Source organism: Bombina bombina, chromosome 5 (assembly GCF_027579735.1).
Source record: "Bombina bombina isolate aBomBom1 chromosome 5, aBomBom1.pri, whole genome shotgun sequence".
Classification (NCBI taxonomy): domain Eukaryota; kingdom Metazoa; phylum Chordata; class Amphibia; order Anura; family Bombinatoridae; genus Bombina; species Bombina bombina.
In genome coordinates this window covers 670104603-670176691 of record NC_069503.1, presented here as the reverse complement: position 1 = coordinate 670176691, position 72089 = coordinate 670104603, and the positions used below count along the sequence as shown (strand labels likewise).

General features: G+C 38.5%; 1 long non-coding RNA gene across 1 annotated transcript; it reads right to left on the bottom strand.

The window, feature by feature from the left end:
• Window positions 1-17732: 17732 nt before the first annotated feature.
• On the bottom strand, window positions 17733-34260 carry LOC128660676 (uncharacterized). The gene is made up of 3 exons (XR_008402573.1): window positions 34202-34260; window positions 23842-23954; window positions 17733-18302 (listed from the first exon to the last, which is right to left on the bottom strand). It is a non-coding gene; the product is annotated as an uncharacterized LOC128660676 (long non-coding RNA).
• Window positions 34261-72089: the final 37829 nt, after the last annotated feature.

Here is a 72089-nt window from a genome sequence, read left to right as displayed (position 1 = left end):
ATAATAAAGCTATTAACCCTAAACTTCCGGCCTCCCACATCTCTGCCACTAAATAAACCTATTAACCCCTAAACCGTCAGCCCTCCCACATCGCAAAACATTAAATTAAACTATTAATCCCCAAACCGAACACCCCCCTAACTTTAAAATTACAATACAACTATCTTAAAATAAATAAAAACTTACCTGTAAAATGAAAAAAAAAACTAAGTTTAAACTATAAATTAACATAACTATTCCAATAAAATTAAAAAAAAACAACCAATTAAAAAATCTAAATTACAAATTAAAAAAAAACCTAACACTACGAAAAAAATTAAAAAATCTAAAATTACAAAAAATAATAAACACTAAATTACTGAAAATAAAAAACGCTAAGCTTACAAAAAATAATAAACAAAATGATCAAAAATAAAAACAATTACACCAAATCTAATAGCCCTATAAAAATACCCCCCCCCCAAATAAAATCATCACCTAGCCTACAATAAACTACCAATAGCCCTTAAAAGGGCCTTTTGTAGGGCATTGCCCTAAGTTAAAAACATAATTTATGTAAGAACTTACCTGATAAATTAATTTCTTTCATATTGGCAAGAGTCTATGAGCTAGTGATGTATGGGATATACAATCCTACCAGGAGGGGCAAAGTTTTCCAAACCTAAAAAAGGCCTATAAATACACCCCTGACCAAACCCACAATTTAGTTTAACAAATAGCCAATTAGTGGGGTGATAAAGAAAGGAGTTAAAAGCATCAACAAAGGAATTGGAAATAATTGTGCTTTATGCAAAAAATCATAACCACCATAAAAAGGGTGGGTCTCATGGACTCTTCCCAATATGAAAGAAAATGAATTTATCAGGTAAGTTCTTACATAAATTATATTTTCTTTCATGTAATTGGCAAGAGTCTATGAGCTAGTAACATACGGCATAGCAATACCCAAGATGTGGCACTCAACAGAAGAGTTACTAGAGAGGGAGGGATCATTTTCCGCTGAAAAAAATGAATCCACAACCCAAATTATGAGTTTATTTTCATAATGAAAAGAAAAAACTTAAACATAAGCAGAGGAATCAAACTGAAACAGCTGCCTGAAAAACTTTTCTACCAAAAACTGATTCCGAAGAAGCAAATACATCAAAACGGTAGAATTTATTAAATGTATGCAAAGAAGACCAAGTTGCTGCTTTGCAAATCTGATCAACTGAAGCTTCATTCTTAAAAGTCCATGAAGTGGAGACTGATCTAGTAGAATGAGCTGTAATTCTCTGAGGCGGGGCCTGATCCGACTCCAAATAGGCCTGATGAATCAAAAGCTTTAACCAAGGTGCCAAGGAAATGGCAGAAGCCTTCTGACCTTCCCTAGAACCAGAAAAGATAACAAATAGTCTAGAAGTCTTCCTGAAATCTTTAGAAGCTTCAACGTAATATTTCAAACCTCTTACCACATCCAAAGAATGTAAGGATCTCTCCAAAGAATTCTTAGGATTAGGACACAAAGAAGGGACAACAATTTCTTTATTAATGTTGTTAGAATTCACAACCTTAGCTAGAAATTTAAATGAAGTTCGCAAAACTGCCTTATCCTGATGGAAAATCAGAAAAGGAGATTCACAAGAAAGAGCAGATAATTCTTAAACTCTTCTAGCAGAAGAGATGGCCAAAAGGAACAACACTTTCCAAGAAAGAAGTTTAATGTCCAAAGAATGCATAGGCTCAAACGGAGGAGCCTGTAAAGCCTTCAAAACCAAATTAAGACTCCAAGGAGCAGAGATTGATTTAATGACAGGCTTGATACGGACCAAAGCCGGTACAAAACAGTGAATATCAGGAAGCTTAGCAATCTTTCTGTGAAATAAGACAGAAAGAGCAGGGATTTGTCCCTTCAAGGAACTTGCAGACAAACCCTTATTCAAACCTGCCTGAAGAAACTGTAAAATTCTAGGAATGCCAAGAGAATTTATGAAATATGTCTTCCAAACTCGATAATAAATCTTCCTAGAAACAGATTTACAAGCCTGTAACATAGTATTAATCACTGAGTCCGAGAAACCTCTATGACTAGGCGTTCAATTTCCATACCTTCAAATTTAATGATTTAAGATCCTGATGGAAAAACGGACCTTGAGAGAGAAGGTCTGGTCTTAATGGAAGTGGCCAAGGTTGGAAACTGGACATCCGAACAAAATCTGCATTCCAACACTTGTGAGGCCATGCTAGAGCTACCAGCAACACAAACGATTGTTCCATGATGATCTTGGAAATCACTCTTGGAAGAAGAACCAGAGGCGAGAAGATATAAGCAGGTGGGTAACACCAAGGAACTGCTAATGTATCCACTACTTCCGCCTGAGGATCCCTGGACCTGGACAGGTACCTGGGAAGTTTTTTGTTTAGATGAGAAGCCATCAGATCTATTTCTGGAAGACCCCAAATCTGAACAATCTGAGAAAACACATCTGGATGGAGCGACCACTACCCTGGTCTGAGATAATCCACTTCCCAATTGTCTATACCTGGGCTATGAACTGCAGAAATTAGGCAGGAGCTGGATTCCACCCAAGCAAGTATCCGAGATACTTCTTTCATAGCTTGGGGACTGTGAGTCCCATCCTGATGATTGACATATGCCACAGTTGTGATATTGTCTGTCTGAAAACAAATTAACGGTTCTCTCTTCAACAGAGGCCAAAACTGAAGAGCCCTGAAAATAGCACAGAGTTCTAAAATATTGCTTGGTAACCTCACCTCTTGAGGTTTCCAAACCCCTTGTGCTGTCAGAGATCCCCAGACAGCTCCCCAACATGAAAGACTTGCATCTGTTGTGATCACAGTCCAGGTTGGACAAACAAAAGAGGCCCCTTAAACTATACAATGGTGATCTAACCACCAAGTCAGAGAGAGTCGAACATTGGGATTTAAGGATATTAATTGTGATATATTTGTATAATCCCTGAACCATTTGTTCAGCATACAAAGCGAGGTCTCATATGAAAATGAGCAAAGGGGATCAAGTCCAATGCTGCAGTCATGAGACCTAAAACTTCCATGCACATAGCTACTAAAGGGAATGATCGAGACTGAAAGTTTCGACAGGCTGAAACCAATTTCATTTGTCTCTTGTCTGTTAGAGACAGAGTCATGGACACTGAATCAATCTGGAAACCTAAAAAGGTGACCCTTGTCTGAGGAATCAAGGAATTTTTTTGGTAAATTGATCCTCCAACCATGTCTTTGAAGAAACAACACTAGTTGATTTGTGTGAGATTCTGCAGAATGTAAAGACTGAGCTAGTACCAAGATATCGTCCAAATAAGGAAACACTGCAATACCCCGTTCTCTGATTACAGAGAGTGGGGCACTGAGAAATTTTGAAAAAAATTCTTGGATCTGTCGCTAGGTCAAATGGAAGAGTGACAAATTGGTAATGCTTTTCTAGAAAAGAGAATCTCAGAAACTGATATTGATCTGGATGAATCGCAATATGAAGATATGCATTCTGTAAGTCTATTGCGGACATAAAATGCTCTTGCTGAACAAAAGGCAGAAGAGTCTTTATAGTCACCATTTTGAAAGCTGGCACTCTTACATGATGATTCAAAATTGGGACAAATAATAGATTTGAATAAAACCCCAGGCACTGTTCCTGAAACGGAACTGGTATAATTACCCCTGAAAACTCCAGGTCTGAAACGCACATCAGAAAAGCCTGAGCCTTCACTGGATTTGCTAGGATGCATGAGAGAAAAAAATCTTCCCACAGGAGGTCTTACTCTGAATCCTATTCAGTACCCTTGAGAAACAATACTCTGGATCCATTGATTTTGGACAGAATCTGCCCAAATGTTTTGAAAGAATCTAAATCTGCCCCCCCACCAGCTGAGCTGGAATGAGGGCCACACCTTCATGCAGACTTGGGGGCTGGCTTTGGTTTCTTAAACACTCTGGATTTATTCCAACTTGAAGAAGGTTTCCAATTGGAACCAGATTCTTTGGGGGAAGGATTAGGTTTCTGTTCCTTATTTTGTCGAAAGGAACAAAAATGGTTAGAAGCTTTAGATTTAACCTTAGGTCTTTTATCCTGAGGCAAAAAACTTCCTTCCCCCCAGTGACAGTTGAAATAATCAAATCCAACTGAGAACCAAATAACGTATTACCTTGGGAAGAAAGAGATAGTAATCTAGACTTAGATACCATGTCAGCATTCGAATATTTGAGCCACAAAGCCCTTCTAGCTAAAATAGCTAAAGACATAAATTTAACATCAATTTTGATGATATCAAAAATGGCATCAAAGATAAAATGATTAGCATGTTGAAGCAAGCGAACAATGCTAGACAAATCAGGATCCATTTCCTGTTGCACTAGACTTTCCAACCAAAATGCAGCTGCAACATCAGCCAAAGAAATGGCAGGCCTGAGAATATAAATAAACTTTCCTTAGATAAGATTCAAGTTTCCTATCTAAAAGGTCTTTAAAAGAAGTACTATCTTCCATAGGAATAGTAGTACGTTTAGCAAGAGTAGAAATAGCCCCATCAACTTTGGGGATCTTTTCCCAAAACTCTAATCTAACTGCTGGCAAAGGATACAATTTTTTAAACCTTGAAGTAGGAATAAAAGAAGTACCAGGCCTATTCCATTCCTTAGAAGTCCTATTAGAAATAGCATCAGGAACTGGAAAAACCTCTGGAGTAACCACAGGAGGTTTACAAACAGAATTTAAACGTTTACTAGTTTTAATATCAAGAGGACTAGTTTCCTCAATAGCCAATGTAATTAACACCTCTTTTGACAAGGAACAAATATACTCAATTTTAAATAAATAAGTAGATTTGTCGGTGTCAATATCTGAGGAAGGATCTTCTAAATCAGATAGATCCTCATCAGAGGAGGATAATTCAGTATGTTGTCGGTCATTAGAAGGCAAGATGGCAGACAAAGCCTTCTGAATTGTATCAGCAATAAAATCTTTTATATTCACAGGTATATCATGTACATTAGATGTTGAAGGAGCAACAGGCATTGTACTATTACTGATGGACGCATTCTCTGCATGTAAAAGCTTATCATGACAAGCATTGCATACCACAGCTGGAGATATAATCTCCACAAATTTACAACAAATGCACTTAGCTTTGGTAGAAATGATATCAGGCAGCAGGGTTCCAACAGTGATTTCTGAGACAGGATCAGATTGAGACATCTTGCAAATGTAAGAGAAAAAAACAACATACAAAGCAAAATGATCAATTTCCTTATATGGCAGTTTCAGGAATGAGAAAAAAAATGCAAACAGCATAGCCCTCGGACATTGAAAAAAGGCAAGAGGCATATAGGAATGGGGCTTTTAAATAATGAAATTATTTGGCGCCAAGTATGACGCACAACGCAGCTGAAATTTTTTTGGTGCCAACAACATCTGGAAATGACACACTCGTGTCATTGAAGATGCAACCTTGTGCAAAGAACTCAGCATCAACTAAGACGCCGGAAATGACAAATTTGCATCATCGGACGTACCTTTACGCCCAAATATTCTTGCACCAAGAATGACGCAATAAACTTTAGCATTTTGCGCCCTCGTGAGCCTATTTATGCACGTGAAATTTAATGAAAAAAACAGTCAATTTGAAAAAAGACTAAAGCCCCAGGTAAGAAAAACATTATCTAAATATGTTTTTCCCCAAATATGAAACTGATAGTCTGCGAAAGGAAATATACATAAACCTGACTCATGGAAAATATAAGTACAATACAATATTTAGAACTTTATATTAATGCATAACGTGCCAAACCATAGCTGAGAGTGTCTTAAGTAATGAAAACATACTTACTGAAAGACACCCATCCACATATAGCAGATAGCCAAACCAGTACTGAAACGGTTATCAGTAGAGGTAATGGAATATGAGAGTATATCATCGATCTAAATAAGGGAGGAAGGAGATGAATCTCTATGACTGATAACAGAGAACCTATGAAATAGATCTCCCGTTAGTAAAACCATTGCATTCAATAGGTGATACTCCCTTCACATCCCTCTGACATTCACTGTGAGAAGCGCATATCAACGTAGAAATCTTAGCACAAACTTACTTCACCACCTCCATAGGAGGCAACATTTTTAAAACTGAATTGTGAGTGTGGTGAGGGGTGTATTTATAGGCATTTTGAGGTTTGGGAAACTTTGCCCCTCTTGGTAGGATTGTATATCCCATACATCACTAGCTCATGGACTCTTGCCAATTACATGAAAGAAAAGCTCTTTTACCTGTAAAAAAATATAAATTCCCCCCAACAGTAAAACCACCACCCAACCAACCCCCCAAAATAAAAAAAAATAACTCTAAAAAAACCTAAGCTACCCATTGCCCCTAAAGGGGCATTTTTATGGGCATTACCCTTAAAAGGGCATTCAGCTCTTTTTCATTGGCCTTAAAAGGGCATTCAGCTCTTTTAAAAAAGCCCTAATCTAAAAAAAAAACACCCAAAAAAATTGAAAAAAAACCACTAACCCGAGAATATACACTCACAGTTCCTGAAGTCCAGAAATCCATCTTCATCCAGATGGCGAGAATTCTTGATCCAAGCAGCGATATCTTCATCCATCCCTGAGGTGTCTTCTATCTTCATCCCGGTGGCGTGCAGCGGAGCCATCCTGGAAGCTGAGGACAATCTGTGCAGAGCGTCCTCTTCATACGGTCACCCCCCTACACTGAAGTTGAATGCAAGGTAGCAAGTTCAAAATATCGTACCGTGCATTCCTATAGGCTGATTTGATTCTTCAAATTCAAAACAGCCAATAGTAGGAGAGCTACTGAAATCCTAATTGCTGTTCAAATCAGGAACCGTGAGTAGATTTAATGGTGATAGTGTAAGGTTTTATTTTTTATATTTTGGGGTGTTTTTTTTTTAGATTAGGGTTTTGGACTTTTTTTAAAAGAGCTGAATGCCCTTTAAAGGGCAATGAAAAAGAGCTGACTGCAATGGGTAGCTTAGGTTTTTTTAGAGTTAGTTTTTTTTTATTTTGGGGGGTTGGTTGGGTGGTGGGTTTTACTGTTTGGGGGATTTTTTTTTTTACAGGTAAAAGAGATGTTTAACTTAGAGCAATGCCCTACAAAAGTCCCTTTTAAGGGTTATTGGTAGTTTATTGTAGGTTAGGGGGTGTTTTTATTTTATGCAATGCGCCTATTATCCTGGTTTCCCTGACCAAGCCTTTCCTTGGTGTCTGCAATCTCTCAGCTGGCGCACACATCCACACACAATAAGCCTATTGTATTGACACTGCTCGCTGGCTTCCCACGCTCCTCCTCTTCCCTTTCCTCCTTGGCATCCCTACCTCCCCTCTCTGCACAACATCAGAGGGCTAGCTGCTCCCAGCACTGGCTCAAAAGTTACCCGTGGCTCTTGCAAACCCAATGCTTTCACCCTCTCAGATAAACCAGCCTACAGCATCCCCTCTTGTAGATACACCAAGCTGCGGTACCATTATTCTGTATTTGTCTTCTGACTAGCCTCACGCATACAGGTATAGCCAGCTGCTGCATCCCCTTATACAGTTACATCAAGCTGTTGTACATCTATTGTTATTTGTGTCCTGAGTAGCTTTACACAATAAAGGTATATGGCTCCCCCTTTCACCTTGTCGTACTAAACTGCTACACCCCTGTTCATACTGACCTAACTAGCAGCACCAATGCTGAGTGCTTTGAGCTGCTGCACCTTCTAAGAGTTGCAATGATTTATATTAATCTGCAGTTGCACCAACCTGCTACATCTCATGTCATTCAGCTGCTGCACAAATAACAATAGATGTACAGCAGCTTGATGTACCTGTATAAGGGGACGCAGCAGCTGGCTATACCTGTATGCGTGAGGCTAGTCAAAAGACAAATACAGAATAATGGAACCGCAGCTTGGTGCATCTACAAGAGGGGATGCTGTAGGCTGGTGTATCTGAGAGGGTGAAAGCATTGGGTTTGCAAGAGCCACGGGTAACATTTGATAGGAAAGAGACCCGCTTCAGCCAGTGCTGGGAGCAGCTAGCCCTCTGATGTTGTGCAGGGAGGGGAGGTAGGGATGCCAAGGAGGAAAGGGAAGAGGAGGAGCGTGGGAAGCCAGCGAGCAGTGTCAATACAATAGGCTTCTTGTGTGTGGATGTGTGCGCCAGCTGAGAGATTGGAGACACCAAGGAAAGGCTCGTCAGGGAAACCACGGATAATAGGCGCATTGTGCATGCACGAAAAACGGTTATGTGTAACTTAGAACAATTACAGGGAACACAGGATTTTAATGATGTCACCGATGATGAAAAAGGGGCAGAGCTACACTGACATTTTAAAACGGCAGCAGGGGGAAAACTAATGGCTAGATTACGAGTTTTGTCTGTAAAAACTTGCGGGCCTAACGCTCCTTTTTTTTTCAGCACTTACTTTAAACAAAGCTGGTATTACAAGTTTTCTGAAAAGTGGGCGTTGAGCAAAATTTAGCTCCACTTCTCACCTCAATACCAGCGTTGCTTCAGGTAGCGGTAAGATGGAAAAACGTGCTCGTGCACGATTTCCCCATAGGATACAATGGGGCTGAGCTGGCTTAAAAAAAAAACTAACACCTGCAAAAAAGCAGCGTTCAGCTCCTAACGCAGCCCCATTGTTTCCTATGGGGAAACACTTTCTAAGTCTACACCTAACACCCTAACATGAAGCCCGAGTCTAAACACCCCTAATCTGCCGCCCCCAACGTCGCCACCTGCATTATACTATTAACCCCTAATCTGCCGCTCCGGACACCGCCGCCACCTACATTATCCCTATGAACCCATTATCTGCTTCCCCTAACATCGCCGACACCTATATTATATTTATTAACCCCTAATCTGCCCCCCCAATGTCGCCGCCACCTACCTACAATTATTAACCCCTAATCTCCCACCCCCAACGTCGCTGCTACTATAATAAAGTTATTAACCCCTAAACCTAAGTCTAACACTAACCTTAACACCCCCTAACTTAAATATAATTTAAATAAAACTAAAAAAATTACTATAATTAAATAAACTAAATTAAATTAATCCTATTTAAAACTAAATACTTACCTATAAAATAAACCCTAATATAGCTACAATATAACTAATAGTTACATTGTAGCTATTTTTGGATTTATATTTATTTTACAGGCAACTTTGTATTTATTTTAACTAGGTACAATAGCTATTAAATAGTTAATAACTATTTAATAGCTACCTAGTTAAAATAATTACAAAATTACCTGTAAAATAAATCCTAACCTAAGTTACAAATACACCTAACACTACACTATCAATAAATTAATTAAATAAATTAAATAAAATTATCTAAACTCTATACGCTATAGATATACTTTGTATCATGCATCATAGTACCCTGTGTGAACTATGTCCCTATCTATTGACTGAACATACAACAGGCTGTCCCTTTGAAGTATGTCCCTTTGAAGTATGCCCCTTTCCTGCCTGACTCGTAATACCAGCGGGCGTTAAAAAGCAGCGTTAGGACCCCTTAACGCTGCTTTTTAAGGCTAACGCAGAACTCGTAATCTAGGAGTTAGTGATTTAACTTGAAAACGGTTTATCGTTAAAAACTGGCATATATTTGGAAAAAACAATCTAGGGCAACTTTATAGATATATGTTAAAACTAATTTTGTGTTTACTGTCCCTTTAATGATTCAGACAGAGTGTGCATTTTTAAAAAAATTTCAATTCACTTCTATGTTCTAACTTGCACTGTTATCTTGGTATTCTTTGTTGAAATGCATATCTATGTAGAATCAGGATCAGCAATGCACTATTGGTAATTAGCTGCTAATTGGTGACTGCACATTTGACTCTTCTCATATACTCACCTGGGGCCCGATCCGATATGCAGCGTCGCCCACAAAAGCCGGCGACGCCAAATTTGCGCTGGTTTGGTATCACATATACGGCTAGGGTTGCCACCTCAGCCATGTTTTCCTCAACACTTATGAGTTACACATGCTGCAGGGTGTGCAGGGAGGAACATGTATTGTGTGTCTGGACAGCACTATTCATATTCCTCACTGCACACCCTGCAGCATGTGTAACTTATAAGTGTTCTGTATTTTAAGGGACGGGTGGCAACCCTATATACGGCGTAACATAGAAGTTATGCTCGTATATTTCTGCCTTCGGCCGTATTTTTTGGCCCATAGACAGGTATACCAAACCCGCGCAGTTTGGTATCCAATATACAATTTAAGGACTTACATGGCGAAAATTGAGAAATCTTACTCCATTTTCACCTCACCACAAAATGCAGGCGTAGTAAGCCTTATGCTGAGTATTGGAGCCCCGTAGCTCCCTAAACTGCCTGCAAAATAAAACCTAACACCTAATGCAAGCGCAATGTCTATCTACCTGTCAACCGCAATCCCCTGCCGCAATCCCCGATAAAGTGTTTAACCCCTAAACCGCTAAATGTCACTACCCTAAACTAAATTACAAAAAGCAATCAGCTCTTTTACCTGTGAAAAAAAGAACACCCCCATTACAACCCACCACCCACACACCCCTACTCTAAAACCCACCCTATCCCCCCTTAAAAAAACCTAAGTCTAACCCCCAAGTGCTCCTTACCTGTCCTGAAGACCACGATTAAAAATGGGGTCCTTTGATTTCCTACTGGCTGATTTGAGCCTTCAAATTCAAATCAGCCAATCGGATGAGAGCTACTTTAATTCTATTGGCTGATTTGATTAGCCAATAGAATAAGAGCTACTGTAATTCTATTGGCTATTCAAATCAGCCAATAGAATTAAAGTAGCTCTCATCCAATTGGCTGATTTGAATTTGAAGGCTCAAATCAGCCAATAGGAATTCAAGGGACGCCATTTTTAATTGCGTACCTTGAATTCCGATTCAGTGTACGGCGGGGTTCGTATGAAGAGGATCCTCCACGCTCCATGGCTCCGGTCTTCATTTCCAGCATCGCCGATCTTCAGTTCCTGCATTGCCGGTCTTCAGTTCCAGAGTGGACGGTCTTCAGCTCTGCGGTTATTGGTCTTCAACTCCTCCGCTCCGCACCGGCTGGTTCCTGGAAAAAGAAGAGGTCGCCGCCTGGAAGAAGACTTCTCCGCCTGGAATAGGACCTTCTCCGCCGTTGTTCAGGACAGGTAAGGAGAACTTGGGGGTTAGACTTAGGTCTTTTTTGTTTGTTTTTTTTTGTGGTTTTTTTTATTGAGGAGTAGTATACAACAGATATGTTATTGACATAACAGAAAATATTTTCAGCAATAGTACAGACATTGCATAAAAAAAGGATAAAAAAAATAAGAAAATATTCTTTTTTTTTACTACAGTCCTCTTTTTTGTCCCCTGTTAAAGTGATTTGGGCCACTCATGTGCCCTTGTTTGCATAAATAAAAGAAAACAATAGAGATAGGGGTATTATACTAAAACAAAAACATAAACTTAACAACATAAACCAGATGGTGATACATTTGTAGACTAAAGACCAAAACTGGGCCTCCTGGTATACAAGTAAAACAAATACAAATGCAAATGGCCTCCTGCTTTATTCATGGGGAAGGGGCAATAGTAGTGCTAAGAGCTGAAATACAAAAGTGAGGGAGTACAATCGTACATTACAGAGGGTTATTTGAAGAGAGTTTATATTATGAGACTGTTTGTTAGGGATTTGCAAGGCTTGGCGTGAAGTGAGTGTACAGGGCTAGTTTGCAGAAATTAAATGTGTGCGCTATTGAGCTTAATAACTAAGGGCTAGTGAATGTTCAATTACCAAGAAGTTTTTTTTTTTTCTCTCCTCCCGCGGCTTCGGCCGCAAGCCACGAGGGAAGGCCCAATAGAGGTCTGGGCACATATACCCCAAGTGATGAAACTACATAAGTGTTAATGCCTGATATATGATAGCCCATTAGGCTTGTTTTAACAACCAATAAGGTATATACATTTGTGTAACTAAGTGAAAAAGTTAACCTTACTCAATCCAATTATATTATATTACTGAGCCAGTTCGTCTCCATCATTTAATATCAAAAGTGGAACAAATGTCTTTTGAGGGCCAGCTGCAATCCGTCTCAGAGGAGCCTTTACCAGCTATACCTCTCCTTTCCTCGGGGCCCGGCCATCGCCGTGGAGATCATATGTATGCTGCCAAGAGCCGACTTTAAATGCGGTCAGCGTGTCCCCGGCTCCGCAAGTATCGCATCCACTATAACGATGGGTATTAGACTTACCCGGCTTATAGTATTGCTCAGTCAGGTAGTGTAATTTGTTCGGGTTGTGGGCCCTTCCGAACATCTGTGCTAATTCTGCCTGAGTCGTCGACATCTTTTCCCCCAGCAGATCGGTCTGGGTGTTTTTTGGTGATTGACTCTTTGTTTTAGTGTAGGAGGGGTGGGGATCCTCCTTGTAGATTGCAGCCAGATCTGTCAACACCACCGGTTTCCGCAAACCAGGGAGCCCTTGCTCTTGCAGTCTCGGACGCTGCCCTGCTTTATGCATGCCGCTCAGAACATCAAAGGCTGGTTGATCCTGCTTAGTGGTATGCGGCTCCTGCAGCACACGAGTGGAGTTGTCAACGTTAAGGTGGCTACTGTGCTCCTCTCCCTCATGTGAATCTCTCAGATATATTGTAAGCCAACTCTCAGGTGCTAAGCGACTCACCAGATGGTCATACGGTGCTCTCTCCATTAGTTTGTACATAACATTCTCAAGTTTTGCAAAAAGTTTCTCATATCTTGTCATGCAGTCCCCTTCCTCCATACTTTCTGTATTGCACTGCACAGAAATGTCTCGCCCCTGTCACAGCGATCTGCAAGCTTTTCAGCTACTTAGATCAGTATGTTAGATTGATGACTGGGTAGTGATAGATTGTGAAGAGGTTCAGTAAGCCAGATTGCCCGGCAGCACTGATCACCCGGCTCTTCCCAGTGGGGAGGTGAATGCCTAAGATATGGCCGCTGCCTTAGGCCTTTAGGTTCCGATCTGGATCTGTACAGCTGAAAAAGTCAATGTGGATCACAATTACTAGAACTGCGAAACCTTTGCATGATATATGCTTATTTGTGCTGTTAAATAATAATAATCAGCGGATTATTAAAATTTCTGCTTGGAGCTCTCAGGTTGTGCGTCCTACTCAGAACACTGCTCGGACACGCCCCCCAGACTTAGGTTTTTTTAAGAGGGGATAGGGTGGGTTTTAGAGTAGGGGTGTGTGGGTGGTGGGTTGTAATGGGGTGGGGGGCTGTTCTTTTTTTTCACAGGTAAAAGAGCTGATTACTTTGGGGCAATGCCCCACAGAAGGCCCTTTTAAGGGCTGGTAATAGAGCTGATTACTTTTTGTAATTTAGTTTAGGGTAGGGACATTTTTTTATTTTGGGGGGCTTTGTTATTTTATTAGGGGGCTTAGATTAGGTGTAATTAGCTTAAAATTCTTGTAATCTTTTTTTTATTTTTTGTAATTTAGTATTTGTTTTTTTGTAATTTAGTTTAGTGTATTTAATTATATTTTAGTTTAGATAATTGTAGTTTATTTAATTAATGTATTGACAGTGTAGGTGTATTTGTAACTTAGGTTAGGATTTATTTTACAGGTAAATTGGTAATTATTTTAACTAGGTAGCTATTAAATAGTTATTAACTATTTAATAGCTATTGTACCTAGTTAAAATAAATACCAAGTTACCTGTAAAATAAATATAAACCCTAAAATAGCTACAATGTAATTATTAATTATATTTTAGCTATCTTAAGGTTTATTTTATAGGTAAGTATTTATTTTTAAATAGGAATATTTTAGTTAATAAGTTTAATATTATTTAGATTTATTGCAATAATAATTAAGTTAGGGGTGTTAGGGTTAGATAAGGTTAATATAGTTAATATATATAATATAATAACTATATTAACTATATTAACCCTAATATAATTTTAGGGTTAATATATTTAATATAGGTGGCGGCGGTGTAGGGGGATTAGATTAGGGGTTAATATATTTAATATAGGTGGTGGCGGTGTAGGGGGGTCAGATTACAGGTAAAAGAGCTGATTACTTTGGGACAATGCCCCGCAAAAGGCCCTTTTAAGGGCTGGTAATAGAGCTGGTTACTTTGGGGCAATGCCCCGCAAAAGGCTCTATTCAGGGCTATTTGTATTTTAGTTTAGGGTAGGGACATTTTATTATTTTAGGGGGTAATACATTTATTATAGGTGGCGGCAGTGTAGGGGGATTAGATTAAGGGTTAATCATTTTAATATAGGTGGTGGCGGTGTAGGGGGATTAGATTAGGGGGTAATCTAGTTAAAATAGGTGGCAGCGGGATAGGGGGCTCACATTAGGGGGTAACAATTTTAATATAGATGGCGGTGGTGTAGGGGGATTACATTAGGGGTTAATAATTTTAATGTAGGTGGCGGCGGTGTAGGGGGATCACATTAGGGGGTTAGACATTTAATGTAGGTGGCGGCGGGGTCCGGGAGCGGTGGTTTAGGAGTTAAACACTTTATTGGGGATTGCGGTTGACAGGTAGATAGACATTGTGCATGCGTTAGGTGTTAGCTTTTATTTTGCAGGCAGTTTAGGGAACTACGGGGCTCCAATACTCAGCGTAAGGCTTACTACGCTTGCATTCTGTGGTGAGGTGAAAATGGAGTAAGATTTCTCCATTTTCGCCACGTAAGTCCTTACGCTGTATATTGGATACCAAACTGCGCGGGTTTGGTATACCTGTCTATGGGCCAAAAAACTACGGCCGAAGGCAGAAATATACGAGCGTAACTTCTATGTTACGCCGTATATGTGATACCAAACCAGCGCAAAATTTGGCGTCGCCGGCTTTTGCGGGCGACGCTGCATATCGGATCAGGCCCCTGATGTGTTCAGCTAGAGGCCAGTAGTGCATTGTTGCTCCGTCAACAAAAGGTAAAGAGAAAATTAAGCAAATTAAAAGAAGTACATTGGAAAGTTGTTTAAAATTGATTGCTCCTGAATAATAAAAGAAAAGGAATATTAAACCCAGATTTTTTAATTAATTATTCAGATAGAGCATGCAAGTTTAAGCAACTTTCTTATTTACTCCTATCATCAATTTTTCTTTGTTCGCATGCTATCTTTATTTAAAAAGCTGGAATGTAAAGCTTAGGAGCTGGCCTAGTTTTGGTTTAGAACCTGGGTTATGATTGCTTTATTGGTGGCTAAGCAAGCTCTATCCAGGGTGCTGAACCTAAAGTGCACAAACTCCTAAGCTTTTTAATATCTACAATATCAATGCAAACTGGGTCTTCTTGGCTATTGAATGCCCTCTTCATGTATAATTATGTAGATGCTGTTTTCACCTGTAATATGCACATGTAAGTATCTATTTATTTATTTTTAAAAATTCCACTCTGTGGAAAGCATTTCGCTCTTATGTTCACTAATTTATATGACAACTTTTTCAAATAAATTACCTTTTCTTAAAGGAACAGTAAACAAACACCTTTTAATTACAAGATTTCTCTGAAGTTGTGCAATGTATTAATATATTAGGTAAGTGTAAAAACGTGTTTAACACCTTGTTTATTTAATAGCCAGACTCCATGATCTCTGCTGAACCCAATTTAAGAGAGATATGTAGCAGGTTTAGGCTTGTGGAACCTTTGAGTGTTTAAAACTGGGGCCCACAGTTTTCAGACTTTAAGGGACAGTGAACCCAATTTTTTTCTCCCCTTTAATGTGTTCTCAATGATCCATTTTAAACACGGGGGTGTATTAAGTTTGTTACATAAAACTCCTTTTCTTTTCTTTTCTTTTAGCATTTAAATAGTTGATTCGTCCTGTGGTATCCCTAGCTCTAGTGAACGTTTCTATAGTATAGAGCTATAGATAAACTGTGATAACATATTTAGCAGAAGAAATTATACTCCCATTTGGGGTTTAGGGGAGATTAAAAGTTAATGTTCAATTATTCTTTGGTAAACATACAGAAATAATAAAAAGAAGCACATGTTTGTACAGAAAATGATAAAATAAAGAAAGCTGATTTCCCTGCAAGAGCAACCTATTTTAATAGGTAGTTGTTTGAAAGAACAAAAACAGCTATTTAACCCCTTTCTGTCGGTACTTATTTGTTATATCCGAACAAAGTTCTGATGTAAACAAATAAGTAAAATTTGAAATCACGTTATCGTACATGCGATAGTGTGATTTCAATGATGGGATCAGGTCTGGGGGGAGTGCCTATGATGCTAGGCATGCCCTCCAGTCCGTGATCCCATTTAGGAATCTGTAGCTGCTTCAGAACAGTAGAACGGATAGAACGTTCCATGAGGTCCTTACGGCGCTAAAGCCCAGCGCAGTTAGGACCGCATGGAACATGCTAATGGCAGGAAGGGCTTAATATACAAAAATAAAACTAAAGTAGCAATATCTGCTATATTTTATACTCTGTAGCTGGTAAAACAAGTCATTGGAAACATATTAAGGGAAAAACAATTTTACAGTATACTGACGTCCCTTTATATAGCAAATATATAGCAAACTTGTTGTTCTATATATAATTATTATCATATGACAATGTTAACGTGTTTACTTTTCCTATAGTGAAACGTGAATTGCCATGGCATAACAATGCAGTCTTATCTCTTTATCTTTTATATATCGGTTTACATTGGAAAGAAAACAATAATATAGGAAAAAGAAACAACCCTCCCCCAACCATTGCCTTTGTTCTTAGTTTTGCCTTTTGTCAGTTGTAAACATTCTAAGAAACAGGGCAATTGCCTTCTTGGCCTTAAAGCAATCTTCAAGTTAATGGTCTGCCAAATTGATGCACTGGTATCTATTTTCTTTTTGCTGCAATGTATTTTTTCAATTTAACCCAATTCAGTAACAAATCTGCAAATATGTCATTCAATGAGTGATTGCTCATTTTTATTCTTTGTTATTAACAGACAAGTAAGCATTGTCAACTTCCTCGGCTGATACAGCAGATGTAACATCTTGATATGACAATAGCCTCTAAGCTTTCAGCTGCTGTTTATTGGGTAAGAAAACAACTCACTTGTCACAATCTCTTACATGTCATTTTATACTGACTATTTCAAATAATTTGTTTTATAAAGGTTCAGTGAGGAGCAGGAAATAAAGAAGTGTAAAATATAAACTGAGTTTTCACAATATTAAAAATATTGTTCTTTCACGAAAAACAAAAGAATACTTTCAAATTCCAATGAATAAAAAAATTCAAATAATGCCCCATTCATATTTATGTATATTAGAATTATTTTCTTTTTCCATGGAATAGACAGATATATAGTGACATTCTGCTAAATTCACTATTAATAATTTACTAATAGACCTCAGCTGTCTCCCCCCACATTACATTAAAAAAAAATAGATTAGCCAAAAAAAAAAAAAAAATGTAACTCATAATCTAACTATTAATCCACCATCATTTTCTTCTTCTTTTTTTTTTTTTTTTTTTTTTGCACCAACCACTAGTATCCAATACAAGGAAAATTTGGATGACTGTATAAACCCTTCATTTTTAAACACACAAAGAGAATCTACCACCTTAAAGGGACAAACAACCCAAGAATTTTCTTTCATAAGGGATTTACACTTTAACTATCTTCACAGGTACCTGCTACCCAAATGCTCCCACTTTACCTTTAGTTTGGTAACCCCTTTTACCCAATTTTCATATACCAATAATGACAGACACAGATTTGGCGTTAGAAAAGGTCACATTTATTAAATTCAAATCTAAATTATGAAAAATGAGCGATCCTCAACTACTAGGATAATAACATATCCTTAATCCAATTTGGATTTGAATTGATAACACAATTCATGCAACAGCATGACGAGAGAACTGGGCGTCCCCACGTAACCAAGGAGCGTGACCGCGCGCAACTCAGGGGCGTCAATTTGCTAGTAACGGGCCGAAAGGTCTGCAGACTAGGAGGGCTTGTGGGTTTGACCGACAGACCAATACCCCGCCCCCGTACCCTACACACCTCCCCCCATTACTGCATTACCCACGTGCCAGGACGCCCACTTCCCGCCGCGTCATGAAATATACCACTAAAAATGCCATGATTTCTCTATGCCATCCACCAGCTCTGACCGACAGACCAGTAGCTGATTTCCTGCTTCGTGGCAAAAAAACCCTTAAGGGGCGCTACACGGGCGGTCTTAATCTGAGTGGCGGAAACACCACAGCATCTGCCCTTAGCCGTGTCGCTTGTGATCGCTCTTGTGCGTGACCTCTTCCTTGGGCTAGGCTTCGTCATTTCTAGGGAGGGAGGGAGGGAAAAAGAAAATAATTATTGTGAGCTCCAAGCATTGTGCAATCATCTTTATAGGCAGTTAATTTCCTCAACTCCTGTTCATACCCCCTCTCCCCCTCCTGGCCAATCCCTGTGCTAGCCTATTTAGGATCAGCTAGTTGCAGCTTATCTACACTGCCCATCCCTTCTTCTATTGTCCTGCTATAGCTGTGCTATCCAAAGGAAGGGGCTACGCCTAGCCCCCAACCCCCTATAACCTTCCCAGTCAGTATAGTCAATCTCCCTTAAGCTGTTCCTCTCCTATTTTAGTCGATACACTTTGCTAAGGGATTTACACTTTAACTATCTTCACAGGTACCTGCTACCCAAATGCTCCCACTTTACCTTTAGTTTGGTAACCCCTTTTACCCAATTTTCATATACCAATAATGACAGACACAGATTTGGCGTTAGAAAAGGTCACATTTATTAAATTCAAATCTAAATTATGAAAAATGAGCGATCCTCAACTACTAGGATAACATATCCTTAATCCAATTTGGATTTGAATTGATAACACAATTCATGCAACAGCATGACGAGAGAACTGGGCGTCCCCACGTAACCAAGGAGCGTGACCGCGCGCAACTCAGGGGCGTCAATTTGCTAGTAACGGGCCGAAAGGTCTGCAGACTAGGAGGGCTTGTGGGTTTGACCGACAGACCAATACCCCGCCCCCGTACCCTACACACCTCCCCCCATTACTGCATTACCCACGTGCCAGGGCGTCCACTTCCCGCCACCAAAAGAGGACCCTCTTGCCGCCAACCAAAGCACACCTAGTGACCTTTTCTTACCTTGTAAGGGTCTTTACGATGGCCCTCAGATCTCAGACCTCAGAACAGATCATAATAGCCTGGTTTACATTTTTCCTACTCTTGTCGGATCATAACAGATCATAACAGCCTGATTTACCTTTTTCCTACTCTTGTCGGATCATAACAGATCATAACAGCCTGGTTTACCTTTTCCTACTCTTGTCGGATCATAACAGATCATAACAGCCTGGTTTACATTTTTCCTACTCTTGTCGGATCATAACAGATCATAACAGCCTGGTTTACCTTTTCCTACTCTTGTCGGATCATAACAGATCATAACAGCCTGGTTTACCTTTTCCTACTCTTGTCGGATCATAACAGATCATTACAGCCTGATTTATCTTTTTCCTACTCTTGTCGGATCATAACAGATCATAACAGCCTGGTTTACCTTTTCCTACTCTTGTCGGATCATAACAGATCATAACAGCCTGGTTTACATTTTTCCTACTCTTGTTGGATCATAACAGATCATAACAGCCTGGTTTACCTTTTCCTACTCTTGTCGGATCATAACAGATCATAACAGCCTGGTTTACATTTTTCCTACTCTTGTCGGATCATAACAGATCATAACAGCCTGGTTTACCTTTTCCTACTCTTGTCGGATCATAACAGATCATAACAGCCTGGTTTACATTTTTCCTACTCTTGTCAGATCATAACAGCCTGGTTTACCTTTTTCCTACTCTTGTCGGATCATAACAGATCATAACAGCCTGATTTACCTTTTTACTACCCTTGTTGGATCATAACAGATCATAACAGCCTGGTTTACCTTTTTCCTACTCTTGTCCGATCATACAGATCAAGGCACCAGCATTGTAAAGAAATAGGCGGCCCCACGTGACTAAGAAGTTGTAGGACATAGCAAATAACACAAGGTTTGAAGAGCAGGCGAGCATGTTATTTTTACCGGCAGACCACCACTCAATGTCCATCCTTCCTGTGTGACACTATCCCTCCAAGACAGAGACCAGACTAGTTCAGTCCCCACCCATTTTAGCTTGAACCAGCTGAATATTTATTTTACCTGCTCCTGTAGCTCAATTGAAGGAACCAAACCTATGTCGTTCCCACCCAGGTGTATAATTAAGATATCGGGTAGACCCCACTTTCTCGTAGAGATCTGTGCTGTCCCAAATAACTGGTTTCATTTCATCCCTCTCTTCCCAATCAACCTACTTCCTGCTTCTTTAGAACTAAAACCTTAGTTTGCTCCCTGTCTGGTTGCAGCTGTGTGTGAAGCTGCCCAGTGCACGTAGGAGTGTCTGATTATCCATAATCTTGTGGCTCTACCTGAAATGTACACACCAAACAACACATTATCACCACAACGTAACCTAGCTTCTCCACTACTAATGAAAAAACCCTTTTGAACTGGAACCTGGTTAAACTACTACCATTCTTGTGCCTAAAGAACATGACGCCCTTAGCAGGGGCTACACCTAAATAGCCTCTCACATGTGAAACAGGACATATTTACCCCCTGTTGCTTTAGAAGTTATCCAAGCCCCTTTCCCTTCCCTATCTGTCTGATCTTCATATGAATATTAGTCCTGATTCTACAGGCATTCCATCCTCAATGCTTTCCCAAAGCCAGCATAAATATTGTCGCAAAAATTGTATTCTCGAAACCAGCAGTACAAACCTTGTTTAAAATTTTTTCTAAGATTTCCAATCTCTCCGCTGACCAACCTCTAACCCTTTTCCTAACCAGGAATCTTTTTTGTCGCATCCACTTCCTCCAACAGCTGCGCAAAGGAGATTCCTGCCATTACAGTGCTTAAGTTGCCTTTCTTGATACCTGCGTGCCTAGGTTATACCAAATTGTCCAAAAATATCCATGTCCGTGTTGTCAATGATTGTCTGACCAAACCATTGATTACCTCTAATTGCTCCCAATCTGCCAAAGATAAATGGGGCAATCCTTGCCTTTCTGCGCCGCATTGGGTGCAAGCTTCCTAAAGGCCTCCCATTTAAACCTTGATAAAGCATCAGCTACGACATTCTTAACTGCTGGTATGTGTTTATAACTTTATATTATGCTCTAAACATTTTAAAACTAGAGGCTGCGTGAATGCTATGGCCTGAGGGGAAGATGCTGATAGGTTATTTAATACAATTACAACTCCTCTATGTCAGACTGGAACAAAATGCTTTTGTTAGCCAATTCTTTCCCCCATAGTTTTATCGCTGTCACAATTGGGAAAGATTCAAGTAACACCAACCCTTTTCATGCCAAGCCTGCGGCCACTTACCCACGCATCTTCTGCCATCCAAATAAGCCCCAAACCCTGCCCTTCCTGCAGCATCTGTATATAACCGGATTTCATTAGCTGTCAACTTCTGCTCCCAAATCCTGATGCCATTAAAACTACTTAGGAAATGATCTCATACTTTTAAATCCCCTTTTTATTGACTGTTCAGTCAAATCATGTGACTAGGCTTTACAACCCCTCTGGTACTCACTTCCAACCTTCTTTTAACGATTCTTCCCACTGGAATCACCCTGCATGCAAAATGTAACAGCCTCAGTAATTTCTGCATATTCCAAGTGATACCTTCTTTTATAAATTACCTGCCGTATGGCCTCCCTTATCTTCACAACCTTATCTTGGGGCAATCTGCAATGGGGATTACTGAATAACTCTAAATGCCTAGAAAGAATAACTTAGAACAGGGACACCCTGATTTGTCATCTGCCACTGGAACCCCCATCTCTACAAACATTTTCAGCAGTACATTAAGAACTCTATCACATTCTCCTGTACACTTTCTACCTACTACCATGAAGTAATCAAGGTAATGCACGATACTACTCTCACCTGCCCTTCTCTCTACCAGCCAATGCAAAAGTGCTGGACATTTCAAAATCCACACAAGATATAGCGCACCCCATAGGCAGATATTTGTCAATATAAAACTTGCCCTCAAATTTTCATCCCATCAAAACAAAACTTTTTGGCTTTATAGGTAGTAATCTGAATGCAGATTCCATATCAACTTTTGCTAAATCAGGACCCAGCCTGCCAACCTAACCAAATTTACTGCCTGGTCAAATGCTGGTAGGATACTGATGCATAATTTACTGACTGACCCTTAGGGTAGGATAATCGCTGAATCATTCAGAATTTACCAGCCTCTTTTTTGGTAACCACCCCAAAGATAATTTAATCAAATTCTTTAGCTGTTTGTCATTAAAGGGGGGGCCTGCCATCCTTCCTAAGGCTACCTCCTTCCCTAGTTTTTCTCTCAAAACTTCTGGGAATTTGTAAGAACCCCCCATATGCCATCCATGTAACAATCAGCGATCAAATGCAAATACCTCATCATCCCTTTTGTCTGTGCATAGAAAGCAAAACCTATAACCCATTCAGGGCCTTCTCAGCGTTTTCCACTAATTTTGTCTTTAAATGCCTAGATAACGGCAGCAACCTTGTTGCTGAGACTTCATCATCTGCATCATATTCCTGATCAGATTGTTCTGTATCCTTATCCTTTAAACCCCCGTTCTCTCCCCTCCATTAGATATTTTGCTTAATAGAATATTTCAGCTGTGTATTCAATAAATATGAGTACAGTTTAGGAGTGCCCTCCCAATGAGATTATTTATGGATTATGAATATTAATAACAACAATAAAATTATTGTCAGCAATACCCCCAATTCACATAGTAGAATCTTAGCAGTGCACCCCAGAAAATTGTTATATAATTCCAGAAGCGCACTCCAAAATCACACTATTGAGATATTTAGCAATTAATGACAACAAGCTTACTATCAAATATCAAATTAAATAAATAAATATCCCAAATTAAAATATTTGCTTATTTCTGAACAGGTTGTTTTTATAAACACAGTGATTATATGTATGCAGTAAATAGACTATTGGTTATGACCATATATATAAATTGATTATTACCATATAAAAATTATAATATAAAGTAAGGTTAATTAGATTAATTAATATTCAATTAAATCGCCTGTATCCTGGATATGGTCACGTTATTATTAGGAAATGACTTTACCTCAAAATAACTTAACTATAAAATATCACCATTTAATGTTACTAGATAGAACAATTTATGATTAGCCAGTAACCTTAACGAATTTGGAATATGGCTTATATAACATATAGCTAGTAAATATTAAAGCTACTATAATTTCCAGGAGGTATAATTTAGCTATCTAACCGAAATAGTTATATATGACTTAAATTAGGGCTCAACAATCCCAGGAGCCTGAGAGCCACTGGCTCCTAGAATTTTTGCCCCCGGCTCCTAAAGGGTTATTATCCATATATCTATATACAAATCTAACTGTCTGGCTCCAGAAGATATGCCTGGCTCCTAAATATTATTACTGGCTCCTAATTTTAAACAAACATGTAAAAACACTGACTAAATAATCAACCAGAGCATTTTATACCTATTAACAATTCAATATATCAACAAGTACAGCATAATGAGTCTGATCTGGCCACAATCAATTTCAAAACATTTACCAGTAACTAAAAATAGCTTATGAGTATAAAAAACAAAAACCCTTTCTACAGTGGTAAATTGAATCAATGCTAGCATGAATATTATATAGGATACAATGATCTATTTGATATTAAATTATAGATATAAAATACACTATTAAATCACAGCTTTAAGCTGTAGAACCTATTTATACATTACCAGCTAGAAATGTAACAATGAATGAGACTTCAGTATACAAAGTTCTTTCCCAATTTCTTAGCAATTATCCTGTTCCTTGGAGCCATTTCTGCAACAAAGAAAACTGCTCTGCTCTGAAAAAAGAAAATAATTATTGTGAGCTCCAAGCATTGTGCAATCATCTTTATAGGCAGTTAATTTCCTCAACTCCTGTTCATACCCCCTCTCCCCCTCCTGGCCAATCCCTGTGCTAGCCTATTTAGGATCAGCTAGTTGCAGCTTATCTACACTGCCCATCCCTTCTTCTATTGTCCTGCTATAGCTGTGCTATCCAAAGGAAGGGGCTACGCCTAGCCCCCAACCCCCTATAACCTTCCCAGTCAGTAAAGTCAATCTCCCTTAAGCTGTTCCTCTCCTATTTTAGTCGATACACTTTGCTAAACAATGTTCCAATATACTTATTTTTTCTAATTTCTTCCATTTTATCTGCATCATTTGTTGAAGGGCCTAGCTGAACACATAGGGCTACATTTATCAAGCCCTTTTCCCACGTTGACTGCAGGTTCACACACGCAAACCTGCAGTCAGGATTTATCAAGCAGCTGCTTCCCTGTCCTGTTCTCCACCTCTTAGGTGGAAAATTTCAAGCTCCCCAGTCTCGCCTGAGCACTTGTGTGCAATGGTAAATGAAGCAAGATTGTTGCCCGCCAGAGGAGAAGTCCGGCTGAAAGGGGTGAATATGTACGCCCCTGTCTGCCTGTTGATGATAAATGGAGCAAATAAGATAAGCTATTGAGAAGAGACATATATGTGCAACCACCCATCTAGCGATCTAACAGTAGTGCTTTGGTGCTCCAGGGCCTAAGTATGCTTTTCAACAAAGGATTCCAAAAGAATGAAGTTTAATTTTTACTGTCACTATAAACACAGTTATGTGCAAGCAACAGTGCAATCACAAAGGATACCAAGAAAACAAAACACGTTAGATCATAGAGGTGAATTGGAAAGTTTTTTTTAAATTGCATACTCTGTCTAAATCATAAAAGGGATACTGAACCCAATGTTTTCATGATTCAGATAGAGCATGACATTTTAAGCAACTTTCTAATTTACTAATTTAATTTCTTTGTTCTCTTGCTATCTTTATTTTAAAAGCAGGAATGTAAATCTTAGCAGCCAGCCCATGTTAGGTTCAGTGCCATGGATAGTGCTTGCTTATTGGAGGATTACATTTACCCACCAATAAGCAAGCATAACCCAGGTTCTCAAACAAAAATGGGCCGGCTCCTATGCATCACATTCCTGCTTTTTAAATAAAGATTGTAAGAGACCAAAGTAAAATTGATAATAGGAGTAAATTAGAAAGTTGCTTAAAATTGCATGCTCTATATGAATCATAAAAGAAAAAAATTGGGTTTAGTGTCCCTTTAAAAAAAAGAAAGTTATGTAACAAACAAATACAAGAGACATTAAAAACTTTCACTTTTTCATGCAATGAGCATCTGGTATAGAACATTAAAGGGACATTGTACACTAGATTAGTCTTTGTATAAATGTTTTGTAGATGATCCATTTATATGGCCCATACAGGTTTTTTCTTCTTTTTAACAATGTATAGTTTTGCTCATTTTTAAATAAAATTGTGCTGATTTTCAGATTCCTAGCCAAGCCCAGACTGTTGTCCACCTACTCCAGCTTGCTCATGTGTGTGTAAAGGGTCTTTTCATATGCATGGGAGGGGGAGTGTCTGCTCTTTTTTATTTTCCAGCCCATTGCAATGGGTGTCCTAGACTTAAAGTGAAGGTTAACTTTGATGAATCAGTGCCCTGTTTGTAAAAATACTATTAAAAGCAGGGGCACTTTCTACCATAGGCCTATAACATTGGTAAATATTTATGCTCCTAATGTAAACCCTACCCCTTTCTTTCACATGCTCAGTAACAAAATATTAGAGTTGGCCAAGGGCAGCCTGGTCCTGGGGGTGATTTTAATTTAGCAATTAATCCATCATTAGACTGCTCCTCTGGCACGTCCTCAGTTCCTAACAAAATGCTGAGAAAAATTAAACACTTTCTTTCACAACTAGTATTACATGACACCTGGCGACTCCAACACCCGGACAAGAGGGACTACACGTTTTATTCCAAGCTTCACCATTCATATACAAGAATTGACTACATTTTTACTGATGTCACCAGCCTTTCTTTCGTCACATATACCAACATCCACCCTTTAACTTGGTCCGACCACGCTATAATTAGCTGCCAATTCCAATGGCCCTCCTCTTCCCCCTCCTCTTCCATGTGGAGTCTAGATGACTCCCTCCTTAGAGATCCCCTGGTCTATGTCCAAGTGCAGAAAGCACTAACTGAGTACTTCCAGAGAAATGATACCCCTGAAGTAGATATACATAGTATCTGGAACGCACATAAGTGCGTAATCAGAGGCGAGCTCATCGCCATTAAGGCCGCCAAGACAAAGCAACAACACATATACCTAAATTCTCTACTAGAACATATAGCTAAATTGTAGGAGATACATAAAATGTTCCACTCAAACACCTCTCTTTTAGATAGCATCACACATAAACAAAACCAGCTCCGCCTTCTTCTGGGCTCCGAAGCTAAAAATAAAGCTCTATTTCTGAGAAAGGTCTACTATGAAGGGGAAAACAAACAAGGTAGAATGCTGGCTCGTCAGCTTAAGAAAATAAATAATAGGCAGTGTATAATGGGTGTTCGGGGTATAGATGGAGTTGTGAGGTCTTCTACTACCGACATTTCTTTAGCTTTTAAGGAATATTATGATAATCTATATAACATAAGACGAGGCTCAGAGGACCCCAGCCCTGAGGAAATAGGCAACTACTTATCTGACTTGAACCTCCCTAAACTGTCTAATGATCAAAAGTTAGAACTTGACGCCCCATTCACAGAGGTAGAGCTTCTCAGAGTTATATCCTCTCTTCCTTCAGGCAAGGTCCCGGGTCCGAACGGATTCGGGAACTCTTACTATATACAATTTAAAGAACTATTGTCTCCATATCTTCTCAGGTACTATCTTAGCATAGACGAGAATAAGGTCTTTTCCCCGACAACACTACGAGCACATATATCGGTCATCTCAAAGCCCAACAAATCCCCAGATTTAATAGCTAACTACGCCCAATCTCACTTATCAATACAGATATAAATATTTTCGCAAAAATAATCACGAACCGTCTCAATCGCTTCCTCCCTGATCTCATCCACTACGACCAAGTAGGATTTGTTCCAGGACGGGAGGCAAGGGATAATACTGTCCGTAAAATTCATCTAATTTGGCATATCACTAATAATAAAATTCCCTCAGTATTAATTTCAACAGATGCGGAGAAGGCCTTCGACCGCGTCAATTGGTCATACCTGAAGGCGTCCCTAGAGGCCTTCGGTCTTAGTTCCACCACTATATAACGAATATTTGCACTATATGCTTCCCCAAGCACCTGTATACTAATAAATGGCTCTCTATCCCCCCCAATAGAAATTAAAAACGGTACGCGCCAGGGTTGCCCTCTATCTCCCTTACTCTTTGCGCTTCTTATCGAAACTCTCGCTTCCAACATTAGGGGTAATGCTGACATTTCAGGTATCACTATAGGTCAGGATATTTACAAACTATCTCTTTTCGCTGACAATATCTTATTTACCCTTACCAATCCGGAAAAATCGATCCCTTCCCTCTTGTCAGAGCTTGCCACTTTTAATAAACCTACTGACTTCTTAATAAATCAGAGTAAATCTGAGATCCTAGAATTCGAGCTCCCTCCAAGCTCAGTAGAATTTTTTAAAGATAGTTGCCCTTTGAGATGGTGCAGTGGTGCCCTGAGGTACCTGGGTATATATCTCCCTAAATCATATGATAAGCTATTCCAAGTTAACTTCCTCCCAATTAAAACCGCAATAATGAGAGATTTATCATCCTGGAGTTCAAAAAAACATTCTTGGTGGGGTTGGATAAACACTATAAAAATGAATATCTTCCCTAGACTCCTCTACATCATGGGAGCACTTTCAATTCCTCTTCCTCCTAAATATCTCTCACAGGTCCAGAATTTATTCAATGCATTTGTATGGAATAAGAAGCCAGCACGAATAAACAAAACTACCATGTCTCTACCGAGATCCCATGGTGGGTTGGGCTTACCCAACTTAGAAAAATACAGAAATTCCATCTTCCCACAGAGAATCCTAGACTGGAGGGTAGGCACTTTGCAGAGAAGGTGGGTACATCTAGAAGAACATCTAAACCCTGTCTTTCCACTTGCTAGCCTGTGCTGGTGCACGGACTTCTCAGAGAAACTCAAACAGCTGACTAACCCTATTACTAAGGAACCTGCCTTACAGTGGGAACTTACCTCCAGGCACAACCCGTGCCTGTCCTTCAGCCCGGGCCCTCTGACATCTCTATTACACAACTCTGACTTTTCCCTGACACCACTAATTAACTCAACATCTCCATCCCTGATATTAGGTGACATACCTATATACAGTGTAAACATAAACGAATCTGTATGCACACAGGACCAACTAATAAACAGGGGCTTTGACTGGGCGCATTATTGGTTCTCCTACAGATGACTACACCACTATATCTTTACCCACAAACTTAAAAATAACTTCCAGGTAACTTACCATATTCCATAGAGATGTGGGAGAGAGAATATTGGTCCCCAGATAGTGACCAATATATTTTTGAACACAAAAAAATATTCTACCTCAGCCAACATCTTAGAAACCAACTATAAAATCCTACACTGCTGGTATTTAACCCCCCATAAACTTCATCGCCTTTTTCCCAACACTAGTAACAAATGCTGGAGGTGTGGTCATCTAGGGAGTGGAATGGGGCACATGTGGTGGTTGTGCTCTCAAATAAACCACTACTGGTACGAGGTCATACATGAAAAGGAAACAATCATGCAGACTTCCACACCCCCTGATCCCCAGATCTGGCTATTGAATAGACCTACACGATTGCCCTGTAAATCCCTTATCCTCCTGTTTCAGATTTTTGTTAATAGCATTAGAATGTTATTAGCTAGACTATGGAAGTCAGAAGAGATTCCCACATTGGGTTTATGGAGGGCCAAGGTCTCTGAGCTGCTGGAGTTAGAGGAATATTCTGCTTACAAGAGAGGCCTTACAGAAAATGTCATTATGATACACGCTATATGGGATGATTATATTAAAGGGACACTGAACCCAAATTTTTTCTTTTGTGATTCAGATAGAGCATGACATTTTAAGCAACTTTCTAATTTACTCCTATTATCAAATGTTCTTTATTCTCTTGGTATCTTTATTTGAAATGCAAGAATGTAAGTTTAGATCCCAGCCCATTTTTGGTGTCCTTGCTGATTGGTGGATAAATTCATCAACCAATCAAAAACTGCTGTCCAGAGTTCTGAACCAAGAAAAAAGCTTAGATGCCTTCTTTGTCATATAAAGATAGCAAGAGAACAAAGAAAAATTGATAATAGGAGTAAATTAGAAAGTTGCTTAAAATTGCATGCTCTATCTGAATCACGAAAGAAAATTTTTGTGCTCAGTGTCCCTTTAAGACCATAAATAACTCCTCTAGCTAACTGTGACCATGTAGGGAACTAACGGGCGCAATGCCTAGCACTAGTACTGCAACCTTAGTAGAGTAATTTATCTTTTTACCATTATGATTGATACTCAGAGGCTAGACGCATTTTACTTTTATTTTTATTCTATTTTATTTCAGATTATTCCATAGTGCTTTACTATACTTCATTAATTGCTATACTCTTTTTTATCCTACTTAGTTTTGTTTCCAAATTCTGTTTACAAAATACTAGAGTCTGTGTTACCGTGTAAGATTTGTTATTCTTGTAATGTTCATTGATATGTACTGTACACTGAACTCTTGCCAATAAAAGAATTTAAATAAAAACAGGGGCACTTTCATTCATCAAAGTTTACATTTCCCCTTTTTTGTACAAATACCTTTTATTCTTGAAGCTTATCCAGCGCTTCCCCCAGCCCGTCACAAGTCTCTTCATACTTCACCAATGATGAATCCGGCTTCCTCCAATCACAGCTTCCCCCCCAGAGAAAAAATTGCCCGATTCTTCATTAGTGATGTATATAGAGCAGTGCTTTCCAAACTGTGTGTCGGGACACACTAGTGTGTCGGCAGCAGTGTGCAGGTGTGTCCCTGCTTCAGCACAAATTTTTTTTAATTGAATTTTTTTTAGTTTCTGACTTTCCGCCTGCCTGCTACGCATATCACATGGTTGACACGTGATTGATACCTAGTGGGTCACAGATCATCTTAACCTATTGGCGCAGCTCAGTGGGAACTGAAACTATTCCGATTGGCGGCACATTGGCTCCTGACTGCACGTGTAGTCTCCTTAATTGGCTCGTGACTGCACATGTAGTTAGTGAGTGGGACAGCAGTGTGTTTGCAGTGTGGGCAGTAGTCAGTCGGACTCGCAGAGCTCTGAGGGCAGCAGCTTAAACGCTGGGCTAAAGTCAGAAGTCAAAGTGGGTTTTTTCTGCAGCTAGCTCCCAGTAGTGCATTGCTGCTCCTGCTCTTGATATATGGATAGGAAGGGGAAGCCTAAAAATGCTTGATGATAAAATGCGAGTGTCTTTATCTAATATTCCACCAAATATTCAGAAACTGTGTTCATCCCATCAACCTCATACATCCCATTAAAATATTAAGTAGCTATTGGTGTTATTAAACTTTTTTTAATTCTTGCACATAATTACATACTGTTACTTGGTTGTAAATACATTTTGTTATTATATCATTTATGTTTGTGTCCGTATCTCTTAAAACAAGTTAGTTTAACCTCCTGTTTGCCAGTACAACTGAATTACTGTGTCGCGAAATGATGTAGGTCTAAAAAGTGTGCCACCAACATGAAAAGTTTGGAAAGCTCTGATATAGAGGCTTGTGACAGGTGGGGGAAGCGCTGGAGAGGCTTCCAGAATAAAAGGTATTTGTACAAAAATGGGGAAATGTAAACTTTGATGAATGAAAGTGCCCCTGTTTTAAATAGTATTTTTGAAAACAGGGTACTGATTCATCCAAAGTTTCCTTCACTTTAACTCATTAATAGTGCTGAACTGGAAGCTTCTAAGCAAGTTTTTAAAAGATTTTATACTGGATTTTTAGATCAGTATCTGTGCATATTCTTCTTTATAGTAGTGTCTATTACATGCAGTTATATGAAAATTGGTGTATACTGTTCCTTTAAAAGGCATTAAAGCCATTTTCTTTCTTTATTGGTTCTGAAAGAGGACATAAAGGATTTTTTTTATTGATGTTACTTTTCTGAAGAATATATAATTACTTATTCCTTACCGCTTATGTCACTGTCCATCAATAGAGCTGTAGTTTTCTTCTGTATCAGTCAGTAAGATTCAATCTCATTAACCAGATGTGCACAAACATGCAATTTCACAAATTAAGCATCTTTAATTTGACATTTTTCATAGAAACATGTATTTAATATGGTTAAATTGTGTTCTTACACATCCATAATAAAAATGTGTTGAGCTTCATGGACCTTTTTTTTTTTTCAATTATAAAAATATAATTTCAAACATTTTGTAATTTTTATCAGCAACAACCATAAGAAACACTAGGGAATTTTTTCACTAGTGCTAAATATATTAATGTTTATTAATGTGGAAATTTTATATTTCAGTACAAAATGATTAATTCTATTTTTATTACTCTGAATGCTTTACTGATATAAATAACTTATGAATGGGAAATTACAGTTTTAACATTTTCATAGCTTTAGAAAAAAATGAAATTGTACATGATATTTAGATTTTAGCATCTTCAATGGAAAATGAGAAATGTATAATTTCGTTACAGGACCTTAGACTCTAAGGTAAGAGAAGTAATTATTTTTTTATTATTAAATAATTAGAACTCCTAACATACATATAAATTTGTTATCTTGGCAAATACAGTAAAACTTCCAACAATAATAATTCATTATTTTATAAAGGATGAGTTTAAAAATGTGTAAATCATTCAAAATATTTAAATCCCAATCAATATCTAAGTGTTTGGCAGATAGAAAGGATATGGGGGCCTATTTAACAAAGGTCTGTCGCACCTGATCTGACAGTGCGGATCAGGTCCGACAGACTTCGCTGAATGCGGAGAGCAATACTCTCTCCGTATTCAGCATTGCAACATCAGCTCTTGTGAGCTGCTGGTGTAACTCCGCCCCCTGCAGATTCGCGGCCAATCGGCCGCCAGCAGGGGGTGTCAATCAACCCGATTGTACTCGATTGGGTTAAATTTCGGCGATGTCTGTCCGCCTGCTCAGAGCAGGCAGACAGGTTATGGAGCAGCAGTCTTTAGACAGCTGCTTCATAACTGGTGTTCCTGGCGAGCCTGCAGGCTCTCAAAATCCAAATATTGTAATTGACATGTCATATTAAAAATATTGTAATTGATATGTCATATTAAAAATATTGTAATTGACATGTCATATTAAAAATATTGTAATTGATATGTCATATTAAAAATATTGTAATTGATATGTCATATTAAACATATTGCAGCATTTCAAACATGGTGAGTTCTAAATCACACTTGGCTCAAGAGAGCGCTGGGATATTTTACTTGTGCTGTATACCTCTATGGTTGCTTTTTTAGTACGTTTTGGCTCATTGTCCAACTGTACTGTGAATAGGGTTGCCATATTGTGGCTTTAAGGGAGGACACTTGTGAAACATATATATCTCAGGGACTGTTTAAAGAAATGTTTGAAAATGTTCCATTATAAGAGCCATGACATATGTGCTTCACCCACCTTAAAGCGACAATATGGCAACCCTAACTGTGAAGCACTGTCCTATCAGTTTTACAGCACTGAGATTAATCTGTGCTAACCATGTTCTCCCATAGAATGGAGCATGAAAAGTGAGGAAAAAAAACTAACACCCAACAAGTCGCGCAAACCCTGTCTCATTTTCTCGAGTGAGCTAACACAACATGAAAGTTCTTCACATAGCAGAATATGTTCTATTTATTCATAAATACATATTTCTACAGTACTGTATATATATATATATATATATATTTTATGGTTTAGAGAAGGGAGAAATGACTAGGAATGTAATCCTAGTCAGTGGCGGCTCGTGGGTTATTCAAATGGGGGTTCACGGACCTATATATATATATATATATATATATATATATATATATATATATATATATATATCTCAATACATATTTAATATTATAGAGAGGTTCCCTCTGCCTTTATAAGATAGCCCCTCACCTATACCTTATATACAGATATGTAATATTATAGAGAGGATCCATCTGCATCACTCACATAGCCCCTCCCCAGTAACTTATAAATCAATACATATTTAATATTATAGAGAGGTTCCCTCTGCCTTTATCAGATAGCCCCTCACCTGTACCTTATATACAGATATATAATATTATAGAGAGGTGCCCTTTGCCTCACTCACAGAGCCCCTCCCCAGTAACTTATTAATAAATATATATTTAATATTAGAGGTCCCCTCTGCCTTACACACAAAGCCCTCTCACCACAACACACAGTAACACACAATGGCACTTGGTGAAACAGACAGAACAAAAAGTAACACAAACACACAATGGCACTTGGTGAAACAGACAGTACAAAAAGTAACATAAACACACAATGGCACTTGGTGAAACAGACAGTACAAAAAGTAACACAAACACACAATGACACACACAATAACACTTGGTGCAACACAGTGACATGCACAATAACACTTGGTGCAAAACACAGTGACATACACACACAAAACACTCAGTGGAGCACACAGTAAGACTTATGGGCACACAAAGTAACACAAACACAGTGACATACAGACAATAACACTCAATGCAATACACAGTAAGACTTATAGACACACAAAGTAACACAAACACACAGTAAGACTTATAGACACACAAAGTAACACAGACAGTAAGACTTATAGACACACAAACAGACAGTAAGACTTATAGACACACAAAGTAACACAAAGACACAGTAAGACTTATAGACACATAAAGTAACACAAACACAATTACACACACACAAAGTAAAAATGACAGAGTACTATAATTTTTGACAGTCACCACACACAATAACAAACAGTGGCACATGCACAAAATAAGACAAACATTAACACACAATGTGACAGACACAGTGGCATAAATAAACACACTAAGTGTGACACACAAACTTTTTGGCACACAAAGTAACACAGTGATGTCATATCACATGTACACAGTAACACAATGAGACACAACAACACAAGTCTACTCTATACACAGCTGTACAAACCTTAAGTTATGTGTTCTTGCTGCTCAGCCATGTTTCTTATGGGCTACACTGAAAGCAAAGCACTGAGCAGACACACTTCCTGTTACTACATAAAACATCAGTAGCATGATGGGAACTGTAGTCATTTGAGGAAAGAATGTTACGCATCAAATCATGCTTTAAAAACTACAAATCTCATATGCACTGGAAAGTAGAGGGGGTTTTTTGCTAGAAATAATAGTTCCAATTTACGGAGTCATGTTATCTGAAGGAAGGTGTAGTGATGACAGTTTGCTGCAAGTTTGTTTATGTTATGTTCAGTGCATATCAAGTCTATAAAGAACCAACATGCACTATATGTCTCACTGATGTAATCCCCATATAACAGCCTAATATTTGTATCATTTGATTTTTCACAATTACATTTTTTTTCAGCTGAACCTTGCGTGCTGCTGTTTCACTTTCAGGTTTTCTGTTACCAATCTCTTATCATTCTAGGATTTTTACTGAAAACGGCAGAATGATAGGAGATTGGTAACAGAAAACCTCAGTGAAACAGCACGCAAGGTTCAGCTTAATGCAAATGCAGAGAATCAGAGCAAGGTCTAAATACACTCACTGTAATAATAATATTGTGTCACGGAGCAGACAGAGCTAAAGCAAGCTTGAGAGACCAAGCTAAGATTCCCATTAACAGTACGCTAAGAAGATAGAAAAGTCAGACTGGGACTAACACTTTTGCACTGCCAGAAATGGATCTCACTGAGAGGGACACAGACCACTGCACTCACTCTGGCACATTTCTCAGGCCTAATACATCTAATACATTTCTCCAACACACACCGCACGCAGGGAGTAACTAGCAGGTAGGGAGCAGCTGAGATGTCAGTGAGTGGCAGCGCGCTGAGGTAAGAAGTGTCACTCAGATAAAAAAACAGTTGGCAACTATGCAGTACACTACACTCACGTCTGGTTATCACAGTAACTGAGTCAGTCACTAAAGTGCCGCCTGGGTTGTTGGACCCACTTGGTCCCATCATGAATGAGCCGGCCCTGGTTAGATCACTCAGCCCGGTCTCCTGCTTCTTCCTTTTCTGCCGCTGCCGCTGCCACTGTGATCCACAATATGGAGGGATAACATAGAGCAGGGAGGAGGGAGGGATAACACACAAGTTTAAAAAAACAGTGCTCCCCCTGCTGCCCGCCCATAGTAATGGCACTAATCGCACATTGAAAATTGTGCGATTAGCAGAGGTATAGGCTCTGTTATGGGCGGAGCAGCAGATACATAGAAAACATGACCAAAAGGATATAGCAGCCTATACCTCCTCTACCGCACGTGCGGTAGAGAGGTATATTAAAGGATTTTTTTTTTATTTTATTTAAACTGCACAATCTAGACATTTTATTTAAACTGCACAATCTAGACATTTTATTTAAACTGCACAATCTAGAACATTTTTTGGCTGAATAAATATAATTTTTCCAATAGGGGGAAATTATATTTATTCAGCCAAAAAAATGAATTTCTTTCTTTTTTTCCCTTTTCCACAGGAGGCTCACGTGCGGGAGTGCACATATGGAGGAGCCTCCACTGATCCTAGTTGTAGAAAGACAGGGATTTCAGCACTCTTTTTGAAAAAATAAAGCTCATTAGACCATAATACGTATTTAAACAGTGAATTTTTAATCCAATTGTGAACAGGGAAATCTTCCAACTGTATGCACACCACTCCCCAGATGAGAAAGATACAACACACTGTATCACATTCGTTGTAGGAAGTTAATAAGGAAACAATAGTTACTTATATACATACTAGAGTTTGTATTCAAAACCTGACCGGTCAGGGGTACACAGCTTGTACAAAGAAAAAAAGGGCAGCCAAAACTTAGTAGAATTAATATGTGATACCTTTATAGAACCTCTACACCCTGCTGCACACAGAACCCCTAGTGGAGAGGTATATCCTGGGCAGGTATGAGAAAGTGGGATCCAAGAGGTCAAATAGGGGTACCACAAACAGAAGCAAATCACAACTTATTGTCACAGTCACAATATGGTATACAGTGAATAGCGATTTTATATATAGTCAAGGAAGAAGGCCTTATTTTTAGACTCACTACACCCAACTGCTCACAGTACTCCAAACGAGGAGAGTATAATACTGGGCAGTACATAAAATGGTAATTGTTACCAGGATCTAAGTGGTCTCTAAGTTAGGCTTCCTTGAATTTAACAATATGCATGTAGAAAGACATTTATAAGCAATAATAACAGACAGTATGTGCCATTTTAGTGCTTTTTTGTTAGCTATTCATGCAGAGCTTGCAGTAGGAAAAGTAAGCAAAATAGAGGGTTATAGCATAAAGCACAGAAGGTGGTATTTCCTCAGTATTTCTGGGATCCTGAAATGCTGACAAGTGAGACTGCATGCAAAGAAGATTGTAGCAAGCAAGAAGAAAAGCAGTTCACAGTATTGTTACTACGAAGCCAGCATGACATATGAGCAACAATGTTGCTATCCTCAGCAATTGTTATAACAGTACCCAGAGTCAACGTTCTTTGTAAGTATATTGCTTACGCACCAACTAGACATGCAAGTTATCAAAAGTAAAGAGCAATTGTATCCGGATACAATTGCTCTTTACTTTTGATAACTTGCATATCTAGTTGGTGCGTAAGCAATATACTTACAAAGAACGTTGACTCTGGGTACTGTTATAACAATTGCTGAGGATAGCAACATTGTTGCTCATATGTCATGCTGGCTTCGTAGTAACAACACTGTGAACTGCTTTTCTTCTTGCTTGCTACAATCTTCTTTGCATGCAGTCTCACTTGTCAGCATTTCAGGATCCCAGAAATACTGAGGAAATACCACCTTCTGTGCTTTATGCTATAACCCTCTATTTTGCTTACTTTTCCTACTGCAAGCTCTGCATGAATAGCTAACAAAAAAGCACTAAAATGGCACATACTGTCTGTTATTATTGCTTATAAATGTCTTTCTACATGCATATTGTTAAATTCAAGGAAGCCTAACTTAGAGACCACTTAGATCCTGGTAACAATTACCATTTTATGTACTGCCCAGTATTATACTCTCCTCGTTTGGAGTACTGTGAGCAGTTGGGTGTAGTGAGTCTAAAAATAAGGCCTTCTTCCTTGACTATATATAAAATCGCTATTCACTGTATACCATATTGTGACTGTGACAATAAGTTGTGATTTGCTTCTGTTTGTGGTACCCCTATTTGACCTCTTGGATCCCACTTTCTCATACCTGCCCAGGATATACCTCTCCACTAGGGGTTCTGTGTGCAGCAGGGTGTAGAGGTTCTATAAAGGTATCACATATTAATTCTACTAAGTTTTGGCTGCCCTTTTTTTCTTTGTACAAGCTGTGTACCCCTGACCGGTCAGGTTTTGAATACAAACTCTAGTATGTATATAAGTAACTATTGTTTCCTTATTAACTTCCTACAACGAATGTGATACAGTGTGTTGTATCTTTCTCATCTGGGGAGTGGTGTGCATACAGTTGGAAGATTTCCCTGTTCACAATTGGATTAAAATTCACTATTTAAATACGTATTATGGTCTAATGAGCTTTATTTTTTCAAAAAGAGTGCTGAAATCCCTGTCTTTCTACAACTAGGATTACATTCCTAGTCATTTCTCCCTTCTCTAAACCATAAAAAACATTTTATAAGGGTCTGCACCACCACAATTTTTATGCTGACAAAACACTAGGTGTGTTATTGTCAGTTTGTAACTTTACATAATAGCTCTTGAACAGCAGTTGCGTCCCCTCTGATATTTTTTTATCTTTATATATATATATATATATATATATATATATATATATATATATGGGCTTTTTTGGTACAATATACTATATATCTATACCAGGGACGTGCACTCATAGGAGGCAGGGGAGGCAGTGCCTACCCTGCCATATGTAGCCAAAGCATAATTAAATTTTAATTAAAACAAAAAAAAACGTCCCAAAAAAATATTTTCCCCCCATGTAATGCTATGGAGAGGCAGGTACAGGAACGCTTCTCTCCATTGCAGTACATGGGTCAAAGGAAAAGCTGTGCTGCAGCGCCACCTGTGTTCTGTCAATATATTAGCAGCAAAAATTGGGACCAATAGGAGGCACCCCTCTTGATGCCTCCTAGCAAGTGAAGGATATATAGATTAATCAGAAGGAGGATGAAGTGAGCAGGGTCATGTGACACAACTGGAAGGTGAGGTAACCTAAATACAGATTACACCAAGCAGAAGAGTAAAGTAGTATTCTACATCTCTTGTGATTCACAAATTGTGTTCAGATGCAGCTCATTAACAGGGGGGACAGTAAGTGAGCATAACCTAATACTGACAGGAAGTCAAAGGGTCAATTCAAATTTAAATCCATCATTTGAAACCCAGAGTTTGAAGTTAAGTGTGCAGTGTTCACATTATTTAAATTAAAGTTTTTGACATTGAATATTGCTAAGCCTCCCTTTTTCATGGTTATTTGATTTAATTAGGTACAAACTCCATATATGCTATATCTGTTAAGTCAGAGGATGCAGTATATATTTTTTCTTTTTCTTTGTGTCTCCATTTATTTAAAGACTGCTGTTAACTTGTAATTCACAAATCAATTGAAAGCTGTTGCATTGTGTTTTTAATAATTTAAAACATTTATGTAATTATTGCAGTTAAATGTTTTTAGAAATAATGCCACTGTAAAGTAACTGGTTAAACACATAGTCAAAGGGAGACATTTAAAATTAAACTTTCATGATTGAGGTAGAGCATGCTATTTTAATAGACTTTTCTAGTTATTTATATTTTGAGAATTAGCATCAACTGTTACTGGCCCCATGTCAGCAAATCAAATTAGTTTTTGAAAGGAACATGAAAGTCATAATTACATTTCCGTTAAGCAAATGGGCCTAACTAAATGTATGTTACATAAAATCAAAAAGCAGATATGTAATAAATCAAATATTCCTATAAACTTAGTACATGACATTTAATATAGCATAAAAAATTAAAATCCTAAACAATTAGAACAACATAGAATACAATATATTTACGAAAAAAACTTTAAAACACAAACTAATGGTACCATTATGTATCCATGGAGAAAAGTGTCCAAATTTTAATATAGCTCTTAGTCCTGAGAGTCCAAAAAAAGAGAGTCAATGATCCTGTAATGTGTCGAAACTTATTCCAATGATGTTGTATTCAAACTATGTATATTAAAGTGATCACTCAGTGAATTGTGAAAAAATGTGAAAAAATATTTTTCTACAAGTCTCCTTGCAAAATCAAAAATGAAAACAAAATACTAAATTCCCAAAATGTGCTATTTCAGCTGTGTGCAAAAGATTGAAAACAAAATACTAAATTCCCAAAATGTGCTATTTCAGCTGTGTGCAAAAGATTGAAAAAATGAAAAAATGAAAAATTGAAAAATCTCCAGTCTTGAGAAAGGTCTTTTGTGGACCGAAACGCGTCGATACTGGTATTACGGCTCAGGATCTCAGTTGGTGAGTTTAACACCTTTATTTCTACTATATAGTAGCTTTATTGCACTATGTTTGTTTTTTGTACCATTCTATAGGTCAAGATGGCATCACTAAAGTTCTAATACATCACCAAAGTTCTAATACACTCCCTAAGAAGAGGATCAACATTTAGGAATCTTATAACTACACTTGTTTGGATGTTCTTCAAGCACCACTAATTTACTTTGGGATAATTTATTCTATTTTTATATCCAAGGACACACTAGACATTCACAAAAGGCATTTTTGGTGCACACCCCACCATAATCTACATTTTTTTAACCTCTTTTCACAATTTTTTCACCCTTTTTTGATTTTTGATTTTTGATATTTAAATTTCATTTTCAATTTTTCAATTTTTTAATTTTTCAATTTTTCATTTTTTCATTTTTTCAATCTTTTGCACACAGCTGAAATAGCACATTTTGGGAATTTAGTATTTTGTTTTCAATTTTTTCAATCTTTTGCACACAGCTGAAATAGCACATTTTGGGAATTTAGTATTTTGTTTTCATTTTTGATTTTGCAAGGAGACTTGTAGAAAAATATTTTTTCACATTTTTTCACAATTCACTGAGTGATCACTTTAATATACATAGTTTGAATACAACATCATTGGAATAAGTTTCGACACATTACAGGATCATTGACTCTCTTTTTTTGGACTCTCAGGACTAAGAGCTATATTAAAATTTGGACACTTTTCTCCATGGATACATAATGGTACCATTAGTTTGTGTTTTAAAGTTTTTTTCGTAAATATATTGTATTCTATGTTGTTCTAATTGTTTAGGATTTTAATTTTTTATGCTATATTAAATGTCATGTACTAAGTTTATAGGAATATTTGATTTATTACATATCTGCTTTTTGATTTTATGTAACATACATTTAGTTAGGCCCATTTGCTTAACACATTATAGATAATATTACCAATCGTGGACACCATACTAAGCCACATACTCTCCCATAGGGTATTGTAGCGCTGTACTCACCTAGCACTTTATAACATTGATATTTGGGGATCCGGTTGGGAGATTCCGCACTTTGGAGTATAGCTTGTATGGTTGATATCTTGGCGCTTCAAGATATATATTTATATCATAATTACATTTCCATCATTCAGATAGAAATTGCACAAAAAAAATAAATAAATAAATAAACTTTCTATTTTACTTTTATTATTATGTACTTCATTCTTTTGGTATCCTTTGGCGTCCTTTGTTGAAGAGCATACCTAAGTGGGATGTGCACGTGCGTTTCATGAACACCATATTGCAGCAGCTGTGTTGGCAGTATTGATAACTTGTCCTTGTGTAAAATTAGTATGGTAACTTATTTCTATTTTTACAATACAGTAGTGAGTAGAGAAAAGATTGTGTATCATTCTAATTGCTTAGTAATTGGCACTGTGCCACATAATTGTGTGAGTGTGTATGTGAGCAGAGTGTGTGTGGGTGTCAGTGAGCAGAGTATGTGTGCTTTATTCTCCAGGTAATCAATACATTTCCGATGTGCTGGTGCTTAAGTGCAGTGTTTCTCAACAATGGTCCTCAAGTACCACCAACAGGCCAGGTTTTCATTATAGCTGAATCAGTGCACAGGTGAAGTAATCAGCTGATCAGTAACTCAGTGGTTACTAACTTGCTCTCAACCATCACCTGATTATGTCACCTGTGCACTGGTTCAGCTATCATTCAAACCTGCCCTGTTGGGGATACTTGCGGCCCTCTGTACATGTGTTTCTCTGGCGTATCATATCTAGTGCCTCACCAGCCTCTGACCTCACTGCACGTCACTGATCTATACCTATATATAGATGATTATATATAGGTATAGATATATACAGATATATATACAGATATATATATATATATATATATATATATATATGGGCAGAGGAGGGTGGTAGTAGATTTATCACACATTGATATCCGGTAGGTATTGCACTTACTAGAACAAACCTCAATCATATGAGGTAAGTTGCCACCTCTGTAAGTGGGAAACTTCTGAAGATCTGCAGTGGCAAAGAGTACTCAGCCTTGTCTTTTTTTTTTTTTCTTTTTTTCTCTTTTTTCCCCCTCTTTTTTTTCCCCTTCTCCTCTCAGAGTATGGAGTTGAGATTCAGATTGCAGACTAACAGATATGAGTTCATGCCGATAACAGGCTCCAATGTCTGTGCTCAGGAAGAAGGTTCCCTTATTTACTCCAGTTACATCAATACCTGATATCTCTCAGTGCTCTGGATGTGTCCAGCAGCAGCTGCACAGGAAGTAAAAGTATTTTACTTCCTATGCAGCTGCTGTATCAGGTATTGATGTAAAGTCTGCAATCTGAATCTCAACTCCATACTCTGAGAGGAGAAGGGAAAAAAAGAGGGGGAACAAAAGAGAAAAAAAGAAAAAAGAAAAGACAAGGCTGAGTACTCTTTGCCACTGCAGATCTTCGGAAGTTTCCCACTTACAGAGGCGGCAACTTACCTCATATGATTGAGGTTTGTTCTAGTAAGTGCAATACCTACCGGATATCAATGTGTGATAAATCTATTAACTATTATTTCTTATTTAAATTTTGAATAGACTGAATTATTTTCACTTTTTTAAAAAATAATTTTTTAATAACTTGTTTTGCAACAACAAAAAATTCCTTTAAATCCTATATTTATGTACAAGATCCTGACCCAGGAGTGATTATAAAAAGTGGTCTAATTACTAATCACTACCATAGACTGTATAGAATATTACATACATAAACATATCCACACTGTGAATTGATCTCTGTCCAGCGTTTTTCTCACCCTCCTCTGCCCATTTTTTTATTTTCCAGAAATTCCTAACCTCTCCCAGGTGGGATATTTCTTCAAAATTTATCTCGAGATTTTAAGTTGCTTACACAGGATCTCCCACCAACAGTATAACTAAATTCAAACACAGCGCAAATCTTGGTGTGTGTGGTGTGTTTTCTCTATTTCTCATTCTTATATGAGAATACAGATCCCCCACACACTCCTCTCTCATATATATATATATATATATATATATATATATATATATATATATATATATATAACCCTTTCAATGCTAACGACAGCGCTGAGCCATCGCAGAGTTTCCCACTCAGAGGCTAACGACGGCTCAGAGACGTCGCTAGCACTCTCCCACCTTGAGGGAGATCTGGGGGCTCCCACTCATTGGGCCTTTATAGTGACAGGCATCGCCAGGGCTTCACATTATGTGCGGTGATGTCATGTGCAATGACGTGATGACGTCACCACAAAACTTTATTTAAAATTTACAATGTTAAGTATAGGAATAGGGGGCATGCTGCCTAGAAGCCTGTATCTCAGGCATATAAGCAGCTACAGACCCCCAAGACACACCGTTGGAAAGGCAATCGCCTAACCTTCCCAATGGTATATGTCTTAGGGATCTGGGGGGAAAATTTTTTTTAAAAATATTTAAAACAAAAACTTAAAACAGCTTAGCACCCAGGTCGGAAAGTGCTTAGCACTCAAAGGGTTAAACATACTAAAACATATTCCTCTAAGTGAAGAACATTAGTGTGTAATAAATGTGCTGTACAAACACAGTTAAACACTTTATTTAATATGAATATTGCATAAAAAAGATTTGACATGTTTTAATGTACTTGACTGCAAAGGGCTCCTATGCACTTATATAAATGTCTATATATGTGTACATATGTATTTATGTGTTTATATGTGTCTGTAAATACATATAAATAAATAAATGCATATATATATATATATATATATATATATTTACTGTATATATATAAATATATACAATTCAAAAAGGAAAAACCGGCATCCAAAAGTTATATTAAAAGTTCCAAAATGTATTTACGTTGGTTAAAAAGATAAACACAGCAATGGTCAAACAACAAGGGCGCAGCACTAACAGGCATACGCGTTTCGGACGTATCCGTAGTCACAGCCTGTAGTGCTAGCCCGCACATATGTTTAAAAGGCATTAAAACAATGGTGATTGGTTATACAAAAACAACACCCACATGTTATTGACCAATAACAGATTACAACATTTAAACACACCCTCCATTACCAGTTTAGTGCTAGTTTACCATGCTTAAATAGGATCTAATAAGCATATGTTCAAATTTATTGATAAAGAAATAAGAAATTAGCTTGTAAAAGATAACTATTATACAAATAATGATTGAACAAAGAGAAAATGAATTTGCTAGTTGGACCATTATGAAGTGAATTTGAGTATTATAATGCAACGTGATATATATGTAAGATAGAGAAATGCTCTCAAAGAGCTCAATCCAATATATAAACACATAGGTAAAGTTTGACCTTGTGATGAAAATACATAAATAAAATTAAACTTTAGGATCAATTATGTGGAAAATTTATTGTCTACTACCATTTTGTAATCTGTTCCCGTTATAGACAGTGCCTTGTCTTATAACTCTCATTAAGAGATGCATGCTGAACAGAAAAGGACTACCTAAGCTTATTATGAAAAATGTATCAAGATTAGTAAATCATTGGCATTACAGAGCGAACCATTAGTAGCCATAACCTAATAGAGACCAGTAAGGTGTTACAATTACAGGGGGAATAGCATCACAGAACACTATACACAAGGGAAGAATTATACTCTTAGGTAAAAAAAAATCTTGGACTATGTTACTAATGTGAGATTTAAGATGTGTTCTGTGACCCTTACATGTACAGTTGAAAAGATGTAAACTTCTGGTTAAAGGTCATATTGGACTATTTAATATGCAGACACAGGTTATCTTATTCCCAGTGATTGATTATATCAAATCTTGAATTTAACCCTTTTGGCAGACGTGTATCTAGGGTAAAGATCCAGTACGCTTCTCTGTGTGCCAATACAAGATCTATATCCCCTCCCCTAGGAGGTCTAGTTACTTTCTCAATTCCACACCAGGAGAAATATTGTAGATTATTATTGTGGAAGGTGCCAAAATGTTGTACAATGGGCGTGGTTGCTTTGTTTGTTTTGAATGAGGACAAATGTTCACGAATTCTAGTGTTTAGGTCCCTAGAAGTGAGTCCTACGTACTGTAATTTGCATAGGGAGCACTCTATCAGATAGACTACATACTCAGTAGTACAATTCATACAGCTTTCAATATTAGGTTATGTTTGTGGTCAGACTAGAAAATGTCTTAGTTATTCTTGCAAAATCACAAGGTTTGCACTTCCTTCGGCCACATTTGTACATGCCCGTATGTTTAAGCCAAGCTCCCTTGCTGACATCTTTAGGTTTCAATAGAGTAGGTGCTAATATATTGCCCAATGTAGGACTTTTTCTGTAAGAACATCTCAGACCTTTTTTGACAGTATCTACCAGTTTGTCATCCGCTGTGAGAATAGAAAAGTGTTTACGTACAATCTTGCAGATATGTGAGTATTGTACACTATGGTTAGTGACAAAAGTCACACCATTGAATCTATCCTTCTGAGAGGATGACAAACTCAAAAGATCTTTTCTTTCTATTGATTTCACTGCATTCTTAGCTCTTTAGATAACCGCTTTTTGATATTTCCTATCTTTTAGTCTTTTTTCTAAGACTAGAGATTCTTTATGGAACTGTGACGAATTGGTAGAGTTCCGTTTGAGTCTGATAAACTCACCTTTTGCAATTGCAAAAGGAACATGCTTTGGATGGCAACTTGTGCCTTGTAACACAGAATTCTCTGAGATAGGTTTACGAAAAATAGTTGACTCTACTTTTCCAGTTGGAGTCCCAGTAAGGGTGACATCTAAATAGTTTATACTTATCCTGTCAAACTCACAAGTAAATCTCAGCTCGAGGTCATTGACATGTAAATATTCGATAAAGCCAGTGATGTCCTCCTCCCCACCTACCCAGATAAAGAGGAGATCGTCAATGTATCTCTTATACAGAGATATGCAATCTCTATAGGGGTTACTATCTCCAAAGATGTGGAAAAACTCCCACCACCGCAAAAACAAGTTGGCATAAGATGGGGCAAACTTAGCGCCCATGGCGGTACCACATCTCTGGAGATAGTAAACCCCCTCGAACCTGAAAAAGTTGTAGTTAACAGGAAAGTGAGCACCTTCAAAATAAAGTTTTTTTGTACTGTTATTGTACTCTGTGAAATGATTAAGAAAAAACGTAACTGCCTCAATTCCTTTTGAATGTGGGATACTCGAGTATAATGAGACGACATCTACGGTCAGCCAAATGTTAGATTCTGACCATTCAACGTCGTCAAGAGTATTGAGAATGTGTTTAGTATCTCTCACATAAGAGAATAATGTTATCACAATGGGTTGTAAGATATTATCCAACCATAAGGAAAGGTTACCTAGCAGGGAATCCACACCACTGACGATAGGTCGTCCTTTTACATCCATTAAGGATTTGTGTGTTTTTGGAAAATGGTGGAACAGGGGAGTCTTGGGATATTCCACAAAGAGATATTCCGCTGTGTTAGCATCTAGACACCCCTGTTCCAAACCCTCATCCAAAAGATGTCTAAGTTCATTTTTATACTCTGGTGTGGGGTCCCTGCCTAGAACCAAGTAATTCCTCTGATTGTTCAATTGTCTTAGACCTTCATTAATATATTGGTCACGATCCATCACAACCACCATACCACCCTTGTCCAATTTTCTTACAACTATGTGATCGTTGTTTTTAAGTGAAGTAACTGCTTCTTTTTCGGACAAAGATAGATTGGGTCTGTAGCTGGATTTGTTTTGTTTGAGTTTAATAAGATCTGTTTCAACTCTACTACAACGTTAATAAATTTTGGAACTTTTAATATAACTTTTGAATGCCGGTTTCTCCTTTTTGAATTGTGTCTGCTCCAGCTATACCGTGACATCCATCTGTGCTTACACTTTGGAGCGTTTCCCTGCATAAGAATTCCGGAGCGGAGTTACCCTTCATTGACAAAAGGCGTGGTGACATCATCACTCTATCCGCGTACAGGCATCTTGGCGAGACTCTGTGAGCCGTACTGGTGGATGCGGGATAACCCGAATTTCCCTTTGCAAAACGGCACAGAGGTGAGGAGTTACCTGGAGATGATCTTGGATCACAAGTAAGGAGGTCTTAGCGGATGCTTGGTGGGCGATTCCTGCACACATCGGCTTGTTTGTTTGTGCAGCTGTATCGGTGAGTGTTATTCTCCATTACACGCCTGCAAGTGTACTTGTCTCTACTTGTGTTTACACACAACTTTAACTCTTGTCATCAACCCGGACTTTTTACTGGATCCTACTACTACAATATACACCAGCTACTTAAAGCTTTGGGCTAAGTGTTTGGGTTTCTTGTGTTGTTTATATAAATATATATACATCTTTAGACATGTCTATGATAAAGCCCTTTGTCTATGATAAACCTCCACATATATTTTCAATATATGTGGGGGTTTCAATAGGCAAAAGCAGATATTTTAATTGTCAAAGTAAAGGTAAACTTTTTGCAAACAATTTTATTCTTAATTTACTGAATCAATTTTTTTTTTTTGAAGTTCTGACATTTAAGATTCCGTTAGTAGGTCACTCTGTAGCCAAAAGTTTCAGTTAGTAGATCACTCACTAGAAATTCCAGATGCTTAAACATGTTGGCTATGTTTAATAGATTTATAGGGGTAGATTTATAAAGCAGCCAATGCTGAATACTACGCCCATCGTTTCAGGTTAAGTTAACCCCTTAAGGACAAGGCCATTTTTCAATTTCTTACCCTTATGGACCAGGGCTATTGTTACATTTCTGCGGTGTTTGTGTTTAGCTGTAATTTTCCTCTTACTCATTTACTGTACCCACACATATTATATACCGCTTTTTTCACCATTAAATGGACTTTCTAAAGATACCATTATTTTCATCATATCTTATAATTTACTATAAAAAATATATATAAAATATGATGAAAAAATGGAAACAAAAAACTTTTTCTAACTTTGACCCCCAAAATCTGTTACACATCTACAACTACCAAAAACCAACCATGTTAAATAGTTTCTAAATTTTGTCCTGAGTTTAGAAATACCCAATGTTTACATGTTCTTTGCTTTTTTTGCAAGTTATAGGGCAATAAATACATGTAGCACTTTGCAATTTCCAAACCATTTTTTTTTTTCAAAATTAGTGATAGTTACATTGGAACACTGATATTTGTCAGAAATCCCTGAATATCCCTTGACATGTATATATTATTTATAGTAGACAACCCAAAGTATTGATCTAGGCCCATTTTGGTATATTTCATGCCACCATTTCACCCCCAAATGCGATCAAATAAAAAAAAAAACGTTCACTTTTTCACAAACTTTTTCACAAACTTTAGGTTTCTCACTGAAATTTTAGCTTTAGTGTAGTGTAGTAGACAACCCAAAGTTTTGATCTAGGCCCATTTTGGTATATTTCATGCCACCATTTCACCACCAAATGCAATCAAATAAAAAAATTTTTTTAACTTTTTCACTGAAATTATTTACAAACAGCTTGTGCAATTATGGCACAAATGGTTGTAAATGTTTCTATGGGAACCCCTTTGTTCAGAAATAGCAGACTTTAGCATTACTTTTTGATAATTAGAAGGCCGCTAAGCACCACACTTGTGTTATGCCCAGCAGTGAAGGGGTTAATTAGGTAGCTTGTAGGGAGATTGTATGGTTAATTTTAGCTTTAGTGTAGTGTAGTAGACAACCCAAAGTTTTGATCTAGGCCCATTTTGGTATATTTCATGCCACCATTTCACCGCCAAATGCGATCAAATAAAAAAAAACGTTCACTTTTTCACTAACTTTAGGTTTTTCACTGAAATGATTTACAAACAGCTCGTGCAATTATAGCACAAATAGTTGTAAATGCTTCTCTGGGATCCCCTTTGTTCATAAATAGCAGACATGTATGGCTTTAGCATTAATTTTTGGTAATTAGAAGGTCGCTAAATGCAGCTGCGTACCACACTTGTATTATGCCCAGCAGTGACGGGGTTAATTACGTAGCTTGTAGGGAGCTTGAAGGGTTAATTTTAGCTTTAGTGTAGAGATCAGCCTCCCATCTAACACATCCCACCCCCTGATCCCTCCCAAACAGCTCTCTTTCCTCCGCCACTCCACAAATATCCCCGCCATCTTAAGTACTAGCAGAAAGTCTGCCAGTATTAAAAAAAAAGTTTGTGTTTATTTTTTTTTATTTTTTTTTTTATTTAATGATATATTTTCTGCAGTTTAGGATCCCCCCTTACCACCCAACCTCCCTGAGCCCCCCCAAACAGCTCTCTAACCCCGCCATCACTATTGGGTGCCATTTTGGGTACTGGCAGCTGTCTGCCAGTCCCACTTTTCAAAATAATGTGCATTTTTTAATATAAAAATGTATTTTTCTGTAGTGTAGCTGCCCCGCCTCAATACCCCCCTCCCCCTCTCCCAGATCCTTTTTTGGATACATAATTTCCCTCCTCTCCCACTCCCACCCCCACCACCCACTCCCACCAAGACCACAATCGATGCACACACACACACACAAACATCCCTGCCCCCATGCATGCTCCTGCACACACCGGACACTGATCCGACACTGCTGGCTGGAAGTGATGCAGCGATGGGCCACCCACCTGCCTCCCTGCAGCTGCTCCCACCTACCAACGATCGGCACCATCACTGGCCGACGCAGAGAGGGCCACAGAGTGGTTCTCTCTGCATCAGTGTTTGAAAAAAGGTATTGCGGTGATCCCTCAATATTGAGGCATCGCAGCAATACCGGCAATACAGAGTACGTCGTTGGTCTTTAAAGACAAGTTTGTGTTTGACGTACCCTGTACGACGTGTGTCATTAAGGGGTTAAGAAGCAGCGGTCCTTCTCTACCACCTTTTAGGTGGCGTACTGAAATCATTCAGATACGATACGATCGGGATAATTGACACCCCCTGCTAGCGGCCAGTGAGCAGGGGGCGGCATTTCACAAATATTTCACTAGAAATGCTTGTGCAATGATTAATGCCGACAGCGTATGCTGCATTTAACCAGGTCGAGCGGACATGATTTGCTACAGTGATTCATGTCCGCTCATCTCTTGTTAAATTTACCCCATAGACTCAAGTGAAAATGTTGTCTTGATAATAATTACTTATAACAAATACTAGAAAGTAAAATATAATAGTTTTGTTCATTTCTATTATTGCCTTATAATTTGCCAGGTAATGTAGTAAATCTGCAGGCTTTTTTATGCAGAGGCTATTTGCTTGTATAGATTTAGTTCAGTAATACAGAAAGCACAGCAACACATGGTAACAAGCTACTTTTTGGGTTTCAGCAACATTAAAGGGACAGTAAAGTCAAAATTAAACTTTAGCGATTCAGATAGAGCATGCAGTTTTAAACAACATTCCAATTTACTTTTATTATCAAATTCATTTTGTTCTCTTGATATCCTTTGTTTAGAGTAAACCTAGGTAGGCTGATAGGAGCTTTGGTGTGTGCAACATTGTTTATAGCAATGTTATACATAGTTGCAAACACTGCTTCCTTGGACTGCTGTAGTTACATGCAAACATAGCTGCCAAATGGCTAAAGAGACGTGCATACTCCTGAGCTCAACTAGGAATACTTTTTAACAAAGGATTCCAAGAGAGCTACGCAAAATTGATAATTGAAGTAAAATGGAAAGTTTGTTAAAATTATGTGCTCTATTCATTTAAGTTTAATTTTGACTTTACTGTCCCTTTACGTTGTTTCAATTATTCGGTAGCAAAGCAATGGCAGCTAACAGTATCTTAATATTATATGCTCACTTCTTAAGTGAGCATTGTATAAGTGAGGCAATAAGAATTAGGTAAAAGGATTATAAAAGAATTGAACAAGTTCTGTTGTAATACTGTGTTCTATGTGTTTCACTGATTCCCTTTTTGTAACAATGCTCCATATTTTAAACCCACATTATCTGCTTATTCTCTCCCCTCTCTATACGTGTTGAGTTATGTATCTCGCTCTTGGCTACTCAAATCAATTTCTTAATCATTTTGCCTGCTGGCTCCCTAATTCCCTTTCCTCAGACACCCCTGCCATTATTCTTGGGGATTTGAAACTCCCTGTTTGAACTTCCTGTCGCAATGGACCGACTCTCCCACTCATAAAGATGGATACTTGCTTTATTTGATTTTCAACTATGGATGAACTCCCTCAAACATTACAAATTCCCCTTTTCCTCTGCTTGACCATCATCTCCTTACTTGCAAAATCACATCACCTCCTTCTACTCTCCATCAATCTAACCCTCACACCAAACTCCACAGAACCATTAAGCCACTAGAGCCTCAAAATCTCTCAAACTCTCTCAAACCTCTTCTTCCTTCTATCTCTTCCACCTCCTCATTTTCCTGCTCTAACCAAGCTTTCTTTCATTAAAACTCTGTCCTTGACATCTTGGCCCCTCCTACCTACTCTATGCAGATAGTGAAATCAGGGAAAATCTTGATGTTTAGTTGACTTTCTTCACTACAAGTTTGTCTTAAACTCTGAATATTCTGCCCTTAACTTCTCTAAGCAGGTGTAATGCTCGTGGGATATTCCACTATCAGACTGAACTCGGCCAGTAGTCTTCTCATCTCGGCGTCAAGCCTGAATGATAGGGAATATCCCAGAGCAGAGAAAGTTCACAAGATGAGGTAAGCAGCACTCACCACAGGCAGGATAGTCTTCAGCGGCAACAGACAGGGATCAGAGAAAGGTAGTTCAAAGGTAAACCACTAGAATGGTTCGACAGGCAGGGTTTGGTAATGGTAAAGCATCCAGAGGTAAAACACTAGGATGGTCAGGCAGGCAGGGTTTGGCAACAGTAAAGCAGTCCAGAGGTAAACCACTAGGATGGTCAGGCAGGCAGGGTTTGGCAATGGTAAAGCAGTCCAGAGGTAAACCACTAGGATGGCCAGGTAGGCAGGGGTTGGCAACAGAGAGGCAATTTTTTATTATTATTATTATTGGTTATTTGTAGAGCGCCAACAGATTCCGCAGCTCTATAAGCAAAGGGGGAGTACAACAAAACAATTATAGGGATCAAATGGGTAGAGGGCCCTGCCAAGAGTTGCACTGTTGTAGTCAGCTCTTTAGAAGGTGATCTACAAACAGCTGGACTTTTAGGCTTACATGCTAAGGGGGTTCAGGGGATAGCAATGGAGGAGAGGAACTGGTATTAAGAAAGGTTAGCGTAGGTTGTATGCATCCCTGAACAGTAGAGTCTTTAGGGAGCACTTGAGGCTTTTAAAACTAGAAGAGAGTCTTGTGGAGCAAGGCAGAGAGTTCCACAAGATGGGAGCCAGTCTGGAGAAGTCCTGTAAATGGGAGTGTGATGAGGTGACAAGAGAGGAGGAGAATAGGAGGTCATGAGCAGAGCGAAGGGGACGGGAGGGAGAGTATCTGGAGACAAGGTCTGAGATGTAGGGGGGAGCAGTGCAGTTGAGGGCTTTGTATGTAAGAGTGAGAGTTTTGTGTTTGATCCTAGAGGCAAGAGGAAGCCAGTGAAGGGATTGGCAGAGAGGTGCAGCAGATGAAGAGCGACGTATAAGGAAGATAAGTCTGGCAGAGGCATTCATTATGGATTATAAAGGAGCTAGGCAGCAGGTGGGGAGACCAGAGAGGACAGAGTTGCAGTAATCAAGGTGGGAAAGAATGAGAGAGTGGATTAAAATCTTACTTGTGTCTTGTGTAAGGAAGTGTCTAATTTTAGAGATGTTTTTAAGGTCGAAGCGGCAGGCTTTAGCCAAGGACTGAATGTGAGGAGTGAAGGAAAGATCTGAGTCAAATGTGACCCTGAGACATCGGTCAAGCGGGGTACGGGTAATGATGGAGTTGTCGACAGCTATAGAGATATTGGGGGTGGAGATTTTGGAAGAAGGGGGGAAAATAAGGAGCTCAGTTTTGGAGAGATTTAGCTTGAGGTAGTGAGAGGACATCCAGGAAGAGATGTGAGAAAGACAGTTAGTGACACGGGTTAGCAAGGAAGGAGATAGGTCCTGTGCAGAGAAGTAGATGTGGGTGTCATCTGCATACAAATGATATTGGAAACCGTGGGACTTAATTAGGGAACCTCGTGATGACGTAAAGATTGAGAAGAGAAGGGGACCGAGGACAGAGCCTTGCGGTACTCCGACAGAAAGTGGTGACGGGGTAGAGGAGGCCCCAGAGAAGGCTACACTGAAGGTATGGTTTGATAGGTAGGAAGAGAGCCACGAAAAGGGCTGTGTCACAGATACCGAAGGATTGGAGGGTTTGGAGCAAAAGAGGGTGGTCGACATTATCGAAGGCTGCAGACAGATCAAGGAGGATAAGCAGAGAGAAGTGGCCTTTTGATTTAGCTGTAAGTAGGTCGTTGGTGACCTTAATAATAGCTGTCTCTGTGGAGTGATAGGGACCAAATCCAGATTGCAGCGGGTCAAAAAGGGAGTTTAACGTAAGGAAATGGGATAGGCGTGCATATACTAGTTTTTCGAGAAGCTTTGAAGCAAGAGGGAGAAGGGAAATAGGGCGGTAGTTGGATGGGGAGGTAGGATCAAGGGAAGGTTTTTTTGAGGATAGGTGTGACCAGTGCATGTTTCATCGATGAGGGAAATGTACCAGTGCTGAGGGAGAGGTTGAAAATGTGTGTTAGTATAGGGGTAAGGGTAGCAGAGAGGGAGGGGAGTAGCTATGAGGGGATAGGGTCAAGGGGACAGGTAGTGAGGTGAGAGCGCAGTATAAGTGCCGAAACTTAATCCAGAGCAATAGGGGTTAATGAAGCAGAGTAGTCAGACAGGCAAAGTTCAGCAGCAGTATATCAATCCAACAGTTTAGGGGTTAAACAGGCAGAGTGGTCAGACAAGCAGAGGTCAGCAACAATATAACAGTCCAGCATACAGCAATAATAACACCCAGGAGAACACTAACACCCATACTTGGGCAGTGATAGGTAACAAGTGAGTTACTTACATAGGCATAGGATTCACGCCACAGGAGATCTTGACCGGCTTCAGAACGGAGGAAGCGTGCGGCAATGACGTCACCACCGCACACAGACAGGAGCCGACTCCACCCTAGGCAACAAGCAGAACAGCAGGTGCTGCATCCCTAGCAATAGCTAAAGTGGCGCAGCCTGACAGCAGGATTACTTCTCTACTCTTATCTCTACTCTTTCTTCAACCCCAAAACATCTGTATTCCACTTTCAATAGCCTTCTCTGCCCACCCCCACCAAATACTACAACTTCTCTCTCAGCTCAAGATTTTGCCCACAACTTCAACATCAAAATTTATTCCATCAGAAACAAAATAATTTCTTAACATACTACTAGTCTCCAATCTCCTCAACCGCTCACAATCATCTACCCTTATTTCTTCTTCTCACCTCACTACCTGTCCCCTTGATCCAATCCTCTCACAACTACCCACCTCCACCTCTCCTACACTTCTACAATCCTTACACATATTTTCAATCTTCCTAGTCACAAGAATATTTCCCTCATCTCTTAAACATGCACTTTTCACACCTATCCTCAAAAAACTTTCTCACGATCCAACATCTTGTTAAACCGCCCTATTTACCTACTCCCGCTTGCCTCAAAACTCCTGGAAAGGCTAGTATATACATGTTTGTCACATCTGAATTTTGCCCCAACACTCCACAGAGACAGCAATCATTAAGGTTACTAATCAAATCAATTAAAGTCTTAAATAAACTACAACATGTGACTGGCACATTGTTGGTCAAGTGTATAGATACCTTTTCAACATACTGAAACCAATTATGAAGAGCTATTAGTCATTAATGAAACATGGCTACAATGCCTGGTGAGGAAAACTCACAATGCCTTCCCATAATTATAATCAGAAAAATAATAGTGATGGAAACTTATTATTTTTTATTTACCATATTCAAACATCAAAGTCAATTTGAATTTAGATTGTATACCATTTCAAAATTAATATTGTCCCTACAATTTACAAATGTAAAGTATCAAATGAAAAATGTAGTCTGCTTCCTCATCCCTCTACCTCTCCGTTCTGTTTTCTTGCCTTTATATTTTCCTCTATCTTATATTTTGCATTCTTTACTCTCCTAGAGAACACACACACATATTATTCCAAAGAGATATAATTCCTTCCCATAGCTGATAACATGCTTAGTGGAATTCTGGGATAAGGAATATGTTAGTTCAGGACAGTAAGATAAACTCTACTGATTGAACATACCTATACAGACTTGAGACTAACATTAGTAATTTCTGAATGATGATAAATCAGTACCTCTGAGAGTGATACTGTTTATGATATTCCATCTTAGCATAATGACCTTTAAAAATCATTTAAATATATGCCCTATATTACATTGTATACAAGTTAATATAGTACATTCAAACATTATGTAACTTTATCAAATATCATATACAATCTTTATTTTTTTTTTACTGAACATTAAATATTATTCAAGTACAATAATATTAATAATTTAGCGAAAAAACATTTTTCACATTCATATAAATAGTTTAAACAAAGCATATGTTTAAAACTACTTGCTGAAATCTCTATTTAAACATAAAACAAAGAGTACTAAAAATAACCATATTTTATTCTAGAAAATACTGCATGGATGCACACATTTTTCATTATACATTTTGCATTTTGGAAAATTGTGTTTATAAAGATTATTAGCTGCCTTTGGCAGACAGGTTCTATAAATGTCAATGTATCATGAAACAAGACTGTAAAAAGCTTCCATATAGAGAGCATACAGAACTTCAGTAAATGCTAAAGACAATACTTACATCCAAATAGTGTTGTTATTATTTCTAAGATAGTGACAAAAGTGCCACAAAAATATTTTTATTTAGATTATATTGGATGTATAGATTGCCCCATAACATTGTCAGCTCAGAAATAAACTGTGATCTATTGCTAACTAAAACAAAATCTTTCTTTCTTTTTTTCTTTCTTTCCTTATTTTAGAACTCAATTAGCTCATGCCCAAATCAGACCTTAAAACAGAGACCTGGTCCTACAGTCCTTTAAATACCCCTACCCACATCAGATCACATGTATCAAGGCTTTAGCTCTGAAGCCCCTCATTCAGTGAGAAATGGCAGAGAAAGCCACGAGAAATGTAACCAGAGCATATATTTGTAATCAACTTTTCATTTTATTTATTATTATCAATTTTGCTTCATTATCTTGGTATCTTTTGAATGTGTAGCAACGCACTACTTGGAGGAAGCTAGCGGAAACATTATGAAGCCAATGAGAATGGGCAATTGCCTAACTATCCATACATTAATTAGACATGTGCGTTTCGATTCGTTCTGAATCCAAATTTGGACGGATTTGTTAAATTCGGAGATTCGGATCGATTCAACTTTCCGAATTACGGTAGTACCGAATCTACCGAATAAATCCGAATTAGTTTGGATTTTTTCGGTAGATTCGGATGGACATGGATTACACTAGTATTGTACAGTAAATTAGGTTATATCATTCTGCTATGGGTTACACCTAATATACAGCACGTAAAAGATGATTCTATAAATACATTAATGTGCAATAGGGGATTCCTATAAGTCTACTTCAGATAACATAAAAATACAAACGGAATTGCTTCCGTTAACGTCATTCTCAGCTTAGACTGGCTCCTATTAGAGCTCCTTCTGTCATATTACTAAATGGTCACATGACCATTCTGGTGGTACTGTCAACACCCCTTAAATGGAGAGCCTATGTCTGTCTTCCAAAATGTTAGCTAAAAGGACTACATGTAGATATGTATATTTATTTACTAGTGAAAGTAGACCAATCTATATATTACTAGTACTAAATGTTATAATGTAAACACATACTAGCACATTGTACTACAGTTATTAGATTCATTACACTTTACATTATAACATTTAGTACTATTAATATATAGGTTGACATGATATTTCCATCAAGGTACACAAAGCTGTAAATGAATGTTTATAAACACAGCTATAACTGAATGTTTATAAACAAAGAGTGTGTATTTGAGTTTGACATTTTGTTAGATGGTTAGGGATTGGTTGGCCACATTCCCATAACTACTAATTGGATTAATTATGTACTTGTACACCTGGGAGGTGTGTTAACCAATAGAGGATAGGGATTGGATGTTTGTTGTATTTAAGCCAGAACTCTCTTTTAGTGAACAGAAGCCTGATGAAACAGACAGCATTCTGTGATTTTAATTTCAGAGTCATTTGGTTGACTTCTGTTTTTTATGTATACCATTAAATTGTGGCATGTTTAACCATAATTGAGAGTCTGAGCTGATTACATTCATTGAGGATATTGGAGAGACCGGCACTACTGCGGTGACAGTGAGCTGGGACACTGCAAGTTCCAAGAAGGCCTGACTGAGCACAATTGGGTGCTGCTCCATTTGTGAGTATACATTTGTTATTCAAATTATCCATTTTGTATCTACTGTATCACACTAGGAGGCGCCTTTGTTTTGTGATTTCATTCACAGAGAAAGTTTGTATCCAGATTATTTACCTGGCAAGGAGCTGACTCCAGATTGGGTGTGATTACCACCTTTGACACATCATTTGAATGGTTTATATGCAACATCTACATCCAAAGGACACCATAACCTTGGGACTTATCTAAGGAATGATACCTTGAACAGATAAGAGTCAACAGGACTTATTGTTCTCATTTATATTTTATTACATATTATAATAGTATATCATATTTCTTGTCATACAGTTATTGGTTGTATGCCTGCTTTTATATTATATATATATATAACATTAAATGTATTAGATAGTTGGATCTATATAGGAATACCATATTCCCCCTATCTATATGTGCACCCCCTAGAGTTGACACTTAGGCCTCTAGTTATCAACGTGTCTACTTACCTGCCTTTGACGGCCCCAATACGCCTGTCTAAGCTTGCCTCACATCGCCGCCACGGACCTGAATACGCTCGCCAAAGTTATTAAAAAAGCTGTCCAAAAGCCGCGCACCAAGTACGGGGCGATGAGCAGCGGACTGTGATAGTTATCACACATCGATCTTGCTGCTCTTCGGTTTTTCTACAGCTTTATTAATACCCCTGTCACTAAGCACTCACACTATACTATACTGTTCTACCCCCTATACCGGCACCCCCTGAGCCCCCCGCAACTAAATAAAGTTATTACCCCCTAAACCGCTGCTCCTAGACCCCGCCACAACTATAATAAATGTATTAACCCCTAAACCCCGCCGCCACCTACATTATACCTATTAACCGCTATCCTGCCCCCCTATACTGCCGCCACCTATAATAAATTTATTAACCCCTATCCTGCCGATCCCGTACTCCGCCGCAACTAAATAAATTGTTTAACCCCTAAACCGCCGCTCCTGGACCCCGCCACCACCTATAATAAATTTATTAACCCCTATCCTGCCCCCCCTATACCGCCGCAACCTATAATAAAATTATTAACCCCTAAACATATGTCTAACACTAACCCTAACACCCCCCTAACTTAAATATTAATTAAATAAAATCTAAATAAATATTACTCTTAGTAAATTAGTTATTCCTATTTAAAACTAAATACTTACCTATAAAATAAACCCTAAGATAGCTACACTATTACTAATAATTATATTGTAGCTATTTTAGGATTTATTTTTATTTTACAGGCAAATTTCAATTTATTTTAACTAGGCACAATAGCTATTAAATAGTTATTAACTATTTAATAGCTACCTAGTTAAAATAAAGTCAAATTTACCTGTAAAATAAAAACTAACCTAAGTTACAATTACACCCAACACTACACTATCATTAACTAAATTATTCCTATTTAAAAATAAATACCTGTAAAATAAACCCTAAGATAGCTACAATGTAATTAATAATTACATTGTAGCTATTTTAGGATTTATATTTATTTTACAGGTAACTTTGTATTTATTTTAACTAGGTAGAATAGTTAATAAATAGTTAGTAATCAGCTCTTTTGCATGTACAAAAAAATACAACCCCCCCCAACATTAAAACCCACCATCCACATACCCCTACTCTAACCCACCCAAACCCCCCTTAAAAAAACCTAACACTAACCCCCAGAAGATCTCCCTACCTTGAGTTGTCTTCAGCCAGCCGACCACTGATGGAACAGAAGAGGACATCCGCAGCGGCCGAAGTCATCATTCAAGGGGCGCTGAAGAGGTCTTCCATCCGATAGAAGTCTTCATCCATGCGGCGTCTTCAATCTTCATCCATCTGGAGTGGAGCCTTCTTCAAACGAGCCGACGCGGAGCCATCCTCTTCCAACGACGCCTACCCGATGAATGGATATTCCTTTAAGTGACGTCATCCAAGATGGCGTCCCTTGAATTCCGATTGGCTGATAGGATTCTATCAGCCAATCGGAATTAAGGTAGGAAAAATCTGATTGGCTGATGCAATCAGCCAATCAGATTCAAGTTCAATCCGATTGGCTGATCCAATTAGCCAATCAGATTGAGCTTGCATTCTATTGGCTGTTCCGATCAGCCAATAGAATGCAAGCTCAATCTGATTGGCTGATTGCAATATGAATAATTTAGTTAATGATAGTGTAGTGTTGGGTGTAATTGTAACTTAGGTTAGTTTTTATTACAATTTAATATTAAAGTATTTTTTTTCTTTCATGATTCAGATAGAGATTGCAATTTTAAGCAACTTTCTAATTTACTCCTATTATCAATTTGTATTGGTTCTCTTGCTATCTTTATTTAAAAAGCAGTAATGTGACCCCTGTCTGTTTCATCAGGCTTCTGTTCACTAAAAGAGAGTTCTGGCTTAAATACAACAAACATCCAATCCCTATCCTCTATTGGTTAACACACCTCCCAGGTGTACAATTACATAATTAATCCAATTAGTAGTTATGGGAATGGGGCCAACCAATCCCTAACCATCTTACAAAATTTCAAACTCTAATACACAATCTTTGTTTATAAACATTAAGTCACAGCTTTGTGTATCTTGATGGAAATAATATGTCAACACTGGATTTATATACCTCTATGTTAATCCCAAACACATAACATTAAACCCAAGAGAATCTGTTATTATAAGCAGCTGTGCCTACAACCACTCTAAAAGTGTGCTATATATAGACTGATGTGAGTCTTTCAATTGATAGTGGGATGAATATGTACAACACATCAGTGAATTTACTGCATCAACAAATAGTGTTCTGTGCCACAATGTCAGTATGGTGTACTAGAATAGAGTATATATTTTCCTTAGCTAATCTATTAGTGTACCATATTTTAAATAAAAAAATAAAAAAAGGGAAAAATCCTGGATTCTGCTCCTACATCCAGCAGGTGCACAATTTTGTAGCTATCTATACATCAATCTGTTTATTCATTGTGCTGTTGAAATATGTGTTACACTCAAAGTCTGTTTGTTATCCAATTATAATTTAATAAAAGAGGGAGATCCTGTATTATGCTCCTACACTAAGTCAATGCGCAATTGCCTAACTATACATACATTAATGTGTGTGCTAATGAAACTGTTGATATATATATTATACTCAATGTCCGTAAAAGATGATTCTATAAATACATTAATGTGCAATAGGGGATTCCTATAAGTCTACTTCAGATAACATAAAAATACAAACAGAATTGCTTCCTTTAACGTCATTCTCAGCTTAGACTGGCCCCTATTAGAGCTCCTTCTGTCATATTACTAAGTGGTGACATGACCATTCTAGTGGTACTGTCAACACCCCTTAAATGGAGAGCCTATGTCTGTCTTCCAAAATGTTAGCTAAAAGGACTACATGTAGATATGTATATTTATTTACTAGTGAAAGTAGACCAACCTATATATTACTAGTACTAAATGTTATAATGTAAACACATACTAGCACATTGTACTACAGTTATTAGATTCATTACACTTTACATTATAACATTTAGTACTAGTAATATATAGGTTGACATGATATTTCCATCAAGGTACACAAAGCTGTGACTGAATGTTTATAAACAAAGATTGTGTATTAGAGTTTGAAATGTTGTTAGATGGTTAGGGATTGGTTGGCCACATTCCCATAACTACTAATTGGATTAATTATGCACTTGTACACCTGGGAGGTGTGTTAACCAATAGAGGATAGGGATTGGATGTTTGTTGTATTTAAGCCAGAACTCTCTTTTAGTGAACAGAAGCCTGATGAAACAGACAGGGGTCTGAGAAACGCGTAGCATTCTGTGATTTTAATTTCAGAGTCATTTGGTTGACTTCTGTTTTTTATGTATACCATTAAATTGTGGAATTTTTAACCATAATTGAGAGTCTGAGCTGATTGCATTCATTGAGGATATTGGAGAGACCAGCACTACCGGGGTGACAGTGAGCTGGGACACTGCAAGTTTCAAGAAGGCCTGACTGAGCACAATTGAGTGCTGCTCCATTTGTGAGTATACATTTGTTATCCAAATTATCCATTTTGTATCTACTGTATCAAACTAGGAGGCGCCTTTGTCTTGTGATTTCATTCACAGAGAAAGTTCTGGTGAACTGCTTGTGCAATGCCACCCCTTGCACATTTGTGGCCGATTGGCCGCTAGCAGGGGGTGTCAATCAACCCGATCATATGCGATCGGGCGGATTGCTGTCTGCCACCTCAGAGGTGGCGGACGAGTTAAGGAGCAGAGGTCTTAAAGGGACACTGAACCCATTTTTTTTTATTTCATGATTCAGATAGAACATGAAATTTTAAGCAACTTTCTAATTTACTCCTATTATTTTTCTTCGTTCTCTTGCTATCTTTATTTTTAAAGCAGGAATGTAAATCTTAGCAGCCAGCCCATTTTAGGTTCAGCACCATGGATAGCGCTTGCTTATTGGAGGCTTACATTTACCCACCAATAAGCAAGCATAACCCAGGTTCTCAACCAAAACTGGGCCGGCTCCTATGCATCACATTACTGCTTTTTAAATAAAGATAGCAAGAGAACGAAGACAAATTGATAATAGGAGTAAATTAGAAAGTTGCTTAAAATTGCAATCTCTATCTGAATCATGAAATACAAAATTTGGGTTTAGTGTCCCTTTAAGACCTCTGCTTCTTAACTCCTGTTTCTGGAAAGCCTGAAGGCTTGTGCAGAAACAGGGGTATATGGCCCCATATGGGCCATGATAAATCAGCCCCTATGACTCAAGTGTCAGATGTGAAAAAAGAATATAAATTTTTTAGTGATATCCATATCTTGAGAACTACTGACATTAGGAGCAAAAATGTTGGCATGTAAACTTACTTTAAAATAAGAATTTTAACTTATATATATATTTTTAAGGTTTCTAAAAGGCATACATGAAAAATTAGTCAGTGTAACATATTAAAAGTATTAAGATACAGACAATGTATGAAATAATACATTTTAAAGTATAATCTTGAAAAGAAAAGGCCTATTATGTAAATGTAATGCCTAATATTCTAATTACCTATAAACTAATATGTGAGGCCACTTTTGTACCTCCACAATAAATGATCAAGGTGTAGGAGGTTGTTGCCAACACAGGAGACCACTTTTGGATCTCCTACTGATAGACCTCATTTGTTTTTTGTTCTTTTGTTATTTTAAACATAGATTTTTGGAAGTTATCATATATTATATTATCATAATAAATACCACACTCTAAAGTAACAATATATAAATTAAACTGGCCAAGCATGGAATATCAGTATTCTAGAGCAGTTACATAAGTTATATCAATATATTCCAAGGTAGGTAACATATAATGCTTATATGATGTAATGAGCATTTGGTAAAGCTAAAAATAGGCAACAGGCAAAACAGCTGCATAAAGCTATATAAACAAGTCACAAGGCTCTATTGTGGTGGGCTGTGAAACCCTGAAGTTTACGGTTGATTATACTGCTATCCTCTAAGCAAGAAATAGTAGGTCAAACATATAGCATCTGTTGGAGGATAGTAAGATATATATTAGAGATATAAAGTCTGGCATGAAGTAGTGTGTTTGGCAATAGCAATTAAGGGGAATTGAACATTTGGGAGTTAGTCTGCTTTAGGTATATTAGAGGGGGTTTTTAAATGAGAAGTTACTGGGAACGTCATGCCGACCCGGCCACAGACAGAATGGGGTTCATTTTAGCCTTCAAAGGTAATTACACTTTTGGGGATAGGGATTAAAACTTGATACTAGGCTTTTGTGTTTGTCATAAAACTGATATAAACGGGGGGCGGAGCGTGTGGGCATATGGAATGGCCGCACCACACTAGAGCTCCTGTCTCAGCTATTACGGAGCCCTTTCCAAAGAGCACTAAAAGTGGCATAAGTGTGCTGAACAGACGGCGATAGCACTCAGGATCACTACCGGACCAGTTACAGGATTGAGCTTATACAATACCGCACCAACACACAAATGTGACTTGCGGCGTAGGCCGCATTATAGGCGCTTCTCAATTTTGGATACCGGGAGTCGGATCACGGAGGCCGCAGTGCTTAAAAACTCACTCCATAGCAGATAAGACTTAATGCACACCCTAGGACCCCTCAGCAATGTATGATAGAGACAGTAGCCAGCTAACCAAGGATGGGTAAAGAGAATAACGCAACCTCATCATAGAATATCATCCTGGGGTAAGAGAAATCGTGACATTACCTGCACACTAATAAGCCATGCCATAACACAATTATTGGCGATAACCTCTGCACTAACTAATAGCCCATCCAGTGTTACTGCAATGCCCTAAATGAACGGATGCGATACTGGAAGACTTTAACATGCCACACTCAAATGTTACTAAGTGACGCAGCAACATAAATTATATTAGGACTGGCACTATGATACCTGAGACTTTCCAAATGCCTTGTTTAAACTTATGGCCCAGAATATAGCAAACACACACGCATTTAAACAGCAGATCTTAGGCACTTTAACCCTGCTATGTGCTAAGAATAAATTCAGACCTATTTTCTAGGGATCACTGGCTTAACTACAGGGCTCCGGTGCTGGGGGGGAAAAGAAAGCCTTGCACTAGTAACTCATTTTTGTATTGTTCTAATTGAGACATCAAGCACTCTGCACAATCTCTTGCCTCAAGTTCCTGTCCTGCCACCAAACAACCTAGGCCCCATCCAATGCAATTGAATTAATCTGGTGTATATATTGGGATACAGAGATCCTCTGCGCCATGGCGCTATGAAGAAATAATAAAACAGATACAAATTTAAAGCCTGGAAATACTGGCAATTCTATGAGCACATTTTTTAAGAACACAGATCGAATAAAGAAAGTCGAAGCTACGCTAGCAGGTAGTGATGAAGAATCCTTGTCGGAGCAACCTGACATCTCACAAGCTTTCCCGACGACTCCTACAAGACAAAACACTGATGAACCTGTGACTCTTAAGGTGATGGAGGCACTTATAAACCAAGTAAAGTCATGCATTAAGTCTGAATGTGCAGACTTAAAAAAAGATATAAATTAATTGGGACATCGGGTGGGGATCTTAGAAGAAAATAGAGAGGAAATAGCTCAAGAAATGGTAGACATGGCCCAATCAATAGAGACTCAACAAGCACAGATCCTGGAGCTTGAGAATAAGCTGGATGACATTGAGAATAGAACACAGAGAAACAACCTTCGATTTAGAGGAGTGTCTGAATCAATAAGCAGAGAGGATATACCAGATCACTTACAAAATCTATTTCAATCACTGGCCATAGCTAACCAAAGGGTTATTGATGAGATCCCCCTCGAGAGAGCCCACCGGGCCCTGCAGCCCAAGCCCAAAGACAATCAACCCCCTAGGGACATCATTGTATGCTTTCAGAGCTTTAAGGATAGAGAGAGGATCTTCCAATTGGCTAGAGCACAATCTTCCTTCTCTTTCATGGGGCTAAAATCCAGATATTCCAAGACCTCTCAGCATGTACACTACAACACCGGAGAGAATTTGCACACCTCATGCACCATCTTTGCACTCTAAAAATATCATATAGGTGGGGATTTCCAGTGTCAGTGCAAGTTATTAAAGATGGAAAAAGGCATGAATGCTGTAATATGGCCAATATTCCGACCTTTTGTGGGCATTTGGATACCCCTCTCCCTGAAGCACCTGAGCCTTCTCTCTCAAAGAGTGCGTCAACATCTGCAAGACCTCAAAGAAAGTTGTGGTCGGAGATTGCTGGGCAACAAACAAGGAAGAGACATGGACCAGACCCACCTGCCCAACAAGACACAGGCGGACTCCAGACATGAGGTGCTGTAACCTGGGGACTCAGTGAGTAAGACTGCAGGATATTTCTCTGCATAATCCACACTGTAAGCAATAGAATTGACTCTCATATCAAGAGACTACTGTTTAAATTGACTTGTAGACCCTGGAACTAATTGCTCTCATGTCCACCAGGTCGAGATTTGAAATATGATGCAACTTAGATACATTTCAGAACATAATGTTGATTGCGGTTGACATACTAGGAAGCAAGCACCCCATCTGGGTCAAGCTCCTTTTGGTGCACTCTATGTGACACATATGTTGTTGAGATACTTATAGTTTGAGATTGTTCAATAAGGCATGTCACAGTAATAATAATAATGTTAACTTTTTATCCCAATTTAGGCATTTGAAACTTTGATGTTTTGAACATATATTGTGTTAAGTTTTAAATGTTGATGACTGATCTTCACCCCTTTGAACGTAGTTTGAGCATATGAATGTCATTGCACAGTTATCCTTTTTTTTTTTTTAAATTGTATATGTTTGGGAGGGCTCAGTTGAGCTGAACTTTCCTGTCCTAATTTCACTTTCTGAATTTTTTTTCTCATTCTCTCATTGGACTTAGCTCCATTACTATCTTTCTCCCTTCCTTCTACTTACTGCTTTCTATCTTCCCTTTTCTACTTTCAATTTCTTCCTTATTTTTCCTCTTCTTTTGTTGTTTATTCTTTTTCTATATACAAACAGAGTTTAAATCAGCACAGAGTATCATATAGCAGCAACTGTATTTGTTACTTTTGGTCACACGCAAAGGACATTTTCTACAATTAGATTAACAAGTAACCTAGGAACACATGGCACACCAGCCCACAGCAAGTCAATTTAGAATTGCCACACAAAACGTCAAGGGTTTCTTATCCTCCCAGAAACGTTCTATAGCGTTTCATGATTTCTTCAAAAGGCATATAGACATTATAATGATAGAGGAGATGCACTTCAAAAAGTCCAATGAGCCTGACCTCTCGCATTTATATTATGATCAGCACTTCCTGAATTCCCCATTCACTCTCTTGGATAAGTACCAAGATCACAAGGGTAGAATATTAATTCTGGTTGGTTTATATTATGGTAGACCCCTTACATTGGCCTTCACCCTTTTTTTCACCCTCCTTTTTTCGCACAGTGACCAACAAGTTGGTAGACATTTCAAAAGGCCCAATACTATTAGGAGGCGACCTAAACTTCCCAATTTACCCAGCTTTACGGGTCAGATCTACAGATCTACGGGTAAATCCTATATGCGACACACTCAAATAAAAGCTAATTGGCAAGCACTTAGGACAGTCCCCTTCTTTGATACATGGAGGATTACTCACCCCACTACCAAAGATTTCACTTTTTTCTCCCACCCTCAACACTCTTACTCCTGTATCGACTATATCATCTGCGATCAGAATACTCTCTCTACACTAATTGACTCTAGGACATATTACACCCCATGGTCCGACCATAGCATGGTTGGCTCCACCTTCACTTGGTACTCTAGACCGCAACACCAACAACATTGGAAGCTTAATGGTCACATATTTACAGACCTGATAATCACCACAGACATAATAGAAAAGACTGTTCAATTTTTCACTTTTAATGACCCAGCATGTACTTCAACCACCAATACTTGGGAGGCATACAAATGTTATATTAGAGGCATGATACTGGCCACACACACAAACTTCGCATGCAGAAGGTGGCGCAATACACACGTCTAACGATCAATTTCCAAAATAGCGAGACAGCTCTGAAACAGAATCCCCTATGCCACAGCGGCTGGCACAGTCTCAACTAGCCAGAGAGGCTCTCAACCAATACCTAATTAAGTATGCCCAATTACGCGCATTAACTTCTAAATCCAAATTTTATATTGAAAGCAATAAAACAGGTCGTCTACTAGCCAGGTCTCTCAAAAAGAAAAAATATAAAACCTTGATTTCAAAGATTTCAGACTCTACTGGGTCTTCCCATTCCCAAAACACAGCAATAGTCAACCAATTTGCAACCTACTATTCCTCTCTATACAATCTTCCAACCTCACATCCTGACTCCAAACTAGACAAGATTAATGACTACCTCTCACGAGTTCAGCTGCCCACACTTTTCGAGGAAGACAGTGAGTCCCTTGACTCGCAATTTACTTTACAGGAAATACTTATAGCTATTAAAAATCTTCCCCAAGGTAAAGCCCCGGTTCCAGATGGGTTCACCCCCAAATTCTACCACTTATTTAAAACCCACCTGAGCCCTCACCTTCTCACAATGTTTAATTCACTAGGAAGGGACTGCCCTCTCCTTCAATCCCTTTTAGAAGCTACAATAACAGTCATCCCTCAAACCAGGAAAAAATGCAGAACAGGTTTCCAATTATCGCCCCATCTCCCTGATTAACGTCGATATCAAACTTTATGCTAAATTAATAGCTTCCAGACTAAATAAAATTCTCCCTAGCCTTATTCATACTGATCAAGTTGGTTTTATTTTTCAAAGAGAGGCTAAAGACAATACTATTCGTGTCCTCCAAACCATATTTACAGCCAATGCCACTAAAACCCCAGTAATTTTGCTCTCCACAGATGCAGAGAAGGCCTTCGACAGGGTGGACTGGGACTTCCTATGGGCCACTCTGTCGAGATTTGGATTTTCAGAAGCATTTGTTTCCCATGTCAAAGCACTTTACAATGACCTAGTGGCTAGGATTAGCGCTAATAGCACCTTGTCCTAAAATATTCCCATTAGAAATAGTACGAGACAGGGATGCCCCCTCTCCCCCTTGCTGTTTGCCCTGACGATAGAGGTTTTGGCTAACAAGATTAGGTACAACGACCAGATTAAGGGTATGACACTGAACCTGTCCCAGCAAAAATGCCTTCTATATGCAGACAATATCATATTCTCAATTTGCTCCATATGCACCTCACTCCTGCTATTACTCACTGAACTAGAGGAATACAAATTTGTTTCGAACTTTTCAATTAATATGGAAAAGTCCAATTTAATGCCTCTCCATGTTTCGGAGAATGAGGTTGAGTTTATTAAAACACAAACCTCCTTTCACATCACAAATAAAATACGCTATCTGGGAATAGACATTTCTCCTACGCAATCAGATCTTTTTGACCTTAATTAAACCCCCCTCCAGAGAGAGGCCCAAGTTTCCCTCGAGACATGGCATAAGAGAGGCCATCTTTCTTGGATGGGCCATGTAAATGCGCTTAAAATGAACCTCCTTCCCAAATTTCTATACCTGTTTCAGGTCCTCCCGCTAGATATCCCTAGCTCGTACCTGATAAGACAACAGAAAATGTTATACTCTTTTATCTGGGCCCAGAAATGCACAAGAGTAACGAAAAATACCCTGTACCTAGATAGAGAACATGGTGGGTTAGGAGCCCCGAATTTAATGGCATACTATAGGGCGACCCATCTAGCTAGGATTGTTGCCTGGCAACACTCCCCTCATGAGAAACCTTGGGTTCAATTGGAATCCTCCTTAGTCGGGGGATATAATCTAGGAGACTTGCGCTGGACCATGCCCAATCATAGACCTCCAGAAGTATATACAAATTACTATGTGGCAGCCATGCTGAGAGTATGGGATAAAACTCTATCCTTTGATAAGCTTATCTTGACCATACCCTCTCCTCTCACTCCTCTTTTTAACAATCCTCTTTTATTACATCCGCACTTCATAAAAACACTGATAGTTGCAAATTCCCCTTCCAACATTCCAGCGCACCTAGTACTTAACAAAGGACAAATTCGCCCACAACTGGAACTTTCCCCTCTATTAGGCCCCCCGTTGCATCTCTGGTTCCCCTACCTACAGCTGAGACACACTATAACTAACAGTCCTGTCGCTAAGGACCTCACCAGACCCCTCACCCCCTTTGAAACTCTGTGCACAACCCCCTCTAATGTCAAGATCCCATATCTCCATAATATACAAATTGCTTAGGGGTTCGTTCCCAACTAAGAGACCCTCTTACATATCTAAATGGGAGAAAGAACTAGATATTGTCCTCTCTGAGGCGCAGTGGAGTCACATTTTCATTGAAACTAAAAAGTAGTCTCTCTCACTGGTGTTTGCTGAAATGAATTATAAGTTATTATCAAGATGGTACCTAACCCCACAGCAACTCCACAATATCTTCCCAAACTCCCCCTCTTCTTGTTGGAGGCGTTGTGGTGGAATGGGAACTCTGTCACATATTTGGTGGTTATGTCCTCACATACAGACATTCTGGACAAATATTACAAAATGCATCAACACTGTCTCAATATCACACTTACTCCCACTATAGTCCTGCTACAAGATACCCCCCTATTCACTGCTCATACCGTAAACACTTATTCCGCTGTCTACTCAACTGTGCTAAGCGTCTAATACCTAGATATTGGAAGACTACACAGACTCCTAACCTCCAGATGTGGTTGAGGGAAGTGGATCATATCTTAGCAATGGAGCAGATAACCTACACCTTCCTGGGTAGGCAAGATTTTATTGCAGATATTAAATACATATGGGACCAGGGGAAATCCTCATTGTAGGGTGCTGATAATGAGAAACTACCAACTGATGAAGGTAATTTTGCGCCAACTTATTGCAGTTTAGGCCTAAATTTGATTACACCATTCAACAATATAGAAATTGATAAGACGGATTACGATCTTCCACTAGGTAGATGATTGCTGATCAGAGTATTGATGCAAATAGCTGTAATTGCGCCTTTTTAAAGGTATATCTCTGTTGCTGATACGTTGTGAAATGAGTTGTGAAATGTTTGTGTATATAACATCTTTGTTTTCTTGTTTGTAAAATTTCAATAAAAACAGTTGATTTAAAAACAAAAAAAACAAACCCTGATATAAACAATAAACAGCACAAAAATAGCCAAGCAACACAGAACAATGAATATAAGAAGTATGTTAGTTTGATATAAACTAGAAACTGGAGATATGCCCTCATTAAAACAGAATGTGTGAATCTACTGGGCACATTTGTAGGCAACCAATATACTGTAGACTATATAAAGGGCATTAATTATAAACACCTAAGTAATATGCATTAAGGAACAAAAGTAACCCACAGTTACAGTATCTTACTAACCTAAGGTACAGCTAGATATATATCTCAAAGTAAATGTTATAGGATATCTGTAGGTAGGTGGTCTGCCTGTCTTCTTACACTGCTACATCAGTACAATCAAACTTGTTGTTGATGTGTTATCAAAGGAGATATGGCATGGTTAAAAGACAATGTAGTCCTATATAGAGAAATAAAGTAAATAAAAATATTAACATCCATGAGGGCAAACAAAGCAACAGTGGTATACAGCTTGCATATGTACATTAAGTAAGTATAGAGACAATAATGTATGTAGAGGCTGCCAAAGAGTTCATATTCCCAGTTCTTTAAACAGCCTTTTGCTTAAGTTATATCTTGATCAAGTTCTCTTTAGCAGGCTCAAACATAAAAAGCAGTTAACCTACTCCTATTTTATGAAATAGCTCCTCAAGCAGGGTAAGTCTCGCAGGATCACAATAATATGGAATGCCCTGAAGCACTGTTACATGGTCGCACACGCTGTATACCCAAAGCAGGTCCACACAGTCAGTTACCAGTATCGGTCTACCAGATGTCCAGTGTAGAGTATTCGGCTGCAATAAATGCTGTGTGTGAACAAAGAAAGCTTGATTGTTTCGAGGTAAATGAGGAGTGTTTTGTTTGCAGCTGTATTTCTCTTTGATCTTTAAGTGAACTTGCTGCTAATATTCTCCCGGATAAGTGTGGCGTTTCTGCGCCATGAGGTGCATTTGAAAGCATCAAGGTAAGTAAAGATTGTTTCTTTTGAGATCGTGTCCCTCCTTGGTCTTGGGGAGGAATTTCTGCTTGGATCCTTCTAGGAAGAGTTTGCTTGGCTTTGTGTATTGATGTTATAGCTGGTCTGGTCACAGCGATGTCGCCTATACCGATCCATGGCAAAGCAGCACTGCTTTCAGTAGCATTTATTGCATGTGGAATTGCAACTTTCTTGCCCCGCACTTGGTATTCCTCCTCAGGGAATTGCTGATCTTTTTTGTTGCTGGCAGGGTCGGCCGGTGATCGCTGGGGCCCCAAAGCGCCACCACCCTTGCCCTCCGCTACAACAGGATCGAATATAGTAGGTTGTTGGGGGTTATAGGTGTTTCTGGGCTTTAATGCAATCTGCAGCATGTCTTCAAAAGATACTAGAAACTAGTTGCGCTTTCCATGTTGGTCATCTATGAGATGGCTTAAGTGGGCACATATAAAGTAAAGAGTGCTTGCAGTGTTTTGCGGATTGTCACTGCTCACTAACGACAGGGCCACACAGGTGCCCTGCCGGGGGGTTAGGTAGTAGGCCACGACCCTCGTTATGCTCCAGTAGGCTGAATCTGGTTCCAAATCCAAAAATAGTGGTATCAAATAAAAGAACTATATCTGCTAAAAAATGTTTAGTAACAAGTCACTCTCAACTGAGTATTAAAGGGACACTGAACCCAATTTTTTTATTTCATGATTCAGATAGAGCATTCAATTTTAAGCAACTTTCTAATTTACTCCTATTATCAATTTTTCTTCATTCTCTTGCTAGCTTTATTTGAAAAGCAAGAATCTAAGTTTAGAAGCTGGCCCATTTTTGGTTCACAACCTGAGTTGCCCTTGCTGATTGGACAGCACCAATAAACAAGTGCTGTCCAGTGTCTGAACCAAAAATGTACTGGCTCCTTAGCTTAGATGCCTTCTTTTTCAAATAAAGATAGCAAGAGAACGAAGAAAAATTGATAATAGGAGTAAATTAGAAAGCTGCTTAAAATTGCATACTCTATCTGGGTTTAGTATCCCTTTAACAAGGAGATTGTGTGCAGATTAAAGAAATTTTTGGAGCAGCAGACAGTCTTGCAACCTATCATAGCAGCCGCCCGGAAGTTCCCCCCTAAATCATAATTTTTATTTTTCTAACATCTTTGGTTTTTGAGATATAGGTATTCACATAAACCACTCCCCCCTTTCACCCCCC